This window comes from Bufo bufo, chromosome 3 (genome assembly GCF_905171765.1).
Source record: "Bufo bufo chromosome 3, aBufBuf1.1, whole genome shotgun sequence".
Taxonomy (NCBI): Eukaryota; Metazoa; Chordata; class Amphibia; order Anura; family Bufonidae; genus Bufo; species Bufo bufo.
The window spans coordinates 369,509,925-369,582,013 of NC_053391.1; the positions used below are offsets into that span (position 1 = coordinate 369,509,925).

General features: G+C 45.1%; 1 protein-coding gene across 1 annotated transcript; it reads right to left on the reverse strand.

Moving 5' to 3' along the window:
- Positions 1-22,273: 22,273 nt before the first annotated feature.
- Positions 22,274-46,319, reverse strand: RNF19B (ring finger protein 19B). Its single transcript, XM_040424593.1, has 9 exons — positions 45,755-46,319; positions 42,041-42,246; positions 41,804-41,948; positions 41,558-41,720; positions 38,850-38,964; positions 38,626-38,763; positions 37,920-38,142; positions 35,859-35,990; positions 22,274-23,723 (listed from the first exon to the last, which is right to left on the reverse strand). The coding sequence occupies exons 1-9, from the start codon at positions 46,246-46,248 to the stop codon at positions 23,330-23,332; spliced, it is 2,010 nt and encodes a 669-aa protein (XP_040280527.1). The 5' UTR covers positions 46,249-46,319; the 3' UTR covers positions 22,274-23,329.
- Positions 46,320-72,089: the final 25,770 nt, after the last annotated feature.

A 72,089-nucleotide genomic window follows, 5' to 3' on the forward strand; every position in this document is an offset into this window, starting at 1 on the left:
CCGCTCCGTTCTCCTGCTATGCCCTCTGGTATCTCCGTTCCCTAAGTTATGGTAGGCGGAGTCTGCCCTAGCGCTGGCCAATCGCACTGCAGAGCTCACAGCCTGGGAGAAAATAACCTCCCAGGCTGTGAGCTCTGCGCTGCGATTGGCCAGCGCTAGGGCAGACTCCGCCTACCATAACTTAGGGACTGGTATCTCCGCCTACTATAACTTAGTGAGCGGAGATACCGGAGGGCATAGCGGGAGAACGGAGCGGCGCCCGGGGATAATAGTAAGTGCAGTGAGATCCCCGGGTGCCGCTCTACCTATCTGTATAGTTAGTTCATAGGGTAAGAATCGGTGAAAGGTCCTCTTTAAGTTTATCAAAGACAGTCATAAATTTGCATTCCTAAACTCGTCTATCCCTTTGGGATTTGAAATGACCCTTTAATATTAATACTTGGAGGTCTGTAATGCTAAGGCCAGGATCACCAAAATGTTTGGCAACAGGGAAAGTTGCCTTTTTTTCCTTTATTGAATGACTGCAAGACCATATTCTCGCCCTGAGTGTCTGCCCTGTTTCTCACCTTTCTATTGCCTGAGGCGAAAACTGAAACGCAGAGCGATAATGATGACATGAAGGAAAATAAGTAAGCAGGCACACTCTAATTTGGGTCAATATATTAATTTAGGATGTAGGATATATTAAAATTGGTCGATAAAATGAGGCAAAGGTGTAGTATATAGTATGAAAGAACGTATTGGGGAATAAAATTCGGCTAACTGTCCTTTTTGGTAGGTAAAGAGTGATGGATGTCGAGATAGGTGGGTTGTCATTAAATGGTCACCAGCTGGTATTAGGAATGTTGAGGTAATAACATATAAAAAATAATAGATAATAAAAAAATAAAAAAATAAAAAAAAATGATAAATGTGCGCTGGAAAATGCGCAAAAAAAGTTGTCCTTATATATAAAATCGTCTTTTCATGAAATAATAGTCTCAAGAATGATGTGTTTTATTCCTTATATAGGATAGTAATATTCCTTTGTGGTGATGTCCTCTGAGTAAGAGATAAAAGATAAATAAGTGGATACTGCGCCTTGTGACTCCTTATGTGGTTCCCGCTGTTAAATGGAGAGTACGTGATGCGCCTTTTTTTGTTATATATAGATCAGTTATTTATCATAGAGCCGCAGGCATATACATTAATACATTGTAGTAGTCAATAAATGTTATGCTTGTTATGCGGATGCTGTGGGAGGAAGGGGCGCTCTGTGCCTGAGTGCGGCGTCCCGCACTGTCTCTGGCTACAGAGATCACTTACCCTTCACCCGGCGCTGCTGTCTTCGGTCCTCTGGCGTTGATCAGTTCTCCCTGGGCGGCTGTCTTGAATCCAGGAGTCGGCAGTGTATCTCGTGTTGCCAAGGACGCCGGGAGGCGTGGTTCGCGCGTCTGTAAGGTGACGTGTGCGGTCACGTGATCGCGATCTTTCCCGGCTTGTGCTGAATGGTCCCGGCCTATTCTGAATGATCTTCTAGCTCCGTTCCGAGTGATGGGTATTCAGACAATCCTCTGCTCCTTAAACGCGTTTCGGGAGTCTCTCCATTCATCAGTAAGTGGAGGATTGTAGTGAATACTGGAGTATTTATAGGGCAGAGGCAATTAACTCATTTGTGAGTCAATTAACTTTTTCATTGCATATATTTTGTTCTGATTGTCCTATTGGAGTCTAGTATGGTAGATTCCAGTTTGGCCCTTTTAGTTTATTACGTAGATAAAAGTGTGGAAAAAGGAAATAGAATGAATACAATGGATAGGTCAGTAAATAAGTGAAAAATACTGGAAAAAATGGAATGAAGTAAAGAGGTGTGATTAATTGAAATAGATTATTCCTTTAATCTATTGTGCTGGGTATTGGGATTCTGTACTTTGGTGCATGGAGTAATGATAATAATTATAGGTTCATTGCTTAGTGGCCTGCATATAGGCAGTGATGTGCGTTCATTGCTTTAGAGCCTACATACAGGCTGTGGGTCAGCCTGTGTGGCACAATATAAGATCATTGGTCCATATTTAGTGGATGAGGATTTTCGTCTGTCTATATTGTGTGTATATATATATATATATATATATATATATATATATATATATCTCTTCTTGTGGTGTTGCTGGTAGATCTTGATGTTCCCTGGTTGTAAGTGCACAGATGGATGTACCTAATATGTCGCTGGTCCGTAGTGTAAAGACCCAGCGACTATTTGGGTTTATCATCCCTGTGCGTTTCCAAGAGGGTGAGTGTTATGTATCATAACAACAACAAGGATGGATACTATTCCATCATTGATAATATTGGATAGATTAGGGACAAGGATTTTTTTTCTGTATTATTGAAGGATCCTGGTAATTAGTATATGGTAAGGTTTGTCCTGTCTGTCACTGGTCCATAGGGTAAAGGACCCACTGGATGTCAGGGTTTGTCATCCCTATATGTTTTAGATGAAGTGGGAATGTGCACAATTTAGCAAAAAGAGGGGTAGGTATGGTGTAACAGAGGTAATGATGACACCGGCCTCTAATAGGCTACAGGAACTAGGACTAAAGCTTATTAGAGGAAACGGTGGGCCAGGGAGACATCACTGCCGTCACATCTATTGCTGTCCTGATTACAGCAATGCAGTTGAATATGTAGAGATGAGCGTTTCCACAATGAAAACGCTCATTGCCCATGACCCTTCTGCTGCCCCCCTCTTGCCTTTACCTGGTGCTGCCTGAGGCGATTGCCTCACCTGGCCTCATTGGTGGTGTACCCCTGATAATGAGGTACACCACATTGGATGTAGAACACGTGAATGGATGTTGGAGATACGCATCCTGTCTGTGGTCAGTATGTGGCAAATCAAGTTCGATTTTCAGTTGCTGTTGGTTACATCCTGCTGATGGCAGGACACATCTCACTGCTCGAAGGCATGATGGGACAGCAGTTACATGAGAAACCAGAAAGTAGGATTCAAGCATGGGGGATAAGAAAGAATATTTTACAGTGAAAAGTAGCTTATGGCACAAACCCCTTAACTATATTAACTGCTGGATTAACTACTTTTAACTATTATTCAGAATGAAGCAACAGACCGCTAGATGAGAGGTATCATTACATTTAGCTCAGCTAGTCCTACAAGGCTTTGAGCGTGGTTTAACAGTGCATTTCTTAGTGATGGATTTTACCATTCATATAGCTGTATGAGGGCTTGTTTTTTGCGGGACAAGTTTTACTTTCTAATGGCCCCCTTTACTGTTGCATACAATGTAGTGGGATGCAGGACAAAAGTTCCAAATGAGGTGGAATTTAAAAAAAAAAAAAAAAAAAAAAAAAAAAAAAATTCCCACTGGGAATTGGCCATTGTTGTTTTGTCCATTACACTGTACACTGAATGGGATATTATTATATTTTAATAGCACAGGCATTTTTGGATGTGGCAATATCCATGAGGTTTATTTTTTTTACTATTTATTCTAGGGAAAGGGGGGGGGGGGGGGATATTCCAATCCTGTGCTGTCACCTGCAGACCACCTTTGAAATATACTAGTAATCCATTTGGAAGTCTTGTACAGGCTCAGGCCTATTACTTCTACTAAACGCCTTCCCTGATCTCAGCCAGAGGAAGGCGTTCCGGGCCAGGAAGTGTGCAGCTGCTGGTTTTAGCGCTCCCAGATGCAGTGGTCACATTTGACCATGGCATCTGAGGAGATAAATGTATATGATTTGCATTTTCACCCCAGTGGTTATAGCACCCGCTGCGTTCGCAAAGGGGTGACATTTTAAGAGGGGTTCGGAAGGCGCAAAAAACACCATTTAAAAAATATAAAATAAATTTAAAAAAAATACACATGGATGCTTGCATTTCTTCAAGGAGCCAAAAAAAAATGATGTCTATAGGACAAAAAAACACCACACCAAAGCAATTTAAAATAAAAAGCAACCCAAGTGAAGAAAAAAAATAAACTGCACATTTGTACCTCCTTTAATATTTTCTATAGATTTACAGCCACCAAGTGGAGGTTGTGTTTTCTGCAAGAAAACCCCCCCAAAAAAAGACAAAAAACACAAACACACACAAAAAATGCAAATCTAAGATTTTTTTTTTTTTAACACACCAAAAATGGTAAATTTTACACATTTCAGTTCGGGAACACGTTCTGTGTTAAAGCAATATTTCCCGGCCTGAACACTGCTCCTGTGACAAAAACTCACAGCATTATAATGATTTATAATGCTATGTATCCCTGCCCAACCTCAGATGCTGAAGTGTTCTCACATAATGCCGTCAATACAATTCAGTACAGGATCTGAAAAAAATAATTGTTGCTCTATATAAAGATGGCCTAGGCCTGTGATGGCTAACCTCCAGCACTCCAGCTGTGTTAAAACTATGACTCCCAAGATGTACACTTGCTTAGCTGTCCTCAGAACTCCACAGAAATGAATGTAGCATGCTGTCAGTCTTAGTTTCACGACAGCTGGAGTGCCGGAGGTTAGCCATTACTAGCCTAGGCTATAAGAAAATTGCCAAACACACTGAAACTGAGCTGCAGCACGGTGGCCAAGACCATACAGCGGTTCAACAAGACAGGTTCCACTTCAAACAAGCCTCGTCATGGTCGACCAAAGAAGTTGAGTGCACATGCTCGGTGTCATATTCAAAGGATATCTTTTCAAAATAGACATATGAGTGCTGCCAGCATTGCTGCAGAGGTTAAAGGGTCGGGGGGTCAGCCCGTCAGTGTTCAGACCATACCCCGCACACTGCATCGAATTGGTATGTGTGGCTGTCGTCCCAGAAGGAAGCCATTTCTAAAGATGATGCACAAGAAAGCCTGCAAACAGTTTGCTGAAGACAAGCAGACTAAGGCGTCATGCACACGACCGTTGTTGTGTTCCGTGTCCGTTTTCCGTGATTTTCTGCGGACCCATTGACTTTCAATGGGTCCGTTGAAAACTCGGATAATGCACCGTTTGTCATCCGCATCCGTGATTCCAGTCCGTCAAAAAAATATGACCTGTCCTATTTTTTTCACGGACAATGGTTGGCAGACCCATTCAAGTCAATGGGTCCGTGAAAAAACACGGAGGAACACAAGATTGTCATCTGCGTCCGTTTTTTTCCTATCATTTGCAAGGCAAACTTGACTTAGATTTTTTTTTCACTTTTCTTGTCTGGTGACCCTCCAAAAATCAAGGAAGACACACGGAAACAAATCACGGAACAGCTTTTTGCGGACCGCAAAAAAATACTGTCGTGTGCATGAGGCCTAAGGATTACAGGAACCATGTCCTGTGGTCTGATAAGACCAAGATAAAAACTTATTTGGTTCCGATGGTGTCAAGTGTGTGTGGTGGCAACCAGTTGAGGAGGAGTACAAAGACAAGTGAATATTTCCTAAAGTCAAGCGTGGTGGTGCTAGTGTCATGGTTTGGGGCTGCATGAGTGCTGCCGGCTGTGGGAAGCTACAGTTCATTGAGGGAACCATGAATGCCACCATGTACTGTTACATACTGAAGTAGAGCATGATCCCCTCCGTTCGGAAACTGGGCCGCAGGGCAGTATTCCAACATGATAACAACCCCAAACACACCTCCAAGATGACCACTGCCTTGCTAAAGAAACTGAGGGTAAAGGTGCTGGACTGGCCAAGCATGTCTCCAGACCTAAGCCTATTGAGCATCTGTAGGGCATCCTCAAACAGAAGGTGGAGGGGCGCAAGGTCTCTAATATCCACCAGCTCTGTGATGTCGTCATGGAGGAGTGGAAGAGGATTCCAATGGCAACCTGTGAAGCTCTAGTGAACTCCATGCCCAAGAGAGTTAAGACCGTGCTGGAAAATAATGGCACTATAGGCATAATTTGACCATTTTCACTTAGGGGTGTACTCACTTGTGTTGCCAGCGGTTTAGACTTGTATCAAAGTGTCATATCTTCAGTGTTGTCCCATAAAAAGATTAATAAAACATTTTTCAAAAATGTGAGGGGTGTACTCACTTTTGTGAGATACTGTATGTGTAGTGAAAGAGACGATTACTCTTACCGGTAATTGGATTTTCCAATAGCCTCCACAATGGCACTCCAGGAGGGTGTCCCCGCCTCCCCAGGACAGGAAACAATGTAGAAGCTTAAGTTTAAAAGGCTCCCTCCCCTTACCTGCTTCAGTTAATGAGATAGGACTCGATTAGTTAGTTGGTTTAAAACTGTATTGATATAATGACAACATAACATGAGTAACATAACATTCCACATTAATTATACCACTTGGGTAGGGAATCCAGTGCCGTTGTGGAGGCTATTGGAAAATCCAATTACAGGTAAGAGTAATCGTCTCTTTTCCCCGGCGCCTCCACAACGGCACTCCAGGAGGATTAATAGAGAAATAAACTCTAGGGTGGGACTACTGCAGATAAGACTTTTCTGCCATATGATAACTCATGACTTCTGAGTACATCTAATTTATAATGTTTAAAGAAGGTATTTGGATTTTTCCATGTAGCTGCTCTACATATTTGTTCTATGAGGCAGAGGCGTTTTCCGCCCAGGAGGCCGACACAGCTCTGGTAGAGTGTGCTTTTATCCCTTTAGGAGGGGTCAAGTTCCTCTGCAGATAGCAAAATTCGATGGTGTTCCGGATCCATCTGGATATAGTGCCTTTGCTTGCCGCTGATCCCTTGTACTGCCCTTGATATTGAAGGAGGAGATGGTCCAATTTTCTGAATGTCGCTGAGATTTCCAGGTAAGTTAGTAGACATCTCCTGACATCTAGGTTATGGAATTTCCTCTCAAAGTCAGAAGTTGGATCCTCACAAAAGGATGGAAGTGACACCTCCTGTTGGCGGTGGAACTTTGAGGCCACTTTGGGTAGAAACATTGGGGTGTGTCTAAGAATAATACGGTCTTCTAAAACTGTGAGATAAGGTGCTTTACAGGAGAATGCCTGAATCTCACCTACCCTCTTGGCTGATGTTATAGCCAGCAGAAAGGCAGTCTTTAAGGACAGAAGTTTAAGTGAGATCTCTTCTAAAGGCTCAAAGGGTGCTTCCATTAGGACCTCTAATACTAGGTTCAAGTCCCACGGGGGAATGGTCGAATGAATGAATGGGCATTTTCTGAATGCTCCTTTTATGAACCTCTTTATTAATGGAAGGTCTGCCAATTTTACATCAAGGAAGCTACTTAATGCTGAGACTTGTACTTTTATGGTGTTGGGTCTGAGGCCTTTATCCAGGCCTGCCTGTAAAAAGTCCAGTATGAGTGGGATATTAGTTTCCTGATTGTAGTATATCCTGTCTCCTGCAAATCCTAGGAAGGCTTCCCATGTTCTTTTGTAGATCCGAGAGGTAGAGGCCTTTTTACTGCATAGTAGGGTAGATATTGCAGAATCTGATAGACCTCTTTGCTGTAAGTGAACCCGTTCACTTTCCATGCTGTTAAGTGAAGGTTTGCTACCTCTGGATGACGTACCGGCCCCTGACGTAGTAGCCCCGGATATGATGGGAGAGACCAGTATTGACTTGCCGACAGATTGAAGAGGAGGGGAAACCAGGACCTTTTGGGCCAAAAGGGGCGATTAATATTAGTTGTGCTTTCTCTTCTATTATTTTCATTAGCACTTTTGAAATTATGTTGTACGGGGGAAATGCGTACAGGAGATCTTTTGGCCATGGACAGGACAGGGCGTCCACCATCAGTGGGTGATCCCTGTTGGAGAGGGAACCGAATAACTTGAGTTGTCTGTTTTTCTGGTTTGCGAAGAGATCTACTTTTGGTAGCCCCCATTTGAGTGTTATTTGTTTAAACATGTTGGGATCTAGAGACCACTCTCCCCTTTTAGAACCTCTCTGCTGAGATAATCTGCTATTTCGTTTTCCTCTTCTTTCAGGTGAACTGCTACCAGGGACTTTATATTCTTCAATGCCCAGCTGAAGATTTCCCCTGCCAGTTTTTGTAGCCTTTTGCTTCTGGTACCCCCTTGTCAGTTCAGGTAAGCTACGGTAGTAGCATTGTCGGACAGTATTTTTACATGATGGGTCTTTACGTATGGAAGAAGATGTGTTAGCACCTCCCATACTGCCGACAGTTCTCTTACGTTTGAAGAGGCTGCTGACATCTCTGGACTCCAGGAGCCTTGGATTACATGACTCCCTGTATGGGCTCCCCATCCCCGGCTGCTGGCATCGGTGGTTATAGTGATCTGGTTTATCGGTCGCCAAAAGACTCCTCTTTGGAGGTTTCTTTTTATTTTCCACCACAGGAGAGATATTTTCACTCTTAGTGGAATTTCTACCTTCCTGATTAAGGAGTTTTGTTCTCCGTCCCAGGATTCTAGGAGAAAACTTTGCGAAATTCTCGTGTGATGTTGTGCCCATCGCACTGCGGGAATAGTGGATGTCAGATGACCTAACAGTCTCATGTCTCTTATGGTCACTTTCTTTGCTTCGCAAATTTTGGAAACTTTTTGACTTCTGTTTATCTGTTTTCTGGGGGCAGGAAGGACATGAGATTATATGAGTCTAACAGTATCCCTAGAAATTTTTTCAGTTGACTGGGAACTAGGTCGGATTTTTGGGTATTTATTAGCCAGCCTTGCTCGGTCAGTTTCTCCTGCACCAGCTGCAGATGTCCCTGGAGAACCTGAAGAGATGAGCCTGCTATCAGGAGGTCGTCTAGGTATGGGACTACTAGGATACCCTGAAGGTGTAGGAACCCTGTCACTTCGGCCATGATTTTTGAGAAAATTCTCGGGGCGGATGATATCCCAAAGGGAAGGGCCTGAAACTGGAAGTGAAACTCCTGACCTCCTAGAAGGAGGGCTATCCTGAGATATTTTTGGTAAGCTCTGTGTATAGGAACATGGTAATATGCGTCCACAAGGTCTATAGTTACCATGTAGCAATTTCTGGGTAGGAGATTTACTGTGGATCTGATAGACTCCATTTTGAATTTTTTGTAGGTCATATATTTGTTCAGTTTTTTTAGATTGATTATTAGCCTGAAGGATTTGTTGGGTTTTTGAAGAAGGAATATGGGGGAATAGAACCCTTGCCTCTCCTGACCTTCTGGGGCTGGTACAATAACTTCCTTTTTTAAGAGAGATGATATCTCCGATTCTAAGGCCTGTTGGCTTTCTGTTTTTTTTAATGGTCTGTTGATAGAGAAATGCTCCGGAGGAGCCGTATCGAATTCTAGCTTGTACCCCACGGATATGGTGCTTATGATCCAAAGGGGCGGACGAGATCTTTTCCCAAGCTGTGGTAAACCTTCTTAATCTGCCCGCTACTTGATGCCTGGCGTCAAGTAACTGGGCTTAGAGGTGGACTCGGGGTTAAAAAGAAACCCCCTCCCTCTCCCTCTGGAGGATTGCCATCTATTGGTGTTGTCCTTCCTCTTCTGGTCCGTTCTATTTGTCCTTTGGCTACGAAAGGACCGACGTTGTTGATAGAATTTTGATTCTGATGGAAACCCTTTCTTTTTGTCAGACGCTTTCTCTAAAATGTCCTCAAGAACTGAACCAAAAAGCTTATCCCTCTCACACGGAATGGCGCATAGCCTACTCTTTGAGCTGGCGTCTCCGGACCAAGATCTAAGCCACACAGCTCTTCTTGTGGAATTGGAGAGGGCCGCGGATCTAGCCGATAGTTTCACCAGATCTGCTGATGCGTCTGACAAAAAATTACATGCCTGCTTAAGGGTAGGTATTGAGGCCAGGATTTCTTCCCTAGAAGTCCCTACTGCCAGGTGTTCTTCTAATTGGTCTAGCCATATTGACAGGGATCTTGATGTGCATGTAGCTATACTGGGCCTGAGCATGGCTGTGTTTGTCTCCCAGGTTCGTTTTAATAGTCCCTCACATTTTTTATCCATGGGGTCCTTAAGCAGGCCCATGTCCTCAAAGGGAAGACACGTCTTCTTGGATATTCTGGCGACAGGCGCATCAATTCTAGGAGTCTTGTCCCATAGAACTGAATCCTCCTCCAGGAATTGGTATTTCCTTTTAAAGGAGGCCGGTATTAAATTCTTTTTCTCAGGATCTTTCCATTCTTTTTTAATTAAAGTTTTAATATTATTATGGACGGGAAAAACTTTTCTTTTTTTCTCTCCCAGCCCCTGGAACATTTTGTCCTGCACAGACTGAGGCTCCTTGGTCTCTTCAATTTTCATTGTGGCCCTAATGGTCCTTAATAATCTCTCGGTTTCTTCTGGGCTACAGAGGGGTTTTCCTGATTCCTCCTCAGAGGATTCGGATTCCTCAAGAGACACTACCTCTCCCTCTTCGGAGTCAGGCTCCGGCTAATGGTGCGACACCTGAGATTTTTGCGAGGTGGAGGGCTGAGGAGAACACGGAGGGAGTCTAGCATCAATTGCCGATTTCACCTCCTCTTTAACCCCTTAAGGACGCAGGGCATACCGGTACGCCCTATTTCCCGAGTCCTTAAGGACTCAGGGCATACCGGTACATCCTAACTTTAAATAGTTATGCCGGCGCCGCAGGGGTTAAATCGAAACAGGATGCCGGCTGAAATCATTCAGCCGGCATCCTGTCACAACGCCAGGGGGGTCATGTGACCCCCCCCCGTATCGGCGATCGCCGCAAACCGCAGGTCAATTCAGACCTGCGGTTTGCTGCGCTTTCTGCAGTTTCTGATCAGAAACTTTAGTGTCCCTAAAATATCGATTTTCCACCCCCCCCCCTGCACCCCTGCATGATTTGTGGGCGGTGCGGGAGGTGGGATCGCGATCCCCCGCCCGCCTCCCCTTGAATAATCATTGGTGGTTAGTGGGTATACCAGGGTGTCAGCACATTGCTGACACCCTGGTATAAACGGCTGACATCTGTGCAGATGTCAGCCGTTTAACCCTTTCCATACCGCAGTCCATACGGATCGCTGTATGGAAAAAGTTAACAGTAAGAGGGAGCTCCCTCCCTCTCCCATCAGGGGGCTGCTGTGCCTGTGCAGCCTCCCGATGGAGAGAGCCCCCAGACAGCCCCGTCCTTACCCTTCCCCGTCTGCGAAGTTCTGACCACTACTGAGCAGACAGGGAAGGTTCCCGCATCCTGCTGTCCATGGTGCTGAACAGATCTGTGCTAAAGGCATAGATCTGTTCAGACAAAGTGTAAGTAAAATATAGTACAAAACACTATATGGTGTACTGTACTGTATTATACAGACATCAGACCCACTGGATCTTCAAGAACCAAGTGGGTCTGGGTCAAAAAAAAGTGAAAAAAAGTGAAAAAAAAAGTAAAAATAAAAAAAACACATTTATCACTGATTAAAAATGAAAAAAATAAAATTCCCTACACGTTTGGTATCGCCGCGTCCGTAACGACCTGATCTATAAAACGGTCATGTTACTTTCACCGAACGGTGAACGCCATAAAAATAAAAAAATAAAAACTATTAGGAAATTGAAATTTTGCCCACCTTACTTCCCAAAAAAGGTAATAAAAGTGATCAAAAAAGTCGCATGTAAGCCAAAATAGTACCAATCAAACCGTCATCTCATCCCGCAAAAATCATACCCTACCCAGGATAATCGCCCAAAAACTGAAAAAACTATGGCTCTCAGACTATGGAAACACTAAAACATGATTTTTTTTGTTTCAAAAATGAAATCATTGTGTAAAACTTAAATAAAAGAAAAAGTATACATATTAGGTATCGACCGCGTCCGTATCGACCGGCTCTATAAAAATATCACATGACCTAACCCCTCAGGTGACCACCGTAAAAAAATAAAAATAAAAACGGTGTAAAAAAAGCAATTTTTTTGTCATCTTACGTCACAAAAAGTGTAATAGCAAGCGATCAAAAATTCATATGCACCCCAAAATAGTGCCAAACAGTCATCTCATCCCGCAAAAAATGAGACCCTACTTAAGATAATCGCCCAAAAACTGAAAAAACTATGGCTCTTAGACTATGGAGACACTAAAACATTTTTTTTGTTTTAAAAATGAAATCATTGTGTAAAACTTAAATATATAAAAAAAATTGTATACATATTAGGTATCGCCGCATCCGTGACAACGTGCTCTATAAAAATACCACATGATCTAACCTGTCAGATGAATGTTGAAAATAGCAAAAAAAAAAAAAAAACGTGCCAAAAAATCTATTTCTTGTTACCTTGCCGCACAAAAAAGTGTAATATAGAGCAACCAAAAATCATATGTACCCTAAACTAGTACCAACAAAACTGCCACCCTATCCCGTAGTTTCTAAAATGGGGTCACTTTTTTGGAGTTTCTACTCTAGGGGTGCATCAGGGGGGCTTCAAATGGGACATGGTGTAAAAAAAAACAGTCCAGCAAAATCTGCCTTCCAAAAACCGTATGGCATTCCTTTCCTTCTGCACCCTGCCGCGTGCCCGTACAGCGGTTTACGACCACATATGGGGTGTTTCTGTAAACTACAGAATCAGGGCCATAAATAATGAGTTTTGTTTGGTTGTTAACCCTTGCTTTGTAACTGAAAAAAAAAAAATTAAAATGGAAAATCTGCCAAAAAAGTGAAATTTTGAAATTGTATTTCTATTTTCCATTAAATCTTGTGCAACACCTAAAGGGTTAACAAAGTTTGTAAAATCTGTTTTGAATACCTTGAGGGGTGTAGTTTCTTAGATGGGGCCAATTTTATGGAGTTTCTACTCTAGGGGTGCATCCGGGGGGCTTCAAATGGGACATGGTGTCAAAAAACCAGTCCAGCAAAATCTGGCTTCCAAAAACCATACGGCGCACCTTTCCCTCTACGCCCTACTGTGTGCCCGTACAGTAGTTTACGGCCACATATTGGGTGTTTCTGTAAACGGCAGAGTCAGGGCAATAAAGATACAGTCTTGTTTGGCTGTTAACCCTTGCTTTGTTAGTGGAAAAAAATGGGTTAAAATTGAAAATTAGGCAAAAAAATGAAATTCTCAAATTTCATCCCCATTTGCCAATAACTCTTGTGCAACACCTAAAGGGTTAACGAAGTTTTTAAAATCAGTTTTGAATACCTTGTGGGGTGTAGTTTCTAGAATGGGGTCATTTTTGGGCAGTTTCTATTATGTAAGCCTTGCAAAGTCACTTCAGACCTGTAGTGGTCCCTAAAAATTGGGTTTTTGTAAATTTCTGAAAAATTTCAAAGATTTGCTTCTAAACTTCTAAGCCTTGTAACATCCCCAAAAAATAAAATATCATTCCCAAAATGCTACAAACATGAAGTAGACATATGGGGAATGTAAAGTCATCACAATTTCTGGGGGTATTACTATGTATTACAGAAGTAGAGAAACTGAAACTTTGAAATTTGCAAATTTTTAAAAATTTTTGGTAAATCTGGTATTTTTTTATGCAAAAAAAATAACTTTTTTGACCCAATTTTAGCAGTGTCATTAAGTACAATATGTGACGAAAAAACAATCTCAGAACGGCCTGGGTAAGTCAAAGCGTTTTAATGTTATCAGCACTTAAAGTGACACTGGTCAGATTTGCAAAAAATGGCCAAGTCCTTAAAGGGGTTGTCCGGGATCAAACATTTTTTTTTAAAACTGCTTACTCACTGTTAGTAGCCAAATCTATCTTCCTAAGATGTTTTTAGGTAGCTTTTGCACTGCTGCATGGCTCCTACAGTCCCCAGCAGACTGTTTACATAGCTGTTTATGTATGCCATCACTTCCTGCTGCAAAGCATTGTGGCTCCCAGTGCAGCTCCTGGTTTCTACAGTGTAAGATCCCCTCCCTGCATCCGCCCCCTCATACATATTCAGCCTCCTCCACATCATCCACGCCTCCATAGATCCGCCCCCCTCATACATATTCAGCCTCCTCCATAGATCCACCCCCTCATACATATTCAGCCTCCTCCATAGATCCACCCCCCTCTTACATATTCCTCCCCATAAACTCCTCCCCCCTCTGTCTCTTGCACATGTCATGTGCTCAGTGTTTGCAGACAGTGAACTAACACAGGGAGCAGCTCCATCTTTCCACAATGGTATCTCATTTTTAGTTTTATGTGTACATTCATCATTACAATAACCAATTATTAGTAATATATCTTAGCATTGCTAATGTTTTACAATTTCCCTAGTTTTGCTCTGCTACACAGTAAGGCTATTTTCACACTCACGTTTGGTGTGGATCCATCATGGATGGATCCGCACTGATAATACAAATTGCTGCATCCGCTCAGAATGGATCAGTTTGTATTATCTTTACCTTAGCCAATATGGATCCATCTTGAACACCATTAAAGGTCATTGGGAGATGGATCCATTTTCTATTGTGCCAGATTGTGTCATAAAAAACAGATCTGTCCCCATTGACTTGAGCGCTTGGCAGCTGTAGACATCTCTGTTGGTCCCATGTTCATATGTGCCCGCATTGCTGAGAAAAGTGATGTGAGGAAGGCCTAACATTGTGTGTCAGGACGGATCCGTCTGGCTCAGTTTGGTTATGCGGACACCAAAACACAGCCAGCAGCGTTTTGTTGTCTGCCTCTAATGTGAAATGGAGGCAGAACGGAGCCAAACTGATGCATTCTGAGCAGATCAATTCAGAATGCATTAGGGCAAAACTGATCTGTTTTGGAGACCTCTTGTGAGATCTAAATCTCCTGTCTGAAAGAAGACTTAGGCTACTTTCACACTTGCGTTCAGAGCGGGTCCGTCTGATGTCTGCTCAGACGGATCCGCTCCGATAATGCAGACGTTCGCATCCGTTCAGAACGGATCCGTCTGCATTATAACTTAGAAAAATTCTAAGGCTGAAAGTAGCCTGAGCGGATCCGTTCAGACTTTACATTGAAAGTCAATGGGGGACGGATCCGCTTGAAGATTGAGCCATATGGTGTCATCTTCAAACGGATCCGTCCCCATTGACTTCCATTGTAAGTCTGGACGGATCCGCTCGCCTCCGCACTGCCAGGCGGACACCCGAACGCTGCAAGCAGCGTTCAGGTGTCCGCTCACTGAGCGGAGCGGAGGCTGAACGCTGGCAGACTGATGCATTCTGAGCGGATCCGCGTCCACTGAGAATGCATTAGGGCCGGACGGCTGCGTTCGGGGCCGCTTGTGAGCCCCTTCAAACGGAGCGCACGAGCGGACACCTGAACGCAGGTGTGAAAGTAGCCTTATTGAGGATCGCATTGGTGGATCCGCAATATATGTGCACTGTTCCATTTGCATTATGATTCACCGATGCAGACCCAATCCGCAAATCATGAGATTTGGAATGGGGCACTACGGAGTGTTTCCTGGGGTTCCATTCGATTCCTCTGCACAGAAAAAGGATAGAACTTGCTCTATCTTTTTGCTGAACGGATGAATCTTGGACCCATTCAAGTGAATGGGTCCATGATCTGTATGTGGCTGGCCCACGGTCGGTGCACGTGCATTGTGGACCTCAATTTGCGGTCAACAGCACGGGCACGTGAATAAGCCCTTATGCGGCAGTTAAAAAACACGAATGCTGCCTGTGTGCGGTCATAAATTTGTCTAAAAAAACAGTCCATCAGGGCTCATGTACATATAATAAACATTGGTGGCGCAGTGCGCCCCCCCTCAATAGAATAAACATTGGTGGCGCAGTGCGCCCCCCTCAATATAATAAACATTGGTGGCTCAGTGCGCCCCCCCCTCAATAGAATAAACATTGGTGGCGCAGTGCGCCCCCCCTCAATAGAATAAACATTGGTGGCGCAGTGCGCCCCCCCCTCAATAGAATAAACATTGGTGGCGCAGTGCGCCCCCCCTCAATAGAATAAACATTGGTGGCGCAGTGCGCCCCCCCTCAATAGAATAAACATTGGTGGCGCAGTGCGCCCCCCCTCAATAGAATAAACATTGGTGGCGCAGTGCGCCCCCCCTCAATAGAATAAACATTGGTGGCGCAGTGCGCCCCCCCTCAATAGAATAAACATTGGTGGCGCAGTGCGCCCCCCCTCAATAGAATAAACATTGGTGGCGCAGTGCGCCCCCCCTCAATAGAATAAACATTGGTGGCGCAGTGCGCCCCCCCCTCAATAGAATAAACATTGGTGGCGCAGTGCGCCCCCCCTCAATAGAATAAACATTGGTGGCGCAGTGCGCCCCCCCTCAATAGAATAAACATTGGTGGCGCAGTGCGCCCCCCCTCAATAGAATAAACATTGGTGGCGCAGTGCGCCCCCCCTCAATAGAATAAACATTGGTGGCGCAGTGGGCAGTGCCAATGAGGGTTAAAAAATAAAAAAATAATTCACTCACCTCCTCCAATTGATCGTCTCCTGGTCTTTCTCTAGAACCTGTCAAAGGACCTGTGGTGACATCACTGTGCTCATCACATGATCCATCACCATGGTAATGGACCATGTGATGAGGTCAATGACGTCACCACAGGTCCTGAAGAAAAAAACAGGAGATCAGCAGCTACGCGATCAACTGGAGGAGGCGAGTTAATTTTTTTTTAACCCTCATTGGCACTTCCCACTGTGCCACCAACGTTTATTATACTGGGGGGAGGGGGGGGGGGGAGCGCACTGTGCCACCAACGTTTATTACACTGGGGGGGGGGGGGGGGGCGGGGGCGCACTGTGCCACCAACGCTTATTATACTGAGGGGGGGGGGGGGCGCACTGTGCCACCAATGTTTCTTATACAAATACAGGAGGCGGGTGCCGGAATCAAATAGCCGGCACCCGACCTCTATGACAGGGAGCTGCGATCAGCTACAATTAACCCCTCAGGTACCGCACCTGAAGGGTTAACTCAACTGCAGCTGATCGCAGCTCCCTGTCACAAAGGTCGGGTGCCGGCTATTTGATTCCGGCACCCGCCTACTGTATTTGTATTACAGGTCATTTTTCTTCATTGGTGGCGCAGTGGTCACAGCCCCCCCCCCCTCCCCTCCAGTCTCTTCTTATTGGCAGCGGCGAGGGCAGCAGCACAGGGGGAGAGAGAGACTTAGGTCCATAGCAACCAGGACGCCTTTGTTAGGCGTCCGGTTGCCATGGCAACGATCCGTTGCAATAGCAGCAGCAGGGGCGCGATGGTAGAGAGGGAGCTCCCTCCTTCTCAACCACATAGATCTGGATGCCGCGGGTGTTAGCTGTTACAGCTAACGCTCTCTGCTGATGGCAGCGGCTCCGTTCCTGAGCCGCTGCCATCAATATCGGCACCGGACTGGAGGGGCGGAGCTTAGCCAGGAGAGTTACTGCCCCTCCTAGACTTTTGAATAATTAATGAGGCTGTCAGTGACGTCACCGGGCTCCCGGAGCAGCGGAAGAGGAAGCTTTCCTCCTCTGCAAAGGACCCGGTACGTCACTGACTGAAAGAAATCTGTTACTTCCTGCCATAAAGGTTTTTGGTAAAAAGGGTACTTTAGAAACATGCTGAAAAGGTAGGACATGGGTGTATGTAAAGTGTGTGCATGTGCAATTTTATTAAACAATGGTCCCTAATCCCAGACAACCCCTTTAAATAGGGCTGAGTCCTTAAGGGGTTAATCATACCACGAATAGATTCAAGAAGAGAGGGTGATTCCTCGACACTATTTTGTCCGTACATTTGGGACATAGGGATTTTTTTCTTTTAGAGGGTAGGGATTTTTTGCACATAGCACATCTCTTTTTAGACAAAGATTCCCCAGATCTTCTGGTGCTGGTGTCCTGGCCCTGAAAGATAATATTTAAATCTTTTTTAGGGCATGTAATAGCCTACACTAACCACCAGCACCACCAGTGAGGGAAATAGTGTGCAATCTCCCCCCCCCCCCCCCCAAACAGGGTTAATACACAAGGGAAGGAGGCTCACCGGGCTCTGGGCGGCAGGATCCACAGGCTTGCGGGTCTCAGGAGATTCTACGGGAGCCGACATCTCACCAAGTGAAGCAAGACGCCGACTCCTCGCTTCCCAGCTCTATATCCGCCAGTCCTCTGACGTCACCAGAAGTGACGCCGAGGACTGGCAAGTTTACTTCCGCCTGTGCGTGCGCATGCGCGCTTGATCCCTCGTTCCTTAGTGGAATAAGGAACGGAGGCCCGTGGCTGCCTTCATGGACGGACTTACGCCTAAGGTACAGGGCAGTCCGTCACCCTCTACCTCTGCACGGCCCTCCCGAACGGGGAAATTCTCCAGGCCGTGCGCATTGAACCCCCGCCGTAGCAGGAGCGGCTTCCACGTGATCCCGAGGACAGGAAACAACAAACTGAAGCAGGTAAGGGGAGGGGGCCTTTTAAACTTAAAGGGGTTATCCCATCATAATGATCACTGTTAAATCTGTTAATGATTTGACAGTGATCATTTTTGTATATATACTTTATTAACAAATTCCCACCGATTAGGAGAAAATTCATCCCTACTTACCTTATTGTTGTGACTCGGTCTCCCCTGGTTACGACCACCGCTCTTCCGCAAGATCCCGATGGTCGCGCTTGCCCAGAAGACTTCTTCTTTTCTCCCGGCCGGGCCACTCGCTGTCCTGAACGCGCACGCTGCCGCGCATGCGCGACGGTGACTTCTTCCCGGCCAGAATAGTACAGAGCTGCGAACGCGCACGCCGGCTCTGTACTATACTGGCCAGAAATAAGTCACATTGCGCATGCGCGGCAGCGTGCGCGTTCAGTCCAGCGCGCGGCCCGGCCGGGAGAAGACTTCAATCAAGATTCTGGCCCGCCCCCAGCCAGAATCCAGGAAGTGAACGCGCGGTGGCAGCAGGTAAGTATGAAACTGCTAAGTGGGATAACCCCTTTAAGCTTCTACGTTGTTTCCTGTCCTGGGGAGGCGGGGACACCCTCCTGGAGTGTCGTTGTGGAGGCGCCGGGCAAAAAAGGCATTACCGTATAGTGCCCAGAGGTGGTTAAAGAGAAACTGTCACCACGAAATGTAATGCATAGTTTTATGAGAAGATACTGTATAACTAGTATTTTATTCATTTGAATCCCTGCTCATTCTGGGCTTTGGAATGCAATCAGCAGTCCTACCAGTGATTGACAGCCTTTCCATTATGACATTATCCCCTCCGTTCGGAAACTGGGCCGCAGGGCAGTATTCCAACATGATAACAACCCCAAACACACTGCCAAGATGACCAAGGTGCTGGACTGGCCAAGCATGTCTCCAGACCTGAATGAAGATAGAAAGTCCTATCTCCATTCAGCAGGACCTGCGCTGATGTCACCGCGCTCACCACGTGGTCAGTCTGATTACGTCAAAGGTCCTTTTGCAGGTCCTGAAAGATGAAGAAAGACGATGATGCCGACTGCGCGAACAAGTGGATGAGGGGAGTTAATTATTTTTTTTTAACCCCTCAAGCAACATTTTAGTAAGCATTCTGTATTAAGAATGCTATTTTTTTCCTTTATAACCATGTTACAAGGGAAACTACAGTAAATTGACTTAATTTACTAACATCATCTCCTAGCAACCATGCGTGAAAATTGTATCGTATCCGCACTTGATTGTGGATGCTATGCGATTTGCACGCATCCCCATTCATTTCTATGGGGCCTGCGTTGCGTGAAAAACGCAGAATATAGAACATGCTGCGTGAAAATCACTGCTCATCTGCACAGCCCAATTGAAGTGAATGGGTCCGGATTCAGTGCGGGTGCAATGCGTTCACCTCACACCCGCGCGGAATTCTCACCCGTGTGACATGGGGCTGCGTGAAAAACGCATTGCATCCGCAAGCAAGTGCAGATGCAATGCATTTTTCACTGATGGTTGCTAAGAGATGTTGTTTGTAAACCTTCAGTTTTTTATCACACGCGTGAAAAACGCATCAAAACGGAAAAAAATTAACGCAATCAAAGACAAAACTGACTGAACTTGCCTGCAAAGTGGTGCGAGTTTTCCTGAACGCACCCGGACCGCATTCGTCACGCTTATGTGAAAGAGGCTTTATTCACTTGCCATGTAAATAACCTTAGACTACCATTGTTCTTAAAAGGGACGTGTGACGGCCGATAAAAAAAATGTCCATTTTTCACGTGTGAATGTAGTGTAAAGATTTCCAGGATTCCCCATCACTTGGCGCAATAGGAGGGAGAGAACAGGAGCCTGCGCTTCCAAGGAGACAGGTGGTAGATTTCAGGCAACTTCGAACAGCAAGCACAGCTCCAAGGTGAGAAGTTGGTGCAACAGTATACCACCTAGGCAATGCTGTGACCTAACCACATCTCAGGCTCCCAGAACATTCCCTATTCTGGATAGAACTGTGTCCACATTGCAGATCTACAAAGCCTGGTGCACACAATTGTATTTTTCATCTGTGTGCTTATGAGCATTATTGCGGATAGCACACTGACCCATTCATTTCTATGGGCTATGCACCCATCCGTTTTTTAGATCCTTGTGGCTATTCTCCAAATTATAGAGCAGGTCCTGTTCTTGTCCGTATTGCAGACAAGAACAGCGTTTGATAGGAATGAGAAAAGGCAGCTGTATTTTGCAGATCCGTTTTTTACATGGCCGTGCGGTGTCACGATATTGATGAACTATCCTCAGAATACATTACCAATAAAGGATTGGGGAGGGATCCGACTGATCAGCTATTTAAAGGCACTGCAGCTACAATCTAGACAGTGTGCAGGTAAACACTGCAGAGATTACACGTAGTGCTCACACAAGCACCGTGGCGTCTTTAAACAGCTTATCGATGGAGGTGCTGAGAGTAGAACCTCTGCCGATCTGATACGGATGACGTATCCGGAAAATAGGTCATCAATATCCTAATACTGCACAACCCGTTGAAAGTTTTCAGTCTCTGGATTCAAGGACAGCAAACAGATCTTGAAAATGGTTAAGAATAATAGCAAAGTATTTCACAAATTGAATTCATACATACCGTTATTACACTTCCGCTTCCATAAGGCCCTTTATATCTTCAGTGGGACAAGCAATTAGGTGAATAAATACATTCTCAGTAGCATTGTAGAATATGTCAGTGCTATTTATTCGCATTTATACAGTTCTTACAGGTCCAATTTCTATAGGCCATAAAGCGTCATGAACAAATCGATTTAGATGGAGCGATTTGATTTAGAAGCATTTTCTCTGAACATAATGCATTGAATTCATGTTGTTTTTCTAGGAAGATTCTTAGATGCAAAGCATTTCATGAATCACATTCTGACCTATCAGTTCTATATTCTTAACTCACATTCAAAAATGGACCAAATAGGTTCTTATAGTGGTATTCTTATTTGTGTCTAAAATATATTTAAATTTGTAAAGTTTGAGCAAGCTACACCGTCGAGTCACACTGTTATGACTACTTTTGATATCGGCAGCGCTTAGCTCATGAAGTTAGTCACATGTGATGAGCTGGCTTGGGGAGTATAAAAGGTGTGCGATAGACTGTCTGCACACATCCCTCATTGTCATCATAGGTAAAAGGCAGCGTTATGGTCTGGGGAATGTTTTCATGGCATTGTTTGGGTCCACTCATCCATGTGGCAGGCACGCTCAACCTATTTGGGTATGAATCCATCCTTGCAGATCACATACACCCATACATGCTGACCGTCTGCCCTGAGGCGGATGGGATCTTCCAGCAAGACAATGCAACATGTCACACAGCTAAAATGTCTAACATTGGTTGGAAGAGCATGACAAAAGACTTCCAAGTACTACCCTGACCCCCTAATTCCCCAGACTTGAACCCAATTGAGAATCTGTGAGACCACCTCGATCATCATGTTCACTCTATGGATCCTCCCCCATTCACCCTCCAGCAGCTGTGGGATGCACTGCAGTCATCATGGCTCCAGATACCTGTGACAACCTGCCAGGACCTTACTGAGTCTCTCCCAGCCTGTCTAGCTGCTGCCCGTGCTGAAAATGGATGGATGTTAGCTGGTGGTCATAATAATGTGACTCCACTGTGTATGTATAATCCCAGAAACTCTGCTAACGTGTTACATCATCCAATTGTGGCCCTTTCTTCTGGGCTGCAAACTTTCCTATATACTGGATTTCTTGGTAAAAGATCTCATATGAGAGGATATACCACAATACATAAATGCTGTCAGCAAGAGATCCATGGCAGAACCAAGAAACACAATAAGGGTCCATTCACACGTCCGTTGTTTCTTTCCTGATCTGTTCCGTTTTTTGCAGAACAGATCTGGACCCATTCATTTTCAATGGGTCCTGAAAAAAAAAATCAGACAGCTCAATGTCTGATTTTTTTTCAGGACCCATTGAAAATGAATGGGTCCAGATCTGTTCCGCAAAAAACTGAACAGATCAGGAAAGAAACAACGGACGTGTGAATGGACCCTAAGATCAATTTGGCTATAAATGATGTAATGTCATGTAAAACAAAATAAGGCTCTGTGCAGACAGCATGTAAGTGTTTCATCAGAGGCATATGTTGGCAAAATTTTCTGATGTGCACTTCCAACAGAAGGCTCAGAAACATACCACTGCATAGGCACACAGTGACATACATCTCCCACTGACTCAAATTGTAAAAAATAAAAAATAAAATACACAGTATACTTGCCAACAACTTTTTTTTTTTCTGGACCTCTGAAAAGTAAAATGCAGTATGGTGCACTCTTGTACAGTTAATCAAATAGTTATACCAATGCATACCACCCCAACAGATTCCAAAAGGACACACTTTTGGCCTCCGTCAAGTGAAATGAGCCCTGTGGATGACATATATGCGAAACATAGGGCTCAGATCCAGCATTTACACTTATCAAGCGCATATATCTTCCAACAGTGTTTTCCATAGAAGTTGTTCCCAACGTCTCACAGAAAACCAAGCACTGACCCACAATTATTATTATTTTTTTTAAATAAAACTGCATGTATGGACATTTCCCATAAGCAGTTGTGTTTCTAATCAAAGCAGTAAAGATGAGATCCATGTTTCGCAGTCAGTTTATTAGACAAGCGCATCAGGTCCTACAGTAAAACATCTCCAGAATAAAATCAGGAATTTTTAATTCATTCATCGACAATTCCTTACAAAGGAAAAAAAAAAAATCTGATTCACCAAATCCCTTTTAACGTTCCACAGAACCAAATAAATTCTCTATACATCCATTCAAAGTCAATAAATTAAAGAAATTTACAGGAGCGAGACACAGGCCTTTCACAGTGACAGGCAGAACAGTGGAATATAAAGGTCCAAGACAAAGCATTTGTAGCATATGGCAGGGCTGTGCGCCGATTGGCCCTCTACCAATGGCAGAATGGGAACCATCCCATAGGCTCCTTCACACCTCCATATGAATATAATATATATACACATACACATATGTAGGTCGTAAGCCTTTTATGGGAGAAATGAAAAAACTACAAAAATCTGAGGAGGGTAAAGCAGCTCCCTTCACACTCTCACCTCTATAAATTCCAGTTTAGAGAGGACTTCCTCGCGGGCACACAGACCTTCTTGCTGTGCACACATGCGAGGTGGAGGGCTCTCGTGACGCTGTTCGGGAGGAGATGGCGGAAGTAGATGGGGAGAATCATACTCCTCTGATGCTAGGTCAGGCACATCATCAGACTGAGCATCAGAACTTTCCAGGTCACTGCGGATGCTCTCAGGTTGTGCTAAAGTTATGTCCCGGGTGGCCAGTTGGCCCCTGCAAGCATAGTCTTCCTCCCCCTCTACAAGAGGGGCGCCAGGGTGCAAAGATTCTTCTGTGCTGCTTTCACTCATCAGCTGGTATCGAGAAGGCTTGGCTTCTATATGTACTTGGATTTCCAGATTATTGACCTCCCTAACAGAAAACAAATAGAAAAGGAAATGCCATTGTGAAAAATGGAAGAGGAAATTTTTAGCCATTGTCTAAAAATAAATAAATAAAATAAAACTGTGAAAGGTCACACAAATGAAAAAATGCTTGTACCTGATAAAGGCTTTGCTGAATGGAGATTTATTAAGAATAGAGCAGCTGTATATTGTTGCACTTTACTCATTGGGGTTCCCTACACTGATAGAGTCCAGGTTACGACTGTGGTAAATGATGGACTCATACATTGTTACAAACCACCGCAGTGTGAAAATAGGACTAGGTCATGACAAGCTTTCAGCTTCAGTGCAAACGACAGCTGGCCAAAATGATGCTTCTATATTTTTACACCTCAATGTCATGGATGTTCAAGTGTGGTGACAATAGGTTATCTCTGCCACGTGTGACAAAAATGTGCTTCTGCTCCTTCGACAGTGTCAAACCTTACAGAGATCTCTAGAATACTGTATTGGCCATGCTCTGGAAACAGATGGTTGGCACAGGCTGATGACCTGATTACCCAGCACCAATTTTTTTATTCAAATACCCACATACAATGATGGACAGATTCAGTGAGGAAAATAAGTACCCGTATTTGATACACTGGTGATTTTGCATGTTTTCCCACCTACAAAGAACGGAGAGGTCTGTAATTTTTATCGTAGGTACACTTCAACTGTGAGACAGAATCTAAAATCACATTGTTTGATTTTTAAATAATTAATTTGCATTTTATTACATGAAATAAGTATTTGAGACAATAGAAAAACAGAATTTAATATTTGGTACAGAAACCTTTGTTTGCAATTACAGAAGTCAGATGTTTCCTGTAGTTCTTGACCAAGTTTGCACGCACTGCAGCAGGGATTTTGGCCCACTCCTCCATGCAGACCTTCTCCAGATCTTTTAGGTTTTGGGGCTGTCGCTGGGCCACATCGAGTTTCAGCTCCCTTCAAAGAATTTCGATTGGGTTCAGGTCTGGAGACTGGCTAGGTCACTGCAGGACCTTGTAAATGCTCCTTACGGAGCCACTACTTCAGCTACTTTCACACTCGCGTTTGGTGCGGATCCGTCATGGATCTGCACAAACGCATCCATTCAGATAATACAACCGTCTGCATCCGTTCAGAACGGATCAGTTTGTATTATCTTTAACATTGCCAAAACGTATCTGTCTTGAACACCATTGAAAGTCAATGGGGGAAGGATCCGTTTTCTATTGTGCCATATTGTGTCAGTGAAAACGGATCCATCCCCATTGACTTACATTGTGTGTCAGTATGGATCCGTTTGTCTCAGTTTCATGCAAGCAGCGTTTTGGTGTCCGCCTCCAAAGCGGAATGGAGATGGAACAGAGGCAAACTGATGCATTCTGAGCGGATCCTCATCCATTCAGAATGCATTAGGGCAAAACTGATCCATTTTGGACCGCTTGTGAGAGCCCTGAACGATCTCACAAACGGAAACCAAAACGCCAGTGTGAAAGTAGCCTTAGTTGCCGCGGCTGTGTGTTTCAGATCACCGTCATGTTGGAAGACTCAGCCACGACCCATCTTCAATGCTGAGGGAATGAGGTTGTTGGCCAAAATCTTGCGATATGTGGCCCCATCCAGCCTCCCTTCAATATGGTCAAGTCGTCCTGTCCCCTTTGCAGAAAAGCCCCCCCAAAGTATGATGTTTCCACACCCATGCTTCATGGTTGGGATGGTGTTCTGGGGGTTGTACTCATCCTTCTTCTGGCGAGTGGAGTTGATATCAAAAGGTTGTATTTTAGTCTCATCTGACCACATGACCTTCTCTCATGCCTCCTCTGGATCATCCAGATGGTCAGTGGTGAACTTCAAATGGGCCTGGACATGTGCTGGCGTGAGCAGGGGGACCTTGCGTGCCCTGCAGGATTTCAATCCATGACAGCGTACTGTGTTACTAACCGTAATCTTTGAGACTGTGGTCCCAGCTCTCTTCAGGTCATTGACCAGGTCCCTCCCATGTAGTTCTGGGCCGATTCCCGACTCCTTTCTCAGAATCATCTTTATTCCATGAGGCAAGATCTTGCATGGAGCCCCAGACCGAGGAAGATTGACATCTTCTTCCATTTTCTAATAATTGCGCTAACAGTTGTTGCCTCCTCACCAAGCTGCTTGCCTATTGTCCTGTAGTCCATCACAGCCTTGTGCAGGTCTACAATTTTGTCCCTGGTGTCCTTAGACAGCTTTGATCTTGGTCATGGTGGAGAGGTTAGAGTGTGATTGAGTGTGTGGAAAGGTGTCTTTTATACAGGTAACAAGTTCCAACAGGTGCAATTAATACAGATAATGAGTGCAGAGTAGGAGGGCTTCATAAAGAAAAACTAACAGGTCTGTAAGAGCCAGAATTCTTGCTGGTGGGTAGGTGATCAAATACTTATTTCATGCAATAAAATGCAAATTAAATTATTTAAAAATCATACAATGTGTTTTTTGGGATTTTCTATAGATTTTGTCTCTCACAGTTGATAAAAATTACAGACCTCTCTATTCTTTATAAGTGTGAAAACTCGCAAAATTGCCAGTGTATCAAATATTTATTTTCCCCACTGTATGAGATAGATACATAGATAGCAGCACTCCAAAGGAAAGTGAAATGGCTGGTGGACCCATTTATTCACCTCATTTGGTTCACCACCCAATTCACTTTACTTTCGGAGTGCTGCCTCTATTTTATTGCACCCCAATTTTGACAGTGCTGCTGTTTTCTCTATTTTTACAAAGATGAATTGGATTTTTGTCCTTACCATAAAATCCCTTTCTCGTTCAATTTATTGGGGGACACAGCACCATGGGTATATGCCCAGCTACACTAGGAGGCAACACTAGATATCAAAAAGGTTGGCTCCGCCCAGGTGGGGTATACCCTCTCCACAGCCACTAGGCTAATCAGTTTGTACCAATAGCAGTAGGAGAGAGAAACAAAAGCGAAGAGCCAACATATCCTGGATCGGGAAAGGAAACGAGAACAGCAGCCCGGTGACAGGAAAATAAGTGAAAACAAAGAGTGGGATCTGTGTCCCCCAATTAATTGAACAAGAAAGGGATTTAACGGTAAGTACAAAAATCCAATTTTCTCATTAATGTCATTGGGGGACACCGCATCATGGGACGTCCCAAAGCAGTCCGAGGGCGGGACCCACAGGTGCTGGAGAACCCTGTGACCCAACCGGACCAGGAGAGGCCATAGCATGAAATGGTTCCAAAGGAGAAAATATAGGAGATTGTCAGGATTCCAAGAACAAGTGCCTGGGAAAAGAGCCCAAGAAGGAACGAGGGGAAACACCCGGTTCCTCCTGAGGTGGGATAGGGAGCAAGGCAGATGTCCGGAGCAAGAACCAAGCGTTGAACAAGTGCGCACTAAAGAGCCCGAGGAAGGATCGGGAAGAACCAGGGCTCCTCCTGAAGAAACAGGAGAGTAGCACAGCAACGTCTGTTGGTAACAACCTAGCGCTCTGCATATGGAAGGATGCTCCAGGAGGAGAATCCATAAGAAGACAGAACGACCCAACAAGAAAATTAGACCATGAGGGTACCTTGCAGGAGGAAAAATGTCTGGAAAGGACAAAGCAGTCCTTAACCAAGGATAAAAACTTCCTGGAAACAAGCTAAAAGACCCTGTGGACCGCCCTTCGGCAAAAGGAAGGCACTTCTATAAAGGCCTGGAAACAAAGGAACCCGACCAGAAAGAGGACCCAGCAGGGAAAAAAACTAACTTGTCACAGACCAAAAACATGGCCTGTCTGGCCAACCTCCTGTAAAGGCCAGAGTAGAGAGGAACCATGGGAAGGGAGCGAGCCTCCTTCCACAGTAAGGCATGTGGGCAAGGAGAAACACCCTATGAGAAGGTGGAAACCCCATCCTGCTAGAGAAAGCAGCCAACCCCTGGGGGAGGAGGGGGGCCTAGGTAATGGCCAGGAGAAGGGAACGTAAAGACCTGCTTCCCATAGAAATAAATAAATAAAAAGAAGAGGAGGCTAGGATCGAGCCTCCGAAAGACTAACAAACAAAATATTGCTGTGAAATGTAAGACCAGAGATATCCCTGGCCACATGAAGTCTCAGGGAAAAGGGAAACAGTAGCAGGCCCTGGTAATACAAGCGGAGACACAAGTCTGAGAAATATTGGAGTAGAAGGGAGAGGACTCCAAACAAACAGTCTAAGGAGGAACAGTTCTCAAAATGAGGGAAAGCTCCATCCTGAAAGTGACCAATACGATCCAAGCTGCAAACCGTAGCATTAAACTCCCAGATACCAGGTACTTGACCTGGGGAGACAGAAAGAGCCTAAGGGGACCCAGGAGGGAAAAGAACCAAACCGGACCCAAAGAAGCAGCTGTCATACAGAGCATGTGCGGCCAGAGATGCCACGAGTAGATTCCCCAGAGGGAACAGGACAGCTAGATAGTCAAAGAATCATTGGGGCAGAGATTTTAAGCAAGATTACCCAGACAGAGGCTCAAGTAGGGTCCACAGAACTGGACCACATGAGGACAATAATAGCCAGATTATCAAGGTAAAAATGAAATGTATCCACCATAGGGAAAAAAAAACATCAGCCATGGTTAACCAACCATCCCAAGTGTAGTGGCTATCATATTGTATAAGACTGCTCCGGAATGGGAAAGTACAGCAGCCTGGATTTTGTAAAAGGAAGGCCAGATATCCATATGTCAGCAGAGGATGCAGAATTCGCCAGGGGAAGCCAGGAGAGACTACACTGACATGTAGAAACCAGCTACGAGCAGAGCACAATGAAACCCCCAAGGAAGGGGGGAAAAAAAACTGACAGGTGCAGAAAACTGCAAGGCCCAAGGGGACAGCACTACTGTCATGTAGCACCACTAATCCGTGAGTCTAAGGGTGTACAAGAGCGCCTGGACCATGGAAGAACTACGGGACCATATCAGATACCAGGGCGAGCAGCGGAAAATCCCACCCACCAAGTAGGTGTGTGGCGCTCACTAGTCTTGTCACAGCCATATCAGCGAGGACGTCAAGCGATGACCCGAAAAACGCAGTAGCGGCTGGTGCTCACAATGCTTCGTATGCTGGCAGGATAGAGCATTCAGTGGAGATCCAGGAACTCTGTCAAGACTGGACCACGTAACTGTGAAAACACAGCAGAAAAGCAGTAAAATAACGTGAGTACTCCATCATGAAATGGGGTAATGCGACTGTGCGGAATACAGTAGTACTTTATAGGGTTGAAAATCTAGCATGACAACTAACAACCTGCAATCAATAAAGTAAAAAATAATAATGTTCAATAAATGCTTAATATTTTATAAGACCGAACAGTCCATGTGAATCCATCTATTTAAGTGCCAGCCAGAAGCTTTTTACATTATTGCATTATTCTTTACAAGACAATAGGGTGTGCCTGCTGGAGAGAGGACCTTTGCCGTGTATGTAGCCAAGGTTGAGCCACTGGCACAACGATTTATTCAGATATACTAAAGTAAAAATTAAGCCTAGTACAGGGGCAATAAGAAGACTTTGAGGTACTGCACCGGGAATCAGATCTTAAGAGGCCAGCCATATACTGGATCTAAGAATTGCAACTCTACTCCGCCCAAAAAGGGGGGAGAACATATGGTTGCCAGGTACATACTTCAACCACGATGGCCTGTCGGATACAGCGCCTTGAGATAGTACAAGTACACCGCCGAGCACGTTGGTAATGAGGTGCCATATGCATACTAGGATCAGAAAAGGGTGAGGAATACAGTGTCTGGGGATGGTACCATCACTCAGCATGAAGAGGGGTCCCATGATTGCCTAGTACACATTAGAGCCAGGAAAATACACCCAGTAATGCAGGAGCCGTATGGGCCACAGATTGTACTAATAGGGCACAGCACTTGGAGATATTATAAATACTCCGCCTGAATGGGAGTAATCGGATTGCATGGTGCACACGATAATGAGAGTGGAGACATATCTACAGCAACTGGAAATGGCATAGGTACTGCGCTTGATAAAGGAGTAGAATGACTGCATGATGCATACTAGAACTGTAAAGGCTATAGCATCTGGAAACTGTACAGGTACTCTACCCAATAAGGGAGTAATACATTGTGTAGTGCAGAATAAAAACCAGACAGATGTAATGGCTACAGCATCTGGAGATGGTACAGGTACTCTACCTAATAAGGGAGTAATACGTTGTGCAGTGCAGAATAAAAACCAGACAGATGTAATGGCTACAGCATCTGGAGATGGTACAGGTACTCTACCTAATAAGGGAGTAATACGTTGTGCAGTGCAGAATAAAAACCAGACAGATGTAATGGCTACAGCATCTGGAGATGGTACAGGTACTCTACCTAATAAGGGAGTAATACGTTGTGCAGTGCAGAATAAAAACCAGACAGATGTTATGGCTACAGCATCTGGAGATGGTACAGGTACTCTACCTAATAAGGGAGTAATACGTTGGGCAGTGCAGAATAAAAACCAGACAGATGTAATGGCTACAGCATCTGGAGATGGTACAGGTACTCTACCTAATAAGGGAGTAATACGTTGTGCAGTGCAGAATAAAAACCAGACAGATGTAATGGCTACAGCATCTGGAGATGGTACAGGTACTCTACCTAATAAGGGAGTAATACGTTGTGCAGTGCAGAATAAAAACCAGACAGATGTAATGGCTACAGCATCTGGAGATGGTACAGGTACTCTACCTAATAAGGGAGTAATACGTTGGGCAGTGCAGAATAAAAACCAGACAGATGTAATGGCTACAGCATCTGGAGATGGTACAGGTACTCTACCTAATAAGGGAGTAATACGTTGTGCAGTGCAGAATAAAAACCAGACAGATGTAATGGCTACAGCATCTGGAGATGGTACAGGTACTCTACCTAATAAGGGAGTAATACGTTGTGCAGTGCAGAATAAAAACCAGACAGATGTAATGGCTACAGCATCTGGAGATGGTACAGGTACTCCACTGAAGAAGGAAGCAAGGTGGCTGCATGGTGCACACTAGAGCCAGACAGGTTCCATGGCTACAGCGACTGAACATTGCATGTATACTTCGCCTGTGGTGCACACTAGAACAAAACAGGTGTAATGGCTAAAGTCTCTGGAGATGATGCAGGTACTTCACCGAATAAAGGAGTAATACGGTAAATCAGGGCTCCCCCAGTAATATGTTGCGTGGTGCACGCTAGCCCCAGCCCCAGGGTAAAGCTCCACATACTGGAGAGGCGGCAAGCTGACTTACCTGTGTGGATAATATCCTGTGCAGCCAGGGAAGTGCCATCTGAAAATCCACTAAAGGAGATACCAACCCTGGAGAGGAGAGGTTCCTCAGTGGACATTTGTCTTTAACCACACAGAGAGATTATGTATGGTGGAAGACCCCCTGATGCTCTGTTCAGAGTCAGAATCTGTGCAGAGGTGTCCCCCGAGGAAGCATAAGATGCGTCAGGGAATGATAAGTCACCAGCCTCAGACCTGTCCTGGGGGTGACCCGAGGATGCAGAGGAGGAGCGGGACTTAGTTGTGACAATCCGAGGTAGTTTGCAGGACCTGGTGTCTGACTGAGCGTGCCCCGTCCGCAGAGGAGTCCCTGGGAGGGGCAGAGGCGGCCGCAATTTGTGCAGGCAAGCGGTCCAGTGACTCCACCATGGATTGGGAGAGTCGGACAAAGTTCCCTATGGCTTGGGACAGGGAAGAGGCCCATTCAGGAGGGACCGACACATGGTCAGGGAGACATGAAGGACCTGGGAGCAAGGTAGTGCGCACAAACAGGGAAGGCTGACCGCTTGGCAACTTTTTATCGCAACGGGCGCATGTAAAATACATGGCGACCAGGAGCGGGGGCTGGGAATTAAAGTCCTCTCTGGGCTGATAGGGAGCCAGGGAGCCTGAAAAAAGAAAAACAGCCAGGCATAGGCTGTCCTACCAGACCCCAGGTGCCGTGTTCCCGAAGAGGTGCTGCAGCAGCTGCAAAACGTGCAAGGTGGTTTGTTGGCAAGATAGAGGCTCTTTCTTCTTGAAAAAAAGAGGTGAAGTGAAAAGCTCCCCCCACAGGGTTAAAGCCTGCGCTTGGCTGGGATTGATTGGGGGGGGGAGCACCCCTCCCATAAACCGAGAGGAGCAGGGAGGGGCAAAGAAAAAGCCCGGGAAGCGGCCTAAGCGAGAAAGAAGCCAGGGCCTCAATTAAGGAGGTGGCCGGAAAAGGTGCGCAGTTAGTGAAACGGAGCAGCGGGAAACCTGGGGAAAAAAAAACAGGGCCAGAGGACAGGCTGGGGAAGATGCGGCCTAGTCCCGGCAGAAGCCGGGGACTAAAGTAGAGGGAAAGGCCGGGAGAGGCAGAAAAAGGGGAAAGGAGGGACCTAACCAGGCCCCACAAATAAAATGAATCCCATCCCTTGGCCAGAAAGGGGGGGGGGGGGGGGGTGGGTTTAACCCAGGGACCTCTTGGGGCCGGGACGCAGGGTAGAATACTTACCCTCCGGCGTTTTCAGGCGCCGCAGGGTCACCCCTTCAGCAAACTAAACACTTACGTGGGATTGCCGGCATGCCACTGCAGATGCAGTAATGGGGGGACTGGGTGACCGGCGTAGGCACTTCAAGTACGCGCCCGCAGTGGGTGCAACTAAAGTGTTAATCCACGATGGAGCCCCATCCTGCAGCAGACCGAGACCTGCAGAAGAAGGGAAAAAATGAATAAAATAAAAAAAACAAAAATGAAAAGCAGCAAGACCTGCAAAAAACAGAGCAGGTCAGGTCTGCCGCCTACGGACACTAGACTAAAACTGATTAGCCTAGTGGCTGTGGAGAGGGTATAGCCCACCTGCGCGGAGCCAACCTTTTTGATATTTAGTGTCGCCTCCTAGTGGTAGCTGGCCATATACCCATGGTGCTGTGTCCTCCAATGACATTAACGAGAAAAAATTATCATGTAATGAAAGTTAGATTTAGGTTTTTGTTTTTTTATAATGTATAAAACTACAGTAGAAGCCAGTCATATAAGCCAGTCAAACAATATTAAAACCACTCAGGAATTGTGTAACCTGCAGAAGTCTGCCGTTCCAGTTCCCCCGAGCTTCTCAGGTAGCGAACTCCCTGCTGTTCTGTGCTATTATAAAGTCACTCCTGACTGTAAATGGAGCGGCTCTGAGAATAGCGCTCACCTAATGAAGCCAACACAAGGCTATATTTATGGCTTTAATACAACTCCACTTACATTGGGTTTGTGCAGATTGTGGCCCCACTTACTTCACAAGAGCTAACCATTTACACAACAAGTTATTTTGTAAGGATGGGAACATAAAAAAAAATATATATATAAAACATCTAATCTTCCATAATACACCCTTGCTACATGCCTATCAGAGAACATTGTTTACTTGGTACATTTACAGCAATGTTTGAGGTTTCACACAATATTAGATCATTTCCAGCACATGAAAAATATTTCCATGGAAAGATTGTTCATTTCTGCACAAAAAATAAACCAAGTTGTATACTAAAAAAAGAACAGTAACATAGTATATAAGGCCAAAAAAAGACATTTGTCCATCCAGTTCGGCCTGTTATCCTGCAAGTTAATCCAGAGGAAGGCAAAAAAAAACTGAGGTAGAAGCCAATTTTCCCAAGGGGAATGTCAGGTTTAAAGGGGTTATGTCACATCTGCAAATGGATAGGGGATAACTATTAGATCGATAGGTGTCCTACTGCTGGGACCCCCACAAATCATGAGAACAGGGAACCCATAACCCCTGCAGTCCCTCTGAAATGAATGGAGTGGCTGGTAGGACCCCCACCGATCTAATAGTCATCCCCTATCCTGTGTATAAGGGATAACTTCAAACAACCGGAATATCCCTTTAATACAAGGCACTTACTAATGTATTGCGATTGTCCATATTGCCTCCTTTGCTGGTTAATTTTTCCCATCACATTATACACTGCTCGTTTCCATGGTTATGACCACCCTGCAATCCAGCAGCAGTGGCCGTGCTTGCACAATATAGGAAAAGGCGTCAGCCTATGTGCGCTCCCTTTTCCTACAGTGTGTAAGTACGGAGACCACTGATGGATTGTAGGATACAAGAAGTGTATAATGTGATAGAAAAATGAATCCAGCCCGCAAAGGAGGCAATATGGACAATTACAATACATTAGTAAGTGCCTTGTATTAGCTTTCTCTACATGAAATGCAATTTGCTGGAATGAGACAACCCCTTTAAGCACCCTTTTTCATAGGACCCACCAGTGAGCATGGAGACACCTAAGGTGGGTAGTCAATGATGACCTCCCTCTATTAAGGCGGTCCTAGACATACAGTAGCTTATTAAGCGGACAGCTCTTTCTCTCAGGACTCCCTCATGCTCAACAAGGAGTTCAGTTCAGCCATGAATGTGTATGTAATGGGGAGAAGAAGCTGCTGCCATTCATCTCTGGTAGTGGCTTATCTCCTCGGAGAAAAAAGGGATTGGGCAGAAATAATCACTTGACCCAATCATTCCCTTCTCCTGGTATCATTTGTCAGGATTTGTGTCGGGTGCTCCCCACACAAAGCAGACTGTCTGCCGCACCTGCCATTTTCATGACAGGGTTAAGAGCCCTCTGCATAGACTGGCTGACCTCCACATACATTACATAGCCAGTGTGCCCAATTCAATAGAAACTGTGTAATGCTTCATTTTCCCTGCAGAATAAAATAGCCATTAGACACTTCACTTGTCATTAAAGAGATATTCCTATCTAGACATTTAGGATATATCCTCAGGAGGTGCCATAAATGTGCAATAAGAGCAGGTCCCAGAGATGGAACCCACACCTATATCATGGACAGGTGGCCGCACGGATGTGGTTTTCTCCATTCACTGCTACGGGACTTCTGAATATAGCAGTATGCTTACTATGTGCATAGACGTCCAGATGTAAGAGCTTCTCATTGGGAATTGTGATATCTTCTGCTTGGTGGTAAAACTATACGGTCTTGGAAAACCCCAGGCGAGATGTTGAGCGCTTGTTGCACCTAATGTACTAACACACAAATTATGCAGCTCTGAGCACCAATGTGTGAACACGCGTACTGCAGCTCTGAGGATAGAAAGCACTGTATTCCTGCACCAATGCCATGTTTACAGCAAAAATAGCATAAGATAAGAATATATGCCAAATTCCTCTAAAAATGTTATGCTAGACCTCCAACCTTTCAATACAAAGGGGAGGGGGGCTGGGGGAGGGGTTTATCAAAAGGTAGTGGGGTAAAAAAAAAAAGTTTAAAGTTTTGGCACATGGCATATTTGCGCCATAATTTGGGGGGCTTAGCAGGAGGAGACAGGGCCTCCCACAGCCCGTTGGATTTACTATAACGCTACTTTCACACTAGCGTTTCTATTTTCCGGTATTGAGAGCAGTCATAGGGTCTCAATACTAGGGATCAACCGATTATCGGTTTTACCGATATTCAGGATTTTGAAAGTTATCGGCATCTCTTTTGCTGATATACCGATAACGTATGGGGAACAAGGATCGCGCTGCTATCAGCGCTCTTCGTGTTCCCTCAGCAGCACAGGGGAGAAGGAAGCAGGATCTCCCTCCCCCTGTGCCGCTGCTGCCACCAATGAGAGAAGAGAGGACAAGAGGAGGGGCAGGGCTGTGGCCACTGCTCCACCAATGAAGATACCTCTCTCATTAATTCATATACAGGAGGCGGGAGCTGGCTGCAGAATCACATAGCCGGCTCCCGACCTCTATGACAAGTAGCTGCAATCTGCGGTAGTTAACCCCTCAAGTAGCCTAACCTATTTCAGAAACTGCCAAAAGTTATAGCTCAGGTCTACGCCAGCCCCTACAGAGCACCAGAGATGCGCCTAACTTATTAGGGGGCATCTGCCGGCACAGGAGGATCAAGACTGGCGTATGGGAATACCAGTCTTGAGAAATCTCCGCCATGGAGTACAATGAATACACTTATTTCTTAGCTAAAACATCCAGCAAGCTCATCCATTTCATGAACTGTCCATATCTGCTAAGCCTCTGAACCTGAAATATGAAATTATTGGTAAAGTCAGAAAGGCATTTCCAGGAAACAAATTGAAAAAAAATTTATAAAATAAATTTACCTTTCTTGTGGGTTGTAAGAACTTATGATCGAGCCAGCCATTGCCCTAGTGCTGGCACTATCACTTGCGGCTCCAAGGCTGACAGAGTCTTTTTGGCATGTATCTTTCTGTACATCCGCCTGGACCTCCAGCCTGCAGAAATAGTAATATTAATGGGGTTGTCCCCTCTCAACATTTATGGCATATCACTAGGATATGCCAAAAAGTCAGACAGATGCGGCTTTCACTTCTAGGACCCGATCCCATTTCCAGAACAGGGCCCCCAAAGTGAAAGATCACACAGTGTATGTGCAGCTTCCTTTCCATTTGCTGTAATGGGACTTTCGAAAATAGCCAAGCACGCCCTTTATTTCGAAAATAGCCAAGCGCGTCTATTTTCAGAACTCCAATATTGGTGAATAGAGGGTGGCCCGTTCGGGAGCCAAGAGCAGATCCCAGAGGTGGCACCTGAGCCAGACATTTATGGCACATTCTAGCAATATGCCATAAATGTTGAGGTGGGACAACCCTTTTAAGGCGGTAAAGCATGATTGTTCACACTTTTTTTTATTTTTTTTATTTCCATCCAAAGTAGACATTGGGCGATTTTCCTGCTGTGTATTACTGCAAAAGCATACACTGGCATTGTCTGGCCCTCACAAAAATATAAATAAATATTGTGCATTCAAACATTTCTTTTTTTACTGTTTTGCTCTCAGTTTAGATGCATTGGAACAATATATAATAGTTGCGAAGGACATGGCCAAAAAAAAATATTAGGGCCTAGATACAAAAGTCTAAAAAGTTATCCATTAACGATGCCTGCAACATAATGCATAAAAACAAAATGCCTATGAATAACACACAGTGGCCCACATCTACTCTTGTGGCAGTGCCCGGATTTTGGTATAAATTGTGCCAAATGTTTTTACTTTTTCTTTTATGAGGCAAACAAGCCAATAACTATAATTTACTGCATGGCTTCCAGGAGGCATAGCTTTGTAAGGAAGCTTGAGATATGCCATTTGGCACCAAAATTCTGTCACAAAACAAGCCAACTAATAGGTGGTATAAAGTCAGACTAGACACTGTAAACAGGGTCACCAGATTTATCTTCCAGCATCAGACACTATGATAAATCTGGCGGTTTTGGCTGTTCTAACTTTACACTGTAACTATTATGCGCGATTTAGGCTACTTTCACACCTGCGTTAGGTGCGGATCCGTCTGGTATCTGCACAGACGGATCCGCACCTATAATGCAAACGCTTAGATCCGTTCAGAACGGATCCGTAGCATTACCATGAACAAAAAAAAAAAAAAAAAAAAAAAAAACGGATCCGTTTTGACTTTACATTGAAAGTCAATGGGGGACGGATCCGTTTGAAAATTGAGCCATACTGTGTCAACTTCAAACGGATCCGTCCCCATTGACTTACATTGTAAGTCTGGACGGATCCGTTTGCCTCCGCACGGCCAGGCGGACACCCGAACGCTGCAAGCTGCGTTCAGGTGTCCGCCTGCTGAGCAGAGCGGAGGACAAACGGTGCCAGACTGATGCATTCTGAGCGGATCCGCCTCCACTCAGAATGCATTAGGACTGGACGGATCCGTTCGGGGCCGCTTGTGAGCCCCTTCAAACGGAACTCACAAGCGGAGCCCCGAACGCTAGTGTGAAAGTAGCCTTAGTAAATCCATCTCAGTATTCTATTATGGGGTCATTTTATAAACAGTTTCCAATTTGTTTGTAGGCACAGACCAGAATTTTAACTTTGAAATATGCAGACAATTACAGCTCCTTGAAAATAAAAAAAATGCCAGGCTTTGGACTAGTCATAAGACTGTACCGAATTGCCGGAGTATTAATTGGACCCAATTTATCAAGACTAACAGCAAAACCGGCCTTGTTGTCCACAGCAACCAATCAGAGCTCTGCTTTCATTTCCTAATACCTTGGGAGATGAATGCACCAATGTCATTGGTTGCCATTGGCAACAAGGCATGTTTCATGGTAGACAGTGTTGATAAATGAGGCCCCAGGTATTTCACTAAACAGTTTTAGAAACCTACACAAAAAATTACCTGCAGTACTTGGCTCTGCCTCCACTCAGCATTCCACCAGTTAATGTCCCACCAGTTAAAGTACCGCCAGAGAGAGCTGCAAAGCTGGCAGTTTCACTGTAGTTTCCTTGTAGAACACTAAGTCCATCGGTGGGGCTTCCACTGGTGCTAAGGACACTAGTAAGGCCCTCCATGCTGCTTTCCCCAATACTTGGGTTTTTCAGTGCTCGCCAGGCATCTGCCACTAAAAGCAAAAAATAAGGCATCAATGACGGGACAAGAGGAACTGTCATGTCTTCACAGACCTGGACCTGGCTGCATACCTTTACAGCCGCATGTTCACTGGCTCTTTCTTCTAGTTGCCCCCAATACTAGGGAACGGTCTCCACCGTCCAATGTCAATGGAACGTAACTTCAGCAATTGATACTGGGAGGTGGAGACCGCCAACATGACAATTCACAGTTATCAGACACCTTTGTGTGGGAACTGGGATGGGGGGCAGATGCCGCTTGGTAAATAAGGCACATCCCCGGAAATGATGGTGCAAATATACCATGTGCTATAATCTGCGACTTTATTATGCCACAATAGGGGCCTAAAATGTTTGTAAATGTCTACTAACAGCTCATTATAGAGTCAAATGGGGGTAATCTATGTTTCACTACTACAGATGCCCCAATTGAAAGTACACTCCTCATGATGTAGTGAAACACTTGTACACATTACCTGTGATGGGCCCATCTTCCTCAAAGTCAATTTTGACCCCTTTTCCATTAGCCGTGCTAACGCCACATCCTCCGCCACGACATAAGGAAACTGGCACCACTCCATACACATAAGCTAGCATAATGGGAACACCAATGCCTGGCAAGATACAGAGAGCACCACAAGATCAGACCACAATTTTAGACTGGTTTGTAATTTTTCTTTTCCCGATCCCTCTAACTTACCAACACTGACTGCTGCCACCACAGGAGATGCAATAACGGATAAGATAACTCCTCCGGTCACAGCCAAATTCTTCTTGTGTTTGGAGGTTTTTTTGTTCTCAAAGCGGCCATGGATCTGCAGAGAGATAACAGCTAACAAGATGAAATACACAGGTCTCCTCTGTGTATCGAGAATAATGTTACTCGTAATTATCAGAATGATAGAGAAAAGGTGGATGTGGCGAGAAACAAATAAAGATGAGAGAGACACCTATGGTAGCTTTTATTACCTTCAAGACCAAGAAAATTAAGTTTCATGATGGATGTTCAATAAGTTATCTACGTTATCTAACTGTGCCAACTGAAATGCCTAATTCATGAGTTATAACACAGACCAGACAATCTTCTAAATTCATGGCCTCCACTTTACGGCACATTTCCTCTAAAGATGCTTCGACAGGTCACCCTGAATGGGGGTCATCTTCAATTGATTTACTACTCCATTTAAACTGCTTGGCCAAAAACTTTACTTGGTAGTAGGAAGGTGCATCATCACCATATACAGCAATCATCCTTTCATGGATTTCTTTAGGCTTCTTTTCTTCTGTTGTAAGGAATTTAATCACAGAACGAAGCTCCAAATCCCTCACTTTCTTTGTAGACCCGCACTGTACTGTACTTGCCTTCCTGTCACTTCCAGTGCTTTCATCAGACTGAACTGCTACTGTGTGTGTTGCATGACCAGACAGGTCTCAACCTGCACAGACAAGCTCAGCTCTCTAACATGGACAGAACATGCTGGGGTAGATAAGTTATTTCACCGGGAAACGCTCCCCACACTGGGAGGAGTTCTCTGCTCACAGCTGTAGAGACCTTAGCTACATCATCGCAGAGAAGAACCGCCACCTGGGCACTTGCATAAGAGGCCCCAGCAGAATAAAACTTCATTTTCTTGGTTCTGCTAATTATAAAAGCTAGGATAAAAGCATGATTAACCCCTTAAGGACTTGAGACGTACCGGTATGGCATGATTCCCGAGTCCTTAAGGACCCATGACGTACCAGTACGTCATGTGTTGTTCCGATTACCGCTGCCCAGCGGGCGGTGATCGGAACCCGGTGCCTGCTCAAATCATTGAGCAGGCACCTTGGCTAAACAGTGACCTCCACAGCATCCCGCCCCTTTAACAGTGACCTCCACAGTACCCATCTCCTTAACAGTAATTTCCACAACACCCAGTCCCCTTAACAGTGGCCTCTACAGCAATCTGCCCCTTAACACTGACCTCCATAGCGGACCGTCCCCTTAACTGTGAGCCCCACAGCAGCCTGCCCCTAGGGTGGCCAGAGGTCCGGTTTTAGGGCGGACAGTCCGGCTTTCAGAATCCGTCGTCCATCCGGCCTGGACGGACACAGGGATGTCCTTTTGAACAGCTCACTCTCAGACAGCAGCACTGTGCTGTCTGAGCGTGAGCTGCAGGGAGAAAGTCACACTCCCTTCCACCCCTGCAGCTGACAGAAGTTGATTTTTACCTTTATTTTTTGAATCCCCATCGGCTGCGGAGTGGGAGGGGCATAGCCTAACTGAGCCGGGAGCAAGGCTCAGCGGGACCTGGGGGCGTTTTTTTTTTTTTAAGTCCGTCTTTTGAGGGTGGCCTGAATGGCCACCCTACCTGCCTCCTGAACTGTGAGCTCCACAGCACTCTGCACCCTTAACAGTGTCATCCACAGGGCCTTGCCCCTTTAAAGCTGGCCTACAGCAGTGAAGAAAAATGGCTGGGTTGTTCTGGAAACCTGGTGTAAAACTGTGTGTATGTGGAGACTAAGGGCCTGTGAGCTTCTAATGGCTGATAAGGGTTATGTGACCAGGCTTCTATTGGCTAATGCATTTTTTTTTGGGGGGGGGGGGGGGGGGGGGGGGGGAATATCTCAGGAATGGTACATCCTAGAGAGCTGAGACCTGGTCTAAAACCTTTCTGGACACCCGATGTACCTGTATGCCAAATTTCGTGATTGCAAATGTGACGGTGCGGATTCCTTTAGCGGACATACACTCAGCTTTATATATTAGATTCTCAATGGGAGACTACAGTAAGGGGTTTGTATCTAAGGTAGTCTCGGTATAATAGTAGGTGGAGGACTGGAACGTCTGACAGAATGACTGCTACATTAATCTCTTGACAGGCCGAAATAAACACCACCCCTCACTCTTCCCTGATGTGACAGTGAGACTGTTTTCCATGTTAATAACTCACAGAGATGAAGGAATTGACAGGAAAGGACTTAATGGTCACAGAGCCATATCAAAAGTTTAGATCTGTGGGGTTTGAGAACAGAGACCGCCGCAATCCCTAAAACAAGAGGACGCTGGTACGAGACAGGCTCCATAGAAGTCCATGGGACCGTATCGATCCCAAGAAGAGAAACAGTGTGATATGCGCGCACTTCTCTCAATTTGTTCTAGGGATTGTGAGGGTCAGCACTCAGACCCTACGGATGTAAACTTTTGATAAGTCTCTATGACCTATAAAAAAAAATTGTGGCCCTTTAATATACATTGCCCCTCCAGAAAAACATCCACCTGTTTTTACCTTTAAAAAAAATAATGCATGGAATATTCACATATGGGTTGTTAAAGAGGTATTCCGGCGATATGCAGGGAAAATATAGAAGGATTCCTGCTAAAATGTACACAAATGATCATTTTTCACCATGATGTAAAAAACTAACCTTTCTCCCGACGTAAACTGGAATCCCTATGACCATGGCAGGAATGGCAATGCCAGCGATCAGGGATATGCCCACTGGAGCACCAATCAGTGTTCCCAATTGCCAAATAATTTTCTTCTTCTTGCTCCATGGCTTTTTACCCCAAAATGTGCAACCTGAGGGGCTGTAAGAGATTATATGTAAAGATTATTTTATCACATCAGCGAAAGCCTGACTCCTGGGCATTTAATATTGTAAGTTAATTACCTGAGGTAGTGTAGATCAGAGATCTCCTTCATACACAGCCAGCAGAATTCACAGCCACAAACGGCACAGGTCATGTGATTACAACTCCCATCATTCATCTTGATGATGTAAGCACTACATCTGGGGCAAGATTTCATGTCGTCGGCTGGGAAAAAAATAAAAAAATTGGAGGGTCAGAATCCACCAGCTTCTGTAAACCCATCACCCCAATGCCCAATAAATCCTAAAAATACATACCTGAACCAGATTCCTGACCATAGCTGATGCCCGAGGGGTGCTTCCGGCGCACACCAAATAAAGGTGCCCGCTGCTGGCGGGCCATGTCACATGTTTGATTTGGGTGCCACACATGTTTGCAGTGGTAACAAAATTCTGTTTGGCAGCCTTCTCTCTCACAAACCAGCCTGGGGCAGCTGGCACAACCATAGGCAATAACTGCGTACCTAAAATACAATGCAATAGGGTCAAATCCAAACACGGAGCATGGGTATAGTCTTGCTTTACCTTCCCCATCTCTCTACATTTAGAGAATTCTAATGACAGCAGCATCGAGCGTAGCGCAAACCACAGCCGAGACTGTTGGATGCATACAGATACACATATACGGTAAATGGAATTAACGTCCGTAAATGTAAAAGTAAAAACTTTTACTTTAAGGCAACCAGAAGCATCACATCTATACTCCCACTGGAGGCTCCCTAATGAACGATCTCTGCGCTGTTTGCTACACGGCAATCTAAAAATGTTCTGTCCACTGCTTAGCAACACAGCGCTGTCAGCCTCCCACCGAGACACGTCTACTGCGACCAGTGGGAGCTGGAACCCAGCAAGGGGTTGGCCAAGTTTAGAAAAACAGGGCTGCTTTCTGCTACAAACAGTGCTACTGCCTGTCCACGGATTGCGCGATATTGCTGCTCAGCGTCATTAAAGGGGTTGTAAGAGATGATTAATAAACGCGGACAGGCCCCTGAGCAGTCTAGATTCTAGAATATAAAGGTCATTAAGTTTACCTGTTTCTGCCGATCCTGCTGCTTGTTTACAAACTACGCAGTGATGTGCCGGTAAATGGCATGTGACCACTGCAGCCAATCACTGTCCTCAGCTGTGGGCTGCTCAGGACAGCGATTGGCTGCATAGGTCAGTTTGTACACAAACAGCAGGATTGGCAATGCTGGAGAAAGAGGCAAGTGTAGTATCCTTTTATATTCAAAATTTGTATTTATTTTGAACCACCCCTTTAACTTAGGTCTCATGCACAAAACCGTATTTTTGTTCCGCATCTGACCCGTATCTTTTTGAGGATTGAATGCGCATCCATTCATTTCGATGGGGTGTGAAAAACGCATCCGTGCCGCAAATGATAGAACATGTCCTATTCTTGTCAGTTTTGTGGACAGGAATAGGCAGTTTTACAACTGGGACCGTGAGATGCACATGGACCGCATCCTTATTTCACAGATCCGTAATTTACAGACAGCAAAATAGATACGGTCATGTGCAGGAGGCCTTATATGGAGTCGAACTGGAAAACCACACAAGCCATGGAGAAGTGTAATCCTGTACAAGCCCTTTAATTAATGCATACAGATGGGCTATGGGCATGCCTATGACCAGTTAGGACAATAGTATGGAGTGCCCCCTGTAGGCCTCTGAAAACCACAGCCCCAGAGGCTGTCCGCTGCTTCTGCAGTCTCTGAGGTGTCAAAAGGGTTGTCCAAGTTATTTTCATTGAAGACCTATCCTTAGGGGTTTTATGGTAATAACGATTTTTGGCAAGTGCCTGCAGCCGACCCGTGAAACTGTAGATTTATACTTACCTGCTTTACAACACACCGGTCCTCGGCGCTGCCTCTGCTCTCTCCAGAAGAGTCATACTTACCTGCTCCACACCGCTGCCGGTGGTCCATGCTGCCTCCGCTCCCTCCATCTTCTGGTCCCGGCAATGTTTAGATGTGGAAGGGCATAGACATGGTCACATGCACTGCTCCAGCCAATGACTGGCCTCAGAAGTGATGTGGCCAGTCATTGGCTGGAGCGGTGGAAGTGACCATGTCCATGCCCTTCCGCATGTAAACATCGCCAGGACCTGAAGATGGAGGGAGCGGAGGCAGCATGGACCACCGGCAGCGGTGTGGAGCAGGTAAGTATGAATCTTGTTTCAGGGGGCAGGCTGCAGGAACTTGCTAAAAAATCATTACTGCAAAACCCCTTTAAAGGTGTTTGCCTTTCTGACGTGTCACTGGGCAGCACTTGCCAAGGGCATTTTTGGTGCCAAATACTGGCATATATGTACATCGGCCCATGGAGTGTTGCATGATAGGAAGTGTATGCTCTGCAATGTGTGCCATCTTTATTTGGTGTAATTCACCCTAAAACCAATGCCAACTTGTCCCTTAGTAAAGTGTCATAGTTCCTACACTATGCGATAAATGTACCCCATTACCCCGCCAGCTGATCTTCAGGAGAAGTGTGCGGGGTACAAATGCTGGCTGAGGACCTAGGCTGTCACTTTAATAAACCAGAGGAGGGAGATGCTGCTCCTGACATCAACAGCAAGAACCGCTGGAATCCATTCCGATAATCTAACAGGTACATACAGGGGACAGACATTCCCTTACTCAATCTGTAGACTGCGCCCCCTATAGGCAAACTATACACATCATTCGCCAAGGTCTACGGATTATTCACAATGATGAACAAGTGAGAAAAATCTACCGACATATTGAGTGCTGACAAGAGAATAATGCTTCATGTGGACAAATTCACGCTGATTAATTCGACTTTCACACTAGCGTTTCTATTTTCCAGTATTGAGATCCATCATAGGTTCTCAATACCGGAAAAAAACGCTTCCGTTTTGTCCCCATTCATTGTCAATGGGGACAGAACGTAACTGAACAGAACGGAGTGCTCCAAAATGCACTACGTCCCGTTTGGTTGCGTTCTCATACCGGAGAGCAAACCGCAGCATGCTTCAGTTTTCTTTCAGTCATGGGATGTGGAGCAAGACGGATTCGTCATGACCCACAATGCAAGTCAATGGGGACGGATCCGTTTTCTCTGACACAATAGAAAACAGATCCGTCCCCCATTGACTTTCAATGGAGTTCATGACGGATCCCTCTTGGCTATGTTAAAGATAATACAACCGGATCCGTTCATAACGGATGCAGACGGTTGTATTATCAGTAACGGAAGCGTTTTTGCTGAACCCTGTCTGATTCAGCAAAAACGCTAGTGTGAAAGTAGCCGAGGCGTTCTGGGGTGAAACATGCCGCTTCATTAGACAGCGCCTGCATTCCGCTTCACTAAAGAGTACAGCCTGCATCCCGTACCCAGAGAGCAAACTGTATGCGTATTCCTTCACCTCTGTATCCTATACTGCCTGGTACAGGGGAGATTTATTACGCTTGCCTCAAAGTCCCAGAACAGGACCGTTGCTAATTTTTGGCCTATTTGCACAACTGGGACTTCCTGCAGTTTTACACCATTCACTCCAGTTTTGAAAAGTGGGAGAGAAAGTGGTTAATTCATTTGTTTCTCTCCCAAAATAGGCGGTTAAAGGCGTAGTCCTTAGATATTTTTTTTTTAAGAATAAGGGTCAGTAGGGAAAAGAATAATAACTTCTTTCCGCCAATCCACCGCTACGGCCGTTCCAACATTGCTCCGGTCCCTGCTGCTCTAGACTTGCTTGAGATTGGCGCAGTGGGCTTTGTCAGACATGTGGGCACTGGACAGAACGTGTACAGCACCAGGGACTGACATCTCAGGAGGGCTGCGATCAGTAGAGGTGATATATATATATATATATATATATATATATATATATCTCACAAGAAAACCTCTCTATGCCCCGCACCAGTGGAAGCTCAGAAGAGGGCTTCCTCCTAGCTGTCCTGGTACAGGGCACAGCCTGACCTGTGCCAGGGGAGACTGGAATGCCACACTCACCCGCAGTCTGGGGCAGGGCACCACCTGCAGTCCGGGTCAGCTGCCAGGCAGCGGCGCAGCAGGAACTCCTCGTACTTTCGGGTGAGCTGGGGGTCCCGCAGGATGGCCCGCACATGCTGAGGGCTGAGCCGCTCCGCGCACTCCGGGCACCGCAGGTTCACCCGGCTCTCGGTGATCTCGATGCGGAGGTACTGGCGCAAACAGCGCAGGCAGGAGCGATGCCGGCAGCTCAGTAACTCGGGCAGCTCCTCGGGGGGCTGACGGACCAGACACAGCGGGCACTCGAGGAGCGAGTCCTGGCCTCCTGGGGAAGAGGGGGGCTGGGGAGCACAGGCCGGCACTGCAGGCGGAGGAGGGGGAGACGGGGGTGGAGAGGGAACCGATGGCTCTGGAACTGCTCGGGTCCGTCCTGGAAACACACTGGGCAGAGACAAGAGAAGCCGGCGGCGGCGGGCCCCGGGGCAGGGGGGAGGCTCCGCGGAGCACTCAGTCATGGTACGAGTACCGAGGACTACAAACCAGGAAGTGATCAGAGTACGGGTGTGGACTGCGCCTGCGAATACTACGCCCTGCTCAAGTAAACGTACTGTCAACTGGAAGCACTGAGCTCCGCCCCAGTGAGGGCATACCGCATGCGCAGAAGGCTCCAGTGACTCGTTAGCTCGCTGGCGGATGTGTGTTCTCACAACGTGATGTGAAAGTACGTGACAGGTTTATCAGGAGGATTAGAGCACTGCTGACTTCTCAGTGTCTTCCTCAGAAGACTACGTGTACACTGGAAAAGAAAAGATTCACTACACGTCTATAAGTGCGCACAGTGGCTCATAATGTGTCATGGTCAGATAGCAGACACCAAAGAGAAAAATAATACAACTGTCTAAGAGCATGAGCACTAAGGCTATGGTAATATGGAAAAAAAAAAAACGCAATGTATCCTGCAGCATCAAATACCGGCAATTCTTTGCTGGGTGAAACGATACATGAATTTCAGCCATGGTTTTTCAGGTTTTGTTTTTGCAGCATTCATTATATGCTTTAAAGACATGAAAAGCTTATTCGCTGGTCAGTATGATTACAGCAATACCAAATTTATATACTGTATTTTTCACTTCATAAGACGCAGGCACCTGATAAAACACACCTAGGATTTAGAGGAGGAAAATCAGAAAAAAAAAATCAGCAGATCCCCAATCTTCATCAGACTTCAGATCAGACCTCAGATCAGATCCCGATCAGAGCTCAAATCAGACCTCAGATCAAAGATAAAATAAATAAAGTTACCTCTCATGCTTTGCCACCGCTCTGCAGATCTGGTGGTCTCTCCTGCACCCACCGCTCCCTGGTCTTCTCAGGGCTGCACTGCACTGTGACCTGATTGCCTACAATGTCAGGTCATAGCGTGCGCTCTATGTCCTGATGCTGTACGTAGTAGGGACAGTCAGGGCCGCTGATAGAAATCATGGGGCCCCGTACGGCATACATGACGGGGCCCCCTTCAGCTCCACCCCCTGATCCCTCCTTCAGCCACACCCCTGGCCCCGCCCTTGGCCCCTCCCCAGACGCCGCCTTCTGTAAGCCCTGTAAGGCTTCATTCAGACGTCCGGATGCGTTTTGCGGATCCGATCCATCTATCAGTGCATCCGTAAAAATCATGCGGACGTCTGAATGGAGCTTTACAGGGGGTTGATCAATGACAGGGGGGTAATCAATGACAGGGGGGTGATCAGGGAGTCTATATGGGGTGATCACCACAGTCATTGATCACGCCCCTGTAAGGCTTCATTCAGACGTCCGGATGCGTTTTGCGGATCCGATCCATCTATCAGTGGATCCGTAAAAATCATGCGGACGTCTGAATGGAGCTTTACAGGGGGTTGATCAATGACAGGGGGGTAATCAATGACAGGGGGGTGATCAGGGAGTCTATATGGGGTGATCACCACAGTCATTGATCACGCCCCTGTAAGGCTTCATTCAGACGTCCGGATGCGTTTTGCGGATCCGATCCATCTATCAGTGGATCCGTAAAAATCATGCGGACGTCTGAATGGAGCTTTACAGGGGGTTGATCAATGACAGGGGGGTAATCAATGACAGGGGGGTGATCAGGGAGTCTATATGGGGTGATCACCACAGTCATTGATCACGCCCCTGTAAGGCTTCATTCAGACGTCCGGATGCGTTTTGCGGATCCGATCCATCTATCAGTGGATCCGTAAAAATCATGCGGACGTCTGAATGGAGCTTTACAGGGGGTTGATCAATGACAGGGGGGTAATCAATGACAGGGGGGTGATCAGGGAGTCTATATGGGGTGATCACCACAGTCATTGATCACGCCCCTGTAAGGCTTCATTCAGACGTCCGGATGCGTTTTGCGGATCCAATCCATCTATCAGTGGATCCGTAAAAATCATGCGGACGTCTGAATGGAGCTTTACAGGGGGTTGATCAATGACAGGGGGGTAATCAATGACAGGGGGGTGATCAGGGGGCCCCACCTGACACAGACGCTGACCCCCACCTGACACAGACGCTGACCCCCACCTGACACAGACGCTGACCCCCACCTGACACAGACGCTGACCCCCACCTGACACAGACGCTGACCCCCACCTGACACAGACGCTGACCCCACCTGGCCACCTCACCTGACACAGACGCTGACCCCCACCTGACACAGTCGATGTTGCATGGTCTTCGGCTTCTTTTGGCAACTCGTGACGCGCAGTATGCGACGGTCGGAAGCCTGTCAATCAAATAGGAACGCCCAGTCCCGCAGAAGACCTACCCGGAAGCGGCGGTAAAAAAAACAGCCGACAAGCTGGCCGGGACTTGATTCCGGGACTGAGCAGAGCAGGGGAGCGGGCGCGGGAGAGAGAAGAGAAGAGATACTCTTCCGCGCCCGAAACAGAGGAAATAGTCCCTACAGGCACAGCAAGCAGGCAGGTAGTACTGAGCGGCGATTTAAAAAAAAAAAAAAAAAAACGTAGAAAGCGGGGGGGGGGGGGGGGGGGGGGAGGGGCTTTACGTTGACTAGCGGTCAGGGCTGTGGAGGTTTTTTTTTTTTTTTTTTTTTTTAAAAAAAACATTAATTGTCGAGGCTGCCCGGGCCCCCCTGCCAGCCGGGCCCGGTACAACTGGGCCAGCTGTACTGGCCTATCAGCGGCCCTGGGGACAGTACTGTACTGTGCCCAGAGGAAGACCAGGGAGCGGCGAATACAGCGCTACACTCACCACTCTCCATGCTCACTAGTATTCGCTTTAAAAGATGCATTGCCCCTGCAGTGTCCCACTCAAGAAACCGTGGGCCCCGCAAACGTGTTTTTATCATGTATTAATGTCATGTGATATTTTATCTCCTGTCATATTCTCCATGTCACAATGTGATTTTACATGCAAATATCCTTTAGACAGGCCTAGTCAGGGTGCACTACACTCGATTCTCCACAGGATGGAGCAGTGTCAGTGTGTATAAATAGCTTAGCTCAGACCTAAGTTAGGCTGTGCAGTGCAGTCATGTGCCGTGTGTGCAGTCCTATGCAGTGGTTTGCTGTGCAGAGCAGTTCAGTTCCTGGTTGAGGTGAATCCAAACCAGTGCAGAAGAGCTCAGCTAAATCCAAGTGAGAGTTCAGTTGAATGCAGTTCTCTCATGAGCCTTCAAGAAAGCAACAGCCATGTAGCTGAATATCTGGAGGGAGGCCCCTTCCTAGCCTTTCTGCTCTCTCCCTGTCGGTTCCATAGCCCAGGGTTAAAGAGGACCTTTCACTTGTAAAAACATTGTGAACGAAGTATGCTGCCATGTAGAGCGGCGCCCGGGGATCTCACTGCACCTACTATTATCCCCGGGCGCCGCTCCGTTCTCCCGTTATGCCCTCCGGTACCTTTGCTCTGTAAGTTATAGTAGGTGGTGTCTGCCCTTGTCCTGTGGGCGTCTCCTTCTCCTAGGCTGTAGCGCTGGCCAATGGCAGCGCACAGCTCACAGCCTGCAAGGTTTTTTTCTCCCAGGCTGTGAGCTGTGCGCTGCGATTGGCCAGCGCTACAGCCTAGGAGAAGGAGACGCCCACAGGACAAGGGAAGACCCGCCTACTATAACTTAAGGAGCAAAGGTACCGGAGGGCATAACAGGAGAACGGAGCGGTGCCCGGGGATAATAGTAGGTGCAGTGAGATCCCCGGGCGCCGCTCTACATAGCAGCATACTTCGTTCACATCATAGTTTTTACAAGTGAAAGGTCCTGCAAGTATTCTTCCTAGAGGTGAGCAATCTACTCCTATAGATCGCTCTTCCAGGGTGACCAATGTCTAAACTGTATACAGCCGAGTATTTGAGGAATTATCACTTTTATGCAAGACAAAGGATTAGCAAGATAGTCATTACCTGAGGACTTATTAAGCACCTTTGTACTAGGTGTAGGAGATAGCTTGAAGCATCTACATCTCCAGGTTAAATCCTGAGGACAGTCAGGCCAACTGTCAGAAATGCATTGGAATAGAAGTTTCAGGATTCAGAAAAGCATCTTTTTATTCAAGGATTAGGATCAGGCCGGAGTTGTTACCAGTATAAGACTTTCATTATTACCAGCCTAGTCTGAGCAGTAGTCTTCTTATGTATTACAAGAGCCTGTACTTCATTGAGGATTTGCATTTCCCTTTCCCCATATGCATGGGAGATTGTGCTTAAAGCGAACCTGTCACCAGGATTTTGCGCATAGAGCTGGGGACATGGGCTGCTAGATGGCCGCTAGCACATCTGCAGTACCCAGGTCCCATAGCTCTCTGCGCTTTTATTGTGTTAAAAAACCGTTTTGAGTGATATGCAAATTACCTGATGAGTCCTGTAGCCGGAGATGAGTCAAGCGGAAAGGAGCCCAGCACCGCCCCGCGTCCTCCGAATCTCCTCCTTGCTGGCTGACGTCACAGAGCTGGAGCGCCGAAATCTCGCGATGCGCGAGCTAGCGCATGTGTAGTTCGTTCCCTGTGCTGATGCCAGCACAGGGAATGAACATGATGCCGACACTGCGCATGCGCTAGCTCGCGCATCGCGAGATTTCGGCGCTCCAGCTCTGTGACGTCAGCCAGCAAGAAGGAGATTCGGAGGACGCGGGGCGGTGCTGGGCTCATTGACGCTTGACTCATCTCCGGCTACAGGACTCATATCAGGTAATTTGCATATCACTCAAAACTGTTTTTTAACACAATAAAAGCGCAGAGAGCTGTGGGACCTGGGTACTGCAGATGTGCTGGTGGCCATCTAGCGGCCCATGTCCCCAGCTCTATGCGCAAAATCATGGTGACAGGTTCCCTTTAATGCCGGATTATATCAAGAGACTGTTTAATGCCTATGGATGTATTGTTATCAAGAGTCATCACCAGTAAAGTGCCATTTGAGTTTCACCCTGCTTGCCTCAGACTCAATTCCTCTATTAACACTACAGTAAATGGTTTTACCTCCATATAAAAGGTACTGGCATCACGATTACAAGGGACCTTGCCACTGGCACATTAATACAGACCACCAAGGGCACCTCAAACCCACATCTGGCCAGTGTCCCTTACACCAGAGTGTGCCCCAGAGAATCCTTGTGCCATTCTCCTTTTCACTTATGCGAGCCTGCCCAGGGACAACGTTTACCGTGAGTAACCAGAACTGTATTTACCTCGGCCCACCTATTGCTCACACCGTGACCTCACACATAATTCCCCCTGCAAGGTCTGGCATACAGCACCTTCCCCCCCTTCCTACACACTCACACTTTTTTTGGGGGAAAGTGAGTGTTATAAAGCAGAAACTATGGTAGCTTTTATTTTATTTTTATACTTTTGAAAAAATTAAAATCCTTAAAAAAATGAAAATTTTCTTTACGTTGCCATATTCTGACACATGTATTTGTCTACAGAGCTGTGTGAGGGCTAATTTTTTGGGGCGATTTGTAGTTTTTGTTGGTACCATTTTGGGGTACATAAGATTGTTTGATCACTTTTTATACAATTTTTTGGGAAGGGCAATGTGACAAAAAATAGAGAATCACAGTTTTATTTATTTTTTCCGTTACAGCATTCACCATGCAGGAAAAACATTTTTACACTGTAATAGATGATATTTTCTGACACAAAGTTACAAATTATGTTTATTTTTTAAATGTAGAAAGCGTGGTATATTAAAAAAATCTAAAAATTTGTTCAACAAATAAAATATACATATAACTGCGATATAATGTAGCAATATTCGGCACTCGCTTTCTACATTTATAGTGTTGTTGTTTTTTTGTCTGTTGCCACCAGACAAGTGAGATGCCTCAGACTATATTATAGGTAAAGTGATATCGAGCCAAATATAGTTATATAATTTGATTTCCTTATTTCTATATCAGGTGAGCCGTTCATTATATATTCTTATATGTTTATTTTTTATTGATTTGATTTTTCACTGTAATTTTTTGTCCCCTGGGAAACGTAAAGATTTGATCTTCTGATCACTTGTACCATAGACTGCAATAGAATATTATTGAAGTCTATTGGATTTTTATAGGCTGCCTGTCAGGCTGTGCCACAGCCATAGCTTTTCAGCCAGCTTATTATGACAGGCTTGGGAGTCTCCTTTCACTTGTACAGTTTTCCCCAATAAACATATCAAGGGAAATTTATCAAACTGGTGTAAAGTAGTGATGGACGAACATCTGCCGGGATGGTTCGCAAACGCGATCAAATGTTCGCAAACCGCAAGTTCGCGGCGGGTCCCATTCATTTTAATGGCAGGCAAACCTGAAGAACCTTCAGCTCATATTTGCAGCCAAGAAATAATTACTAGAAGTGCACAAATAGTCCCACAACATGGACAGTGACATACCAGATGTATTATTCGAATTAACGATCTCCATTCATTATTTTTTTCAATGCGAAATATCGGCAATATAATTTTTCACATACGCGCATGCGCAAAATAGGCGCGACCTACTACAGCAACTGGTTCCAACAGACCGAAGTTGGATGCGATTAGAAAAGATGGTTGCCAACAATTTTCGCGAAGTTGAGGAACAGATGAGCGACAGGGGTAATATTCGAATTCGCTATAATTCTCGAATATTTGATAGAATATTCGACATATATTCGTAAAATATTCTCGTATTCGCTATCACTATCATGATATTCACGTTATGCTCATTTTCGTGCGTATTATGGGCGGGGCTTAGTGTGCGTGACGACGTTTTTCAAACTTTGCAAAAATTGGAAGATTTTAAAATGGTAGCCAACAGATTCAGCGAAAAAGAGAAGGAACTCCTGATAACTGTAAGTACACCACTGTATTTGATTACATTTTTTATGCATGTTTGAACAATATCTGTTTAATAATCAAGAATGTTATAAAATATTCGCGAGTGCGCAAATCTTAACTAATATGCGAATATACACTGCCTGTCCAAAAATAAAATCGCCACCTGGATTTAACTAAGCAAATAGGTATGAGACTCCTATTGGATAATTACTACATGGACGATTATCTTTCAGCTGGCAATAAGTTATTTAACCCCAACTGGTGCAATGAGTTGATTCTCATTTCTTAAACAACCATGTCGAAAGACACATCTTGTGGTTGTGGAAAAGATGTTAGTCTGTTTGAGAAGGGTCAAATCATTGGCATGCATCAAGCAGATAAAACATCTAAGGAGATTGCAGAAACTACTAAAATTGGGTTAAGAACTGTCCAACGCATTATTAAAAACTGGAAGGATAGTGGGGACCCATCGTATTCGAGGAAGAAATGTGGCGGGGAAAAAATCCTGAATGATCGTGATTGGCGATCACTTAAACGTTTGGTCAAATCAAAGAAAAACAACAGTAGGGCTATGTTTAATAGTAAAAGTAAGAGCATTTCCACATGCACAATGCGAAGGGAACTCAAGGGATTGGGACTGAACAGCTGTGTAGCCGTAAGAAAACCACTAATCAGTGAGGCAAACCAGAAAAAAAGGCTTCAATTTGCTAGGGCAGTGCTATGATCTGGGGTTGCTGCAGTTGGTCAGGTCTAGGTTCAGCAAAAGTATGTGCTCCAAGAATGAGGTCAGGTGACTACCTGAACATACTGAATGACCAGATTATTCCATCAATGGACTTTTTCTTCCCTGATGGCATGGGCATATTCCAAGATGACAATGCCAGGATTCATCGGGCTCAAATTGTGAAAGAGTGGTTCAGGGAGCATGAGACATCATTTTCACACATGGATTGGCCACCACAGAGTCCAGACCTTAACCCCATTGAGAATCTTTGGGATGTGCTGGAGAAGGCTTTGGGCAGCAGTCAGAATCTACCATCATCAATGCAAGGTCTTGGTGAAAAATGTATGCAACACTGGATGGAAATAAATCTTGTGACATTGCAGAAGCTTATCGAAACAATGCCACAGTGAATGCATGCCGTAATCAAAGCTAAAAGCGGTCCAACAAAATATTTTTGGTGGCGGCTTTTTTTTGGGACGGGCAGTGTATTTGCGCAATGCATATAACTTAATCTTTTATCAAGTCTTATAAGATATTCATGATTGTTGAAATAAGTATTGTTTTGACATCACAGTACTTTGTCTGTAGCATGTATGTATGTATGTATGTAAACACAGCAAAGAAATATCAAGCACATGCACATTCGTTTTCCTGCCACACACTATATACCACACACACATAGTCTATAGATTACTGTTCATGTCTTGTTGGTCTGTAGAATATTTTTTTGTCTGACCGCCAGTAATTGCTGGTTCATTTGCACCACGGGGAGGCGAACCAGCTTTACACCCCATACCGTACCGTCACTTCACTAGACAGGTACCGTAGATCTCAGCTCAGCAGGCCAATATACGATTGCTCAGACACCATACGCATACAACAGGAATACAATCTGATCTTCTAACGGTAACATTAAATCTAATATTTCCCCTTCTGACAAATAATTTTTGCTGTGTTGTTGAGGGCTTTTATTCTTAATACGTGTATTTAAAAAATTTGCGATTATATGCTTGCATCTTTATCCTGCAGCGAATGTTGAAGGGGTATGATAGCCGGAAACAGGTGGAGAAGAAGAATATTGTCAAGGATCTTCTAGAAAAGAAGTTTCACTGCACCCACACTGATCTGGCTATAATAAAAAAAAATGGTCAGACCTGAAGAGGAGGCACCCTGGCTGGATCACAGAGCTCAGTAAGACAGTATGCCCAGGTACAATGTTTTTTTTTTTTATATCGCCAACAATCTGTACTGTATATATACACCTGATACAAATTATTACTTAGTTATTACCTGGTGTGACACGTAGCAAATCATCCATTTACCTCATACATCTCTACCTCGCTGTGAGTGTGTATGTATATATATATATATATATAGGTAGTGATGTATGATGTAACCGGCTGATTTCGTACTTTGCAAACACACATAATAATAAATATACGTGTGTGTATATATATAATATATCTATAATATATCTATACAGTCAGGTCCATAAATATTGGGACATCGACACAATTGTAACATTTTTGGCTCTATATGCCACCATAATGGATTTGAAATAAAATTAACAATATGTGCTTTAACTGCAGACTGTCAGCTTTAATTTGAGGGTATTTACATTCAAATCAGGTGAACGGTGTAGGAATTACAACCGTTTGCATGTGTGCCTCCCACTTGTTAAGGAACCAAAAGTAATGGGACAATTGGCTTCTCAGCTGTTCCATGGCCAGGTGTGTGTTATTCCCTCATTATCCTAATTACAATGAGCAGATAAAAGGTCCAGAGTTCATTTCAAGGGTGCTTTTTGCATTTGGAATCTGTTGCTGTCAACTCTCAAGAGGAGATCCAAAGAGCTGTCACTATCAGTGAAGCAAGCCATCATTAAACTGAAAAAACAAAACAAACCCATCAGAGAGATAGCAAAAACATTACACGTGGCCAAAACAACTGTTTGGAACACTCTTAAAAAGAAGGAACGCACCGGTGAGCTCAGCAACACCAAAAGACCCGGAAGACCACAGAAAGCAACTGTGGTGGATGACCAAAATTTTTTTTCCTTGGTGAAGAAAACACCCTTCACAACAGTTGGCCAGATCAAGAACACTCTCCAGGAGGTAGGTGTATGTGTGGCAAAGTCAACAATCAAGAGAAGACTTCACCAGAGTTAATACAGAGGGTTCACCACAAGATGTAAACCATTGGTGAGCCTCAAAAACAGGAAGGCCAGATGAGAGTTTGCCAAACAACATCTAAAAAAGCCTTCACAGTTCTGGGACAACATCCTATGGACAGATGAGACCAAGATCAACTTGTACCAGAGTGATGGGAAGAGAAGAGTATGGAGAAGGAAAGGAACTGCTCATGATCCTAAGCATACCACCTCATCAGTGAAGCATGGTGGTGGTAGTGTCACGGCGTAGGCATGTATGGCTGCCAATGGAACTGGTTCTCTTGTATTTATTGATGATGTGACTGCTGACAAAAGCAGCAGGATGAATTCTGAAGTGTTTTGGGCAATATTATCTGCTTATATTCAGCCAAATGCTTCAGAACTCATTGGACGGCGCTTCACAGTGCAGATGGACAATGACCCAAAGCATACTGCAAAAGCAACCAAAGAGTTTTTTAAGGGAAAGAAGTGGAATGTTATGCAATGGCCAAGTCAATCACTTGACCTGAATCCGATTGAGCATGCATTTCACTTGCTGAAGACAAAACTGAAGGGAAAATGCCCCAAGAACAAGCAGGAACTGAAGACAGTTGCAGTAGAGGCCTGGCAGAGCATCACCAGGGATGAAACCCAGCGTCTGGTGATGTCTATGTGTTCCAGACTTCAGGATGTAATTGACTGCAAAGGATTTGCAACCAAGTATTAAAAAGTGAAAGTTTGATTTATGATTATTATTCTGTCCCATTACTTTTGGCCCCTCAACAAGTGGGAGGCACATATGCAAACTTTTGTAATTCCTACACCGTTCACCTGATTTGGATGTAAATACCCTCAAATTAAAGCTGACAGTCTGCAGTTAAAGCACATCTTGTTTGTTTCATTTCAAATCCATTGTGGTGGTGTATAGAGCCCAAATTTTTAGAATTGTGTCAATGTCCCAATATTTATGGACCTGACTGTATTAGATTAAACCTGTTAAAATGTATCCAACCACTTTGGAAACACATTACCAGATGTAAAGTGGTTGTATACATTTTAACAGGTTTAATCTTATGCACAATGTGTATTGGTATTTGTATATGTAATTGATCACATGATGTGTATATGTTAATTAGTCACATGATTTGGATATGCTAATTTGTCACATGACTTTGTATCTGAATGTTTATTGGTCACTAGATTATTATAGATTATTTGAGTGCTATTTAATGTAGGCACAAGCTTGTATACCTTTGGTTGAGAAAGGCTCAGTTGTGAGCTGAAACGTTGCAATTGTTCCACATAAAGACATCACGTTTTTTCAAGTCTTGGAGTGCTGTCCCATTTCATATGTGTATATATATATATACACTGCTCAAAAAAATAAAGGGAACACTTAAACAACACAGTGTAACTCCAAGTCAATCACACTTCTGTGAAATCAAACTGTCCACTTAGGAAGCAACACTGAGTGACAATCAATTTCACATGCTGCTGTGCAAATGGAATAGACAACAGGTGGAAATAATAGGCAATTAGCAAGACACCCCCAATAAAGGAGTGGTTCTGCAGGTGGTGACCACAGACCACTTCTTAGTTCCTATGCTTCCTGGCTGATGTTTTGGTCACTTTTGAATGCTGGCGGTGCTTTCTCTCTAGTGGTAGCATGAAACGGAGTCTACAACCCACACAAGTGGCTCAGTTAGTGCAGCTTATCCAGGATGGCACATCAATGCGAGCTGTGGCAAGAAGGTTTGCTGTGTCTGTCAGCGTAGTGTCCAGAGCATGGAGGCGCTACCAGGAGACAGGCCAGTACATCAGGAGATGTGGAGGAGGCCGTAGGAGGGCAACAACCCAGCAGCAGGACCGCTACCTCCGCCTTTGTGCAAGGAGGAACAGGAGGAGCACTGCCAGAGCCCTGCAAAATGACCTCCAGCAGGCCACAAATGTGCATGTGTCTGCTCAAACGGTCAGAAACAGACTCCATGAGGGTGATATGAGGGCCCGACGTCCACAGGTGGGGGTTGTGCTTACAGCCCAACACCGTGCAGGACGTTTGGCATTTGCCAGAGAACACCAAGATTGGCAAATTCGCCACTGGCTCCCTGTGCTCTTCACAGATGAAAGCAGGTTCACACTGAGCACATGTGACAAACGTGACAGAGTCTTGAAACGCCGTGGAGAACGTTCTGCTGCCTGCAACATCCTCCAGCATGACCTGTTTGGCATTGGGTCAGTAATGGTGTGGGGTGGCATTTCTTTGGAGGGCCGCACAGCCCTCCATGTGCTCGCCAGAGGTAGCCTGACTGTCATTAGGTACCAAGATGAGATCCTCAGACCCCTTGTGAGACCATATGCTGGTGCGGGTGGCCCTAGGTTCCTCCTAATGCAAGACAATGCTAGACCTCATGTGGCTGGAGTGTGTCAGCAGTTCCTGCAAGATGAAGGCATTGATGCCATGGACTGGCCCACCCGTTCCCCAGACCTGAATCCAATTGAGCACATCTGGGACATCATGTCTCGCTTTATCCACCAACGTCACGTTGCACCACAGACTGTCCAGGAGTTGGCAGATGCTTTAGTCCAGGTCTGGGAGGAGATCCCTCAGGAGACTGTCCGCCACCTCATCAGGAGCATGCACAGTCATTGTAGGGAGGTCATACAGGCACGTGGAGGCCACACACACTACTGAGCCTCATTTTGACTTGTTTTAAGGACATTACATCAAAGTTGGATCAGCCTGTAGTGTGTTTTTCCACTTTAATTTTGAGTGTGACTCCAAATCCAGACCTCCATGGGTTGAAAAATTTGATTTCCATTTTTTAATTTTTGTGTGATTTTGTTGTCAGCACATTCAACTATGTAAAGAACAAGTATTTCAGAAGAATATTTAATTAATTCAGATCTAGGATGTGTTATTTTTGTGTTCCCTTTATTTTTTTGAGCAGTGTATATATACAGTCGTGGCCAAAAGTTTTGAGAATTACTTAAATATTGGAAATTGGAAAAGTTGCTGCTTAAGTTTTTATAATAGCAATTTGCATATACTCCAGAATGTTATGAAGAGTGATCAGATGAATTGCATAGTCCTTCTTTGCCATGAAAATTACCTTAATCCCAAAAAAAACTTTCAACTGCATTTCATTGCTGTCATTAAAAGACCTGCTGAGATCATTTCAGTAATCGTCTTGTTAACTCAGGTGAGAATGTTGATGAGCACAAGGCTGGAGATCATTATGTCAGGCTGAGTGGGTTAAAATGGCAGACTTGACATGTTAAAAGGAGGGTGATGCTTGAAATCATTGTTCTTCCATTGTTAACCATGGTGACCTGCAAAGAAACGCGTGCAGCCATCATTGCTTTGCATAAAAATGGCTTCACAGGCAAGGATATTGTGGCTACTAAGATTGCACCTCAATCAACAATTTATAGGATCATCAAGAACTTCAAGGAAAGAGGTTCAATTCTTGTTAAGAAGGCTTCAGGGCGTCCAAGAAAGTCCAGCAAGCGCCAGGATCGTCTCCTAAAGAGGATTCAGCTGCGGGATCGGAGTGCCACCAGTGCAGAGCTTGCTCAGGAATGGCAGCAGGCAGGTGTGAGCGCATCTGCACGCACAGTGAGGCGAAGACTAGTGTCAAGAAGGGCAGCAAAGAAGCCACTTCTCTCCAAAAAAAACATCAGGGACAGATTGATCTTCTGCAGAAAGTACGGTGAATGAACTGCTGAGGACTGGGGCAAAGTCATATTCTCCGATGAAGCCTCTTTCCGATTGTTTGGGGCATCTGGAAAAAGGCTTGTCCGGAGAAGAAAAGGTGAGCGCTACCATCAGTCCTGTGTCATGCCAACAGTAAAGCATCCTGAGACCATTCATGTGTGGGGTTGCTTCTCATCCAAGGGAGTGGGCTCACTCACAATTTTGCCCAAAAACACAGCCATGAATAAAGAATGGTACCAGAACACCCTCCAACAGCAACTTGGTGAAGAACAATGCATTTTCCAGCACGATGGAGCACCGTGCCTTAAGGCAAAAGTGATAACTAAGTGGCTCAGGGACCAAAACATTGACATTTTGGGTCCATGGCCTGGAAACTCCCCAGATCTTAATCCCATTGAGAACTTGTGGTCAATCCTCAAGAGGCGGGTGGACAAACAAAAACCCACTAATTTTGACAAACTCAAAGAAGTGATTATGAAAGAATGGGTTGCTATCAGTCAGGAATTGGCCCAGAAGTTGATTGAGAGCATGCCTAGTCGAATTGCAGAGGTCCTGAAAAAGAAGGGCCAACACTGCAAATACTGACTCTTTGCATAAATGTCATGTAATTGTCGATAAAAGCCTTTGAAACGTATGAAGTGTGTTTGATTATATTTCACTACATAGAAGAAACCACTGAAGCAAAGATCTAAAAGCAGTTTAGCAGCAAACTTTGTGAAAACTAATATTTGTGTCATTCTCAAAACTTTTGGCCACGACTGTACACTGCTCAAAAAAATAAAGGGAACACAAAAATAACACATTCTAGATCTGAGTTAATAAAATATTCTTCTGAAATACTTTGTTCTTTACATAGTTGAATGTGCTGACAACAAAATCACACAAAAATAAAAAAAATGGAAATCAAATTTTTCAAACCATGGAGGTCTGGATTTGGAGTCACACTCAAAATTAAAGTGGAAAAACACACTACAGGCTGATCCAACTTTGATGTAATGTCCTTAAAACAAGTCAAAATGAGGCTCAGTAGTGTGTGTGGCCTCCACGTGCCTGTATGACCTCCCTACAACGCCTGTGCATGCTCCTGATGAGGTGGCGGACGATCTCCTGAGGGATCTCCATCCAGACCTGGACTAAAGCATCTGCCAACTCCTGGACAGTCTGTGGTGCAACGTGACGTTGGTGGATAGAGCGAGACATGATGTCCTAGATGTGCTCAATTGGATTCAGGTCTGGGGACCATATCAGCTTAATATGGACAACAGCATCAGGTAAAGGTAACGGTGTAGTATGAGGCCTTCACATAGCTACAAAGGATCATGATGAATTGACAACAGCAGCAGGAAGATGTTAGGTTTACAGTGTAGTTTAAGTCAAACACATAGCTTGGCCTAACAGCATGATCAAGAATTTCGTAGGATTCTGTGGATGGAGGGACATTAGGCGGTCACGGAATTAAAATGTTACTGTCGGCCAGTACAGGCCCCAAAAATTAGCCAATAGGCATTCACCCGACAGCAAAGAACTTTGTATTCTGTGGCTGGAGGTACATTAGACGTTCACAGGATAAATATGTAAGTGTCGGCCAGTACAGGCCCCAAAAATTAGCCATTCAACGGACATAAAAGGCCTTTTATGCCGCTGTATTTACCTTAGGCTACTTTCACACTGGAGTTTTGAATTCCGTTTGTGAGATCCTTTTCAGGGATCTCACAAACGGTTCAAAACGGATCAGTTCAGCACCAATGCATTCTGAATGGATAAGGATCCGCTCAGAATGCATCAGTTTGGCTCCGTTCCGCCTCCATTCCGCTCTGGATGCGGACACCAAAACGCATGCATCCATGCCTCATTCATTTTTAGAAATGTGAGGTAGTCCACACTGTCATGAGCTAGGTGAGTGCGCTTATCGGTCACGAACCCCCTGCTGCGCTGAACGTCCTTTCGGACAGGACACTGGACGAGGGGCAAGCGAACAGTTCCATGGCAAATTGTGCCAGCTCTGACCACGTGTCAAGCCTGCCCACCCAGTGGTCCATCGCTTCTCAGAGCGTTCACAACGGCAGTTAACCCGATGTAGTCGGACACCTGTCGGTCTAGGCGTTCCCTGAGGCTGGATCTGGAGGACAGCTGTCGATGGGTTGGCTGGAAAAATGATCTCATATCCGAAGTGACCAACACATCTTCAAACCGCCCTCTTCTTGCAGGCGCTGTTGGATTGGTACCCGCAACTGTTTCTCTGTGAGTGGAAATTCCTCTGCCAGCGCCCGCAAAAGCAGAATGCAGCATTTCTCAAAGCAAGGCCTGGAAGTGCTGCATTCTGACAGCCCTCTGTGATGGCGGTAACATTTCCGCCATTTTATTGTTTGTACCGGGGGTCTAAGTACGTTGCCACCCAGTACTGGTCCTTGCCCTTTATGCTTTTTATACGGGGGTCCCTCATAAAAACACTGGAGCATGAAGGCCCCCATTTGCACTAAACTGGAAGCGGTGGAGTGGCCTGGCTTCTGCTCATCATCCAGGATAATGTCATCCTTGTTCTCCTCCCCCCACCATCCAGGGACAACACCAGGGATCTCAGAAAGGTTTAAAGCATGCTCTTCTTGCTCCTCCGCCCTAGCACCATCCTTCTCTGACTCATCTTCTGACTCCTGTTGTTGACTTGTCTCAGATGGAGTAGCCCCCCTGGAAATTCATTCAGCATTGCGGCTTCCTCATCTTCCAGCTCAACGGCTTGATCAATGACACGACGCAATGCACGCTCCAGAAAGAAGGCATAATGTACGATGTAACTGATGGTGCCCTGGTTGCGACTGACCAGTTTGTTGATCTCATCAAATGGCCGCAGAAGTCTGCATGCGTCGTGCATGAGCAGCCACTGGCGCGGTGAAAAAAAAACAAGCTCCCAGAACCTGTCCTGCTGCAGAGTTCATACAGGTAGTCATTAACTGCACGTTTCTGCTGGAGCAGTCTATCAATCATATACAAGGTGGAGTTCCATCGCGTCCGGCAGTCACAAATCAGACGTCTGACGGGCAGGTTGTGTAGCCGCTGAAATTTTCCTGGCCTGCCGCAAGACGTCCTGGACCCCGGGGTATTTGGCAACGAATCGCTGCACGACTAAGTTCAGGACGTGTGCCATGCACGGCACTTGTGTCATTTTTCCCTGTTTCAGCGCGCTCAGCAGATTGTCACCATTGTTGAACACCACTTTACCAACAGTCAAATTAAGCGGGGTTAGCCACTGATCTGCCTGTGAACGCAAAGCTGAAAGGAGTGCAGGACCAGTGTGGCTCTTGGCTTCCAGGCACAACAGACGCAGCACAGCATGGCAACGTCTCACCTGGCACATCAAATAGGTTCTGGGGATCTTGGGGGGGCGCAGTGGAAGAGACGGTAGCAGCGGAAAAGGAGGAGTCAGCCGAGGAGGAGAGGGAGGATGGAGTAGGAGGAGAAGAAGAGGCAGGCCTGCATGCAATCCGTGGTGGTAACACCAAATCTACACGGGTGCCACGGGTTGCATGCTTGACAGCCGTCAGAAGGTTCACCCAGAGGGCAGTAAAAGTTATGTACCTTCCCTGCCTGTGTTTGCTAGACCACGTGTCTGTGGTCAGATGTATCTTGGCACCAACACTGTGTGCCAGAGATACATTCACTTGCCGCTGAACGTGGCCATATAGCTCTGGGATGCCCTTCTGGGAGAAATATTTCCTTCCTGGGACCTTCCATTGCAGTGTGCCAATAGGCACAAATTTTCTAAAGGCCTCAGAGTCCACCAATTTATATGGCAGTAGTTGGCGGGCTAGCAGTTCCGACAAGCCAGCGGTCAGCTGTTGGGCAATAGGGTTATCCGGCGTCATCATCTTTTTACGCTGGAACATTTGGGCCACGGAAGCCTGCCTTTTGCCAGATAAACGCGAGGACGGCACAGTGGAAGTTGGAGTAGAGGACAATTGGGAGAAGGGAGGAGAAGAGGCTAGACGGTGAGCGCCTGGAGTGTGGCTTTGTGGGTTCTGACGGCATTGCTCCCACTGGGCTCGGTGATGGCAGGCCAGGTGCCTTCTTAAGGTGAGTGTTTGGCTTACCGCGACTTATGCGTTCACAGCAAAGGCTGCAGATGGCAAGACTATTGTCAGCAGCGGACACGTTATAAAAAGCCCACACTGCGGAGCCATGTGCCGGCGTCCTGGGAGTGCCAGATGTGACTGTGCATGGTAGATGGCTCGCTCCTGATACATTTGCAGTCTGCTTTTTGCCTCCTGTGCACTGTAAGTTCTTCCTGCTTCTCCTCCCTATCTGCTGCTCCGTCTCTCCCTCTGAACTCCGCTCCTCTTCCTCTCTTGTGGGCACCCACGTGAAGTCAATCGACACGTCATCATCGACGTCACCTTCCCCACCACTAACATTAGAGATCTCGGAGTAGGCAGCAACAGCGGGGACCAACCTCCTTGGGCTGATCTGAATAATGTCGTCAGACTGCTGAGTGGCGGCCGTTGCTACCTCCTCTTCCTGATCCGATACAAAGAATGGCTACGCATCAGAAATGTCTTGTAATGGATCGGAAAATAATTCCTGTGACTCGAGCGGAGGGGATATGGTGGTGGTGGTGTTGGTGTCTTTGGGGGTGCACACAGCAGAGTGTGAAAAGGGTGCAGATAGAGAGGATGAGGAGGGTGCAGAAGCGGAAGGCTGAGTGAGCCACTCAACCAAGTCTGGTGCGTCCTTTGACATTATCGCACACACCTTCTCCAACTTCCCACTTAGGCTCTGGCCTGGTGCACCTGCCCGACCCCTACCACCCCTGTGGAAGGGCCTGCCTCTTCCTCTGCCTGTCATTTTTTAACAGGTATTGATAACAGGTTTTGATAACAGCGTCTAATATACCTGCTACCTGGTCCTCTGGTGGTCCCTTTTGCTTGGATCGACCACCAGAGGACACAGGCAGCTCAGTAATAAGTAGCACCAAACACCACTACACTACACCCCCCCGTCACTTATTAACCCCTGATCACCCCATATAGACTCCCTGATCACCCCCCCCTGTCATTGATCACCCCCCTGTAAGGCTCCATTCAGACGTCCGTATGTTTTTTACGGATCCACGGATCGAATCCGCAAAACACATACGGACGTCTGAATGGAGCCTTACAGGGGGGTGATCACCCCATATAGACTCCCTGATCACCCCCCTGTCATTGATCACCCCCCTGTAAGGCTCCATTCAGACGTCCGTATGTTTTTTACGGATCCACAGATACATGGATCGGATCCGCAAAACACATACGGACATCTGAATGGAGCCTTACAGGGGGGTGATCACCCCATACACACTCCCTGATCACCCCCCTGTCATTGATCACCCCCCTGTAAGGCTCCATTCAGACATTTTTTTGGCCCAAGTTAGTGGAAATTGTTTTTTTTTTTTTCTTACAAAGTCTCATATTCCACTAACTTGTGTCAAAAAATAAAATCTCACATGAACTCACCATACCCCTCACGGAATCCAAATGCGTAAAAATTTTTAAACATTTATATTCCAGACTTCTTCTCACGCTTTAGGGCCCCTAAAATTCCAGGGCAGTATAAATACCCCACATGTGACCCCATTTCGGAAAGAAGACACCCCAAGGTATTCTGTGAGGGGCATATTGAGTCCATGAAAGATTGAAATTTTTGTCCCAAGTTAGCGGAAAGGGAGACTTTGTGAGAAAAAACAAAAAATAATCAATTTCCACTAACTTGTGCCAAAAAAAAAAAAATTCTATGAACTTGCCATGCACCTCATTGAATACCTTGGGGTGTCTTCTTTCCAAAATGGGGTCACATGTGGGGTATTTATACTGCCCTGGCATTTTAGGGTCCCTAAAGCGTGAGAAGAAGTCTGGGATCCAAATGTCTAAAAATGCCCTCATAAAAGGAATTTGGGCCCCTTTGCGCATCTAGGCTGCAAAAAAGTGTCACGCATCTGGTATCGCCGTACTCAGGAGAAGTTGGACAATGTGTTTTGGGGTGTCATTTTAAATATACCCATGCTGGGTGAGATAAATATCTCAGTCAAATGCCAACTTTGTATAAAAAAATGGGAAAAGTTGTCTTTTGCCGAGATATTTATCTCATCCAGCATGGGTATATGTAAAATGACACCCCAAAACACATTGCCCAACTTCTCCTGAGTACGGCGATACCAGATGTGTGACACTTTTGCAGCCTAGGTGGGCAAAGGGGCCCACATTCCAAAGAGCACCTTTAGGATTTCACAGGTCATTTTTTACACATTTTGATTTCAAACTACTTACCACACATTAGGGCCCCTAGAATGCCAGGGCAGTATAACTACCCCACAAGTGACCCCATTTTGGAAAGAAGACACCCCAAGGTATTTCGTGATGGGCATAGTGAGTTCATGGAAGTTTTTATTTTTTGTCACAAGTTAGTGGAATATGAGACTTTGTAAGGAAAAAAAAATAATAAAAAATTCCGCTAACTTGTGACAAAAAATAAAAAATTCTATGAACTCACTATGCCCATCAGCGAATACCTTAGGGTGTCTACTTTCCGAAATGGGGTCATTTGTGGGGTGTTTGTACTGTCTGGCCATTGTAGAACCTCAGGAAACATGACAGGTGCTCAGAAAGTCAGAGCTGCTTCAAAAAGCGGAAATTCACATTTTTGTACCATAGTTTGTAAACGCTATAACTTTTACCCAAACCATTTTTTTTTTTTTACCCAAACATTTTTTTTTTATCAAAGACATGTAGAACAATAAATTTAGAGAAAAATTTATATATGGATGTCGTTTTTTAAAAAAAAATTTACAACTGAAAGTGAAAAATGACATTTTTTTGCAAAAATTTAGTTAAATTTCGATTAATAACAAAAAAAGTAAAAATGTCAGCAGCAATGAAATACCACCAGATGAAAGCTCTATTAGTGAGAAGAAAAGTAGGTCAAATTCATTTGGGTGGTAAGTTGCATGACCGAGCAATAAACGGTGAAAGTAGTGTAGTGCAGAAGTGTAAAAGTGGCCTGGTCATTAAGGGTGTTTAAGCTAGGGGGGCTAAGGTGGTTAAAAGAGGAAGATATATAACACCCCGCTTCAATCAGCTGTTTTGGGGGTTTTGGTATATCAGACCAGTTATAATTATTTTTTCCAGTACCGTTTGTCACTGTGTGTAGCAAAGGGAATGCAGCAAAACAGCAAACAAATGCTCCAGTACTCAAATGCACTATAAAGAAAGTATATTATTGGTATATAACACCCTGCATCGATCAGCTCTTTTGGGGGGCAACTGGTATATCACAACAGTTATAATAATTTTTTTCCAGTACCGTTTGTCACTGTGTGTAGCAGAGGGAACGCAGCAAAACAGCAAACAAATGCTGCAGTACCCAAATACACTATATAGAAAGTATATTGGTATATAACACCCTGCATCGATCAGCTCTTTTGGGGGGCCATTGGTATATCACAACAGTTATAATAATTTTTTTCCAGTACCGTTTGTCACTGTGTGTAGCAGAGGGAATGCGGCAAAACAGCAAACAAATGCTGCAGTACCCAAATACACTATATAGAAAGTATATTGGTATATAACACCCTGCTTCAATCAGTCGTTTTGGGGGCGACTGGTATATCACACCAGTTATAATAATTTTTTCCAGTACCGTTTGTTACTTTGTGTAGCAGAGGGAACGCAACAAAACAGCAAACAAATGCTGCATTACCCAAATACACTATAAAGCAGGCATGGCCAACCTGCGGCTCTCCAGCTGTTGTGAAACTACAACTCCCACCATGCCCTGCTGTAGGCTGATAGCTGTAGACTGTCCGGGCATGATGGGAGCTGTAGTTTTGCAACAGCTGGAGAGCCTCAGGTTGGCCACCCCTGCTATAAAGAAAGTATATTGGTATATAACACCCTGCTTCAATCAGTTGTTTTGTCACTCTTTGTAGTTGTAGTATCGCTGCAGAACCGCTCACCAGTCACCACCACTGGCTGCACAATACAAATCCACTATAATATGCTATCTATGTTAGAAAGTATATTATAAGTAGTGATGGACAAACATCTGCCGGGACGGTTCGCAAACGCGGTCAAATGTTCGTGAACCGCAAGTTCACCGCGGGTCCTATTCATTTATTTTTTTTGGTCAAATTTTTATTTAAAATTTTTGAAGATCCTTCTCATCAAAACGATATGACATTTGCAGGTAGTCATAACAGAGAAATAAAATACATATAAACAATAGGATGAACAATAAGATGTACTCCATATCCTTAATTGTCACATAGTTCGGCAAATACGTTTTCTGTAAATTGCAATTATATTAGTTGCATAATTAAAGGTTAGACACATTACATGGTTTGTATTTGTGTACTCAAGCAGACTCATACTGTAAATTCACCACCTTAAGGGTCCATTCACACGTCCGTTGTTTCTTTCCTGATCTGTTCTGTTTTTTGCTGAACAGATCTGGACCAGATCTGGACCCATTCATTTTCAATGGGTCCTGAAAAAAATCGGACAGCTCAATGTCTGATTTTTTTTCAGGACCCATTGAAAATGAATGGGTCCAGATCTGGTCCAGATCTGTTCAGCAAAAAACGGAACAGATCAGGAAAGAAACAACGGACGTGTGAATGGACCCTTCGAAGTATTCTCTTAGTTTTAACTCAGACCTCTAAGTAGCCCTAGGTATAGGACTGTCTTATGTAAGTAGGAGGCGTACATTAGGGATCCCATTCCACGCATCACATCGAGAACAATATCCATATACAGTGGGGGAAATAATTATTTGACCCCTCACTGATTTTGTAAGTTTGTCCAATGACAAAGAAATGAAAAGTCTCAGAACAGTATCATTTCAATGGTAGGTTTATTGTAACAGTGGCAGATAGCACATCAAAAGGAAAATCGAAAAAATAACTTTAAATAAAAGATAGCAACTGATTTGCATTTCATTGAGTGAAATAAGTATTTGAACCCTCTAACAAAAAAAGACTTAATACTTGGTGGAAAAACCCTTGTTTGCAAGCACAGAGGTCAAACGTTTCTTGTAATTGATGACCAAGTTTGCGCACATTTTAGGAGGAATGTTGGTCCACTCCTCTTTGCAGATCATCTCTAAATCCCTAAGGTTTCGAGGCTGTCTCTGTGCAACTCTGAGCTTGAGCTCCCTCCATAGGTTTTCGATTGGATTAAGGTCCGGAGACTGACTAGGCCACTCCATGACCTTAATGTGCTTCTTCTTGAGCCACTCCTTTGTTGCCTTTGCTGTATGTTTTGGGTCATTGTCGTGCTGGAACACCCATCCACGACCCATTTTCAGTTTCCTGGCAGAGGGAAGGAGGTTGTCGCTCAGGATTTCACGATACATGGCTCCGTCCATTTTCCCGTTTATGCGAATAAGTTGTCCTGTGCCCTTAGCAGAAAAACACCCCCAAAGCAAAATGTTTCCACCCCCATGCTTGACGGTGGGGACGGTGTTTTGGGGGTCATAGGCAGCATTTTTCTTCCTCCAAACACAGCGAGTTGAGTTAATGCCAAAGAGCTCTATTTTGGTCTCATCAGACCACAGCACCTTCTCCCAGTCACTCTCTGAATCATTCAGGTGTTCATTGGCAAACTTCAGACGGGCCTGCACATGTGCCTTCCTGAGCAGGGGGACCTTGCGAGCCCTGCAGGATTTTAATCCATTGCGGTGTAATGTGTTTCCAATGGTTTTCTTGGTGACTGTGGTCCCTGCTAATTTGAGGTCATTAACTAACTCCTCCCGTGTAGTTCTAGGATGCTTTTTCACCTTTCTCAGAACCATTGACACCCCACGAGGTGAGATCTTGCGTGGAGCCCCAGAGCGAGGTCGATTGATGGTCATTTTGTGCTCCTTCCATTTTCGAACAATCGCACCAACAGTTGTCACCTTCTCTCCCAGCTTCTTGCTAATGGTTTTGTAGCCCATTCCAGCCTTGTGCAGGTCTACAATTTTGTCTCTGACATCCTTGGACAGCTCTTTGGTCTTTCCCATGTTGGAGAGTTTGGAGTCTGCTTGATTGATTGATTCTGTGGACAGGTGTCTTTTATACAGGTGACTAGTTAAGACAGGTGTCCTTAATGAGGGTGACTAATTGAGTAGAAGTGTCTAACCACTCTGTGGGAGCCAGAACTCTTAATGGTTGGTAGGGGTTCAAATACTTATTTCACTCAATGAAATGCAAATCAGTTGCTATCTTTTATTTAAAGTTTTTTTTTCGATTTTCCTTTTGATGTGCTATCTGCCACTGTTACAATAAACCTACCATTGAAATGATACTGTTCTGAGACTTTTCATTTCTTTGTCATTGGACAAACTTACAAAATCAGTGAGGGGTCAAATAATTATTTCCCCCACTGTACCTTAACATCATCAAGTAATGTATCCCCTGTACCATTCAGACCATTTTTCCCAGACAAGTAGAAATCTATCATGTGAGAGGGTCTCCCAACTAGTAAGTTCTTCTAGCTGATAGATCTCCTGCACTTTAAAAACCCATTCCCTCAGACTGAGTATCTGTTTGGACAACCAATATTTCGGGATAAGAAGCTTTGCCGCAGCTATCAGTTGCGCAGGTAATGAATTATTGGTTAGCTTGTAATGTCTATCTGGTAAGTTGAGAAGTGCTACCTGTGGTGTAAGGGGGGATTGAATCTTGCAAATCTTTTGGATCTCCCTTGAGATTAAGTCCCAATATCTAGTGATTTGTGGGCATGACCACCATATATGTTGCATGTTACCTTCAGCCTCCCCACATCTCCAGCATTCGATAGGTACCTCAGGTGTAATAGAGTGCAGCATATCCGGTGTTTTGTACCATCTCGTAACTATCTTAAAAGCATTTTCCTGGATCTTAATACACCTGGAGTAGCCATGTGAGTGTGTAAGTAATCTTTCTATTGTGTTATCATCTAGTGATTGCCCAATCTCTTTTTCCCATTTTGTAACAAACGATGGTCTGGAACCTGATCCTATCTCTAGTATTCTATTATATAGACGTGAGATAATACCCTTCAAATATGTCGGTTGATTCCATAACGCGTCGTACCAAGTGGGAACATAACTACTTGTAGTGCTCATTAAGTACTGGGTGCATACCTTATTAAATTGTGAGTAATGGGTTGGAGCCCAAGGAATGCGTTTAAACCTGTCCCTCATGTCATGGATAGATGGGACCTTTCTGTTCTTTAATATGTCGCCAACTGCCATATCTCCCATAGCTGCCCATATTCCCATGTCATCTTGAAAATCAGCTTGCAATAGATAGGGGAGGTAACCTATAGGGGTGAAGGGTGATAGATTCTTTGAGGGATGTAAATGTTTCGATAGTTTAAACCAGCTGTTAAACATACCTCGTAAGGAGCTAGGTATGTTATCCCTACTAGAGGGCTTTCTACATGTGTCCCATAACATGGCTAAATTCCTCGGTCCCACTATCCTCCTAGCAATTTGACAGCCCAATTTAGTAACTCGAGGATTTGCTATTTCAGAGTGTAGTCTCATTTGAATTGCGCCATAATATCCACTAATATCAGGCAATCCAAACCCTCCTTTATGTTTGGGTAAAATTAGTCTCTTATAGGCTAATCTGGGTTTGGCTTGATTCTACACAAAATTGGAAAAGGTTTTCTTCACCTGAGTCAGAAAGTGCTGTGGTAAAATTACAGGAGCTGTCTGCATCAGGTATAAGAGTTTAGGGAGTATATACGTTTTTAACACGTTCTTTCTTCCCAACCATGTCAAAAAAGGGATTTTCAGATCATTTAATTGAGTTTTAATATCTGTTAATAGTTTGGGGTAGTTTTGCGAAAATAACTGGTCAGGGTTTCTTGTTATGTGAACTCCTAAGTAATTTATATTATCGTCCTGCCATTGGAAGGGATAATTGTCCTTGAGGTGGTCTATGGTGGATCGGGGAGTATTAACCCCCATTGCTACACATTTTGATAGGTTTATTTTGAAGTTGGACAGATCTCCAAATTTATCCAATTGTCTCAGTAGTGCTGGAAACGCTTCTAGTGGTTTGGAGAGCAGTAGGAGCATATCATCCGCGAATGCTGCTACTTTATGTGTCCGCGAACCTATTTTAAGCCCTTGAATTCTCTCGTCTTGTCTGATGGCCTGAATAAAGGTCTCCAAACATAAGATAAATAAGGTAGGTGACAACGGACATCCCTGGCGGGTCCCATTTCTAATATCGAAGTGGGGTGTGAGATTACCATTGACACGTATTCTCGCCGTGGGTGAGGAGTACAGAGACAGCACAGCAGCCACAAACTGAGAAGGAAAGCCAAACCTGTACAAAGTTGCTTCCATGAATTGCCAATCCACTCTATCAAAAGCCTTTTCGGCATCAGTACTCAGGAATGTGAGCCCCTTACCATGTGATAAAGCATATTGCTGAGCCTGTATTACCTGAAATGTGCTGTCCCTGCACTCC

What these genes read in the sequence shown, in the direction of transcription:
- RNF19B (XM_040424593.1), bottom strand. Translation starts at nt 46,248, where the DNA reads ATGACTGAGTGCTCCGCGGAGCCTCCCCCCTGCCCCGGGGCCCGCCGC. An exon ending in TGCCCTGCCCCAGACTGCGG is followed by an intron (nt 42,247 to 45,754) that starts GTGAGTGTGGCA and finishes ATTGTATTTTAG; the next exon opens with GTACGCAGTTATTGCCTATG. An exon ending in GGTGGCAGCAGTCAGTGTTG is followed by an intron (nt 38,764 to 38,849) that starts GTAAGTTAGAGG and finishes GTATCTTGCCAG; the next exon opens with GCATTGGTGTTCCCATTATG.